The 72,089-nt window shown below is 34.2% G+C and overlaps 2 protein-coding genes, 5 non-coding genes and 1 pseudogene across 9 annotated transcripts; 6 read left to right on the forward strand and 2 right to left on the reverse strand.

Moving 5' to 3' along the window:
* Positions 1 to 3,500: 3,500 nt before the first annotated feature.
* LOC147498742 (glutathione S-transferase T1-like) lies at positions 3,501 to 18,217 on the reverse strand. Its single transcript, XM_086563328.1, has 4 exons — positions 18,157 to 18,217; positions 5,177 to 5,256; positions 4,447 to 4,674; positions 3,501 to 3,901 (listed from the first exon to the last, which is right to left on the reverse strand). The coding sequence occupies exons 1-4, from the start codon at positions 18,215 to 18,217 to the stop codon at positions 3,887 to 3,889; spliced, it is 384 nt and encodes a 127-aa protein (XP_086419454.1). The 3' UTR covers positions 3,501 to 3,886.
* Positions 18,218 to 22,550: 4,333 nt separating this feature from the next.
* LOC147498743 (putative F-box protein PP2-B12) lies at positions 22,551 to 45,825 on the reverse strand (annotated as a pseudogene).
* On the forward strand, positions 30,137 to 30,208 carry TRNAK-UUU (transfer RNA lysine (anticodon UUU)). Its single transcript has one exon. It is a non-coding gene; the product is annotated as a tRNA-Lys (tRNA).
* A 2,834-nt stretch (positions 45,826 to 48,659) lies between the features above and the next one.
* LOC147498745 (large ribosomal subunit protein eL19y-like) lies at positions 48,660 to 53,165 on the forward strand. 3 transcript variants are annotated; one of them, XR_015195587.1, is made up of 6 exons: positions 48,748 to 48,981; positions 49,265 to 49,387; positions 49,494 to 49,807; positions 50,605 to 50,672; positions 50,755 to 50,832; positions 52,677 to 53,165. XR_015195587.1 is itself a non-coding variant. In XM_086560668.1 (5 exons), the coding sequence occupies exons 1-5, from the start codon at positions 48,870 to 48,872 to the stop codon at positions 50,774 to 50,776; spliced, it is 639 nt and encodes a 212-aa protein (XP_086416794.1). In that variant the 5' UTR covers positions 48,660 to 48,869; the 3' UTR covers positions 50,777 to 50,949. The 3 variants fall into 3 exon arrangements, 1 of the variants encoding a protein (XP_086416794.1); XR_015195588.1 differs by lacking the exon at positions 52,677 to 53,165 and adding an exon at positions 51,899 to 52,296 and having other exon boundaries at positions 48,820 to 48,981; XM_086560668.1 differs by lacking the exon at positions 52,677 to 53,165 and having other exon boundaries at positions 48,660 to 48,981; positions 50,755 to 50,949.
* On the forward strand, positions 49,073 to 49,200 carry LOC147498746 (small nucleolar RNA snoR86). The gene has a single exon (XR_015197200.1). It is a non-coding gene; the product is annotated as a small nucleolar RNA snoR86 (small nucleolar RNA).
* LOC147498747 (small nucleolar RNA snoR77) lies at positions 51,283 to 51,420 on the forward strand. Its single transcript, XR_015197205.1, has one exon. It is a non-coding gene; the product is annotated as a small nucleolar RNA snoR77 (small nucleolar RNA).
* Positions 51,707 to 51,845, forward strand: LOC147498748 (small nucleolar RNA snoR77). The gene has a single exon (XR_015197295.1). It is a non-coding gene; the product is annotated as a small nucleolar RNA snoR77 (small nucleolar RNA).
* Positions 51,905 to 52,039, forward strand: LOC147498749 (small nucleolar RNA snoR77). The gene has a single exon (XR_015197306.1). It is a non-coding gene; the product is annotated as a small nucleolar RNA snoR77 (small nucleolar RNA).
* Positions 53,166 to 72,089: the final 18,924 nt, after the last annotated feature.

Below are 72,089 nucleotides of genomic sequence, written 5' to 3' on the forward strand. Positions count from 1 at the left end.
TAAACTAAACTCATTGAAATACATACATAATTAAATAATTATACTTAGCAATCTATTCCTCATTAGGCTTCATAATCATATCACTCCCTCTAATGGGGGGGATTAGTCTAATATCATTCAGTACAAGAAACAGGGTCTTTAGCGACAAAAATAAACGTTGCTGAATATTGATAAAACATCACCCATGATATTTAGCGACGATTTTTGGAGTGTTTTCACATCATAGCCAATGATATAGTCAACAATTATATAGAGCTGCGCTTTTTTCACGTCGCTAAATGTGGCACCTTCAACGACGATGGTAACTGTCGCCATTGTCTGAATTTCGTCGGTAATTTATTTTTGCGTTCTCAATACAATAATGTCGCAAAAGGTGAATGTTTTGCGACGTTTGTCAAATCGTCGATAATGAGGCCTTACTTAGCAATGTTTCTATCATCGATAAATACCCAAAAAATTTGAAAAATTTAGTATTATTGGCGACATTTTGATCATCGCTACAAGTCCAAAAAATTTGAAAATTTGGTGTTATTAGCAACGTTTTTATCGTCGTCAAAGGTCTAAAATATTTGAATTTTTAGTGTTTTTAGTGACATTGTTATTGTCGTCCAAGGTCTAAAATATTTGAATTTTTAGTGTTTGAGCAACATTTTTATCGTCGTCAAAGCTCTAAAATATTTGAATTTTGAGTGTTTTAAACAATGTTCTAATCATCATTAGAGGCAATAGATATGAGACTATTTTCATTACTAATATTGTCGTTAATTTTGCATAATTTTCACCTGTCCCCCTCCCATCTAATTACCATTCAGCAAATAAACCTAAAATAAAACAACTAGAACATCAATTATTTAATAATATATAATACACAACAAAATTTCAATAAATAAAAATGAGTCAATTCACTCAATTAGAAACAAAAGAGAGTTGCATCATCCCCTTTCATAATATTTTTTTCTAAAGTCATCTTAATAAAAGTGTTAACTTAAACAGACACAATTCTAAACATCCCTCAAATAAGTTGCAAATGAAACCATCTTCACAAAAAAATAAAAAATTGACCAATAACATTTAGATTCATCGGAAGCTTCTTGCAATTCCTTATCACCATTTCTTCACAAAAAATAATACCACTTCTCTTTTGACGTAAAATTATCTGCACATTAAGATGTTATCCATTAGATCACCCAAAACAAAATGTGAAACCAAAAATATAATAGTTTCGTCACGTCAAAATTAAAATCCAGTGAACACAACTAAGAAAGCAAGAATTCAACTAAGATAGGCCACCATACATGATGCAACAACACTACCAAGAGACATAAATACACTTACACCCATTGCAATCATCCTAGTCTCTTGTTGAGTCTCAGGATCAACCGACTGTTTCATTTCAAAAGACAAACAAACTCCCAAAGTTAGTACTAGAAGAAGACAAAAAAACTATTTCTAATATCTAAAATGAATAATTTAATTAACTATACCATGTCAGCCCGGATACGTAGAAAAGATTTTGAACCAACACAATGGTTGACAACGAGGCATGAACGGCTGTACTGGTTATGCATACTAACATCCTAGATTAAAACAAATAACCTATTTATCATAAAAAGAACTATTATAATGTGTATAATTACAACAACCAACCCTTTAGCACTGCCACTTCCCACACTGCCATAACCTTTTCTTTATATAATGGTGTGTAAACTCACCTTGAACTTGAAAAGCCAAACTCGTTTCCCAAATATATATTGTAACTCTATAACATCTGTTAGGACACCATAAAAGTTGAGATCATTTGATTGGTCATCCCCTTCAGTACTATTATAACAAGAATGTGTCTACACCCAACACCAAGATTGGCTATGTCATGCTATGTATAGACTAGTTGTGTTTCTCTCAAATTTCAAGTATAAACACTTCACTCGCTATGTCATGCTATTAGATAATAATTGACTCACCAAATAATAATCTCAAAGATCTTGAACTTGTGTCTACAACCTAATTAAATAACCTTAAGTCTAACCATACAGAAAAGAAAGATATAGTACCTTCGATACATAGTCCATTTTCCACCAGTGATTGTTATCAATCCAGGGCATTCGACATTTACAATATGATCCCTAGAGATGCTAGAAGTGTTTTTCGATGAAGGATCAGTGGCCAAAGGAGGTATTCCACTCCACGTGGAGAGAATATCAGATTTCTGAACCTAAAATCCAATTAACTTAAGTACCACAAACCTTATCACATATTACTAGTCTTCTGAAACAAGGTAGCTATAATCTAATTAAATTTTTAAACAACAATATCAAGGTAAACACATAGCAGGTGCAGTTGGTAGGTACCCCATATAATCTAATTAAAATTTTAACTACTAGTGCCACCTGCCATGTGGTGTCATGTCACATGTCAGGTACCCATATAATTTTAATATCCTGGTGTTAGGAGCCATAAATCATATCCCCTCCATCACAAACACATAAAATAGAAGAGAATGGCGTCAAGTAAGCTAATGCATTTATATTAACTAAAATGCACTATCCAGACTAATAGTAGATGCATCTGATTACAAGAAGCTTACTAGAGAAGGAAATGGGTGATCACCTGATCGAGGTAATTTAAAAAAAGTTCAAAGCATCTATGTCATGGTGAGATACTCAAAGTGAGGTGAGTTTGACCATAGTGTATACCTCAATATTTAAGTAGTCGCCAATGGCACTCAAGATGAATTCTATCTCCTCTTCATGTGGTTTTGGTAGATCAGTTATGATAGAGCTGGTATCTGTTATTCCAACCAATGTTTTCCTACCCCATGGTAGCATAAACACCACACAAGCGTCTTTGGTTTTTGAAATAATTAAACCCATATCCTTTGGAATAAAGTAATCTGGAAGGACCACATGAGTGCTACTGCTGGGACTAATGATGTTTGTAGCACCATTATTTGCCATATTTCTTAACTGTCAGAAAAAGGGCTAGCAGCATTTACGACAACCTTTGCATATACATCGAACTCTTCATCTGTAGCATATTTTTGAGTCAGATATATCGGAGTATATGTACATACAGAACGATCAATGAAACATCTACATATACAACAGAAAGACTAGAAGTTTGATGATAACCAACATTTGCTCAAAGTGTCCAAGCAATAACCACATTTCGGAACCCCTGGTAAAGATGAGTACTTGGCAATAACAATTTTTAAGTAAAATCATATTTCAATATAATTACCATATGCACTTACTAATCTACAAAAACCATGCAGCTGGAAATAACACTGGCCTCATAAATGACACAATTGACCAACTCGTTTGTAAGATGATGTGGACGGCATAATAAAATATTCTGGAGAAAGTAGAAAATTTAATGTGTTTCTTTTGTTCAGTAAAACAACTCTTTATTGCCTTATTGATCATCTATGCATAATATTAGTCTCACAATTACGAAATTTTAGTATAAAACACTTCCACTTGGTTGTTTAATTACATTAAAAATATCAAAACCATCACACTGACTCGACTTTACTCAAGGATACAATCATTTATATGAATGGGACTTTTTCGGGGATGAACCAAGTAGCACGTACAATCTACTACACAGGAAAAATTGCCTTACATTTGATGAATGCTCAAAATGAGTACTACTTATGTGTCCAAAAACCAAGTTAAGTTTCATCTAAGGTGACAAAAGGTTTTACTTATTAAATGGTCTCGTATATGAGCTCCGATTACACGTCCGGAGATCTTATCTTTATGAAGAGAAACCACTTCAGCATGGTTAAGCACTGAAGCACCAGCTAAAGCCACAGTGCAAGCTATTGCAACATTGAGACGTGAATCATCCATATGTCCATCAAAATAAACAACTGCACCTCTCAACTTTAGCACCTAATTAGCTGAAAGAATCAAAAAGGTAAATAAGCTACTAGAATTCTTGAATTGGGCAAATAAACCCAAATTCAAAGATAAAGGTAGAGTATATCAAACATAAACTTAACTGCCATTAGTATTTGGATCACATAGTAAAAATATGACAAAGAGATCCTGAAACCAGTGGCAGCAACGACATTTTAAAAACCTTAGCTTTCAAAATTCATAGAGAAATCTCAGCATTGGAGCGAAATCTCAACAAACAATCCAAACTGAATTCAATTAAGTATAACCCTAACCAATTAATCAAAAATAAAACTATTAATTAAAACCAAAACTATTAGAAATTCTAAATCTAAAATATTCTAGATTTAAGGGTGGGGAACTCTATTTCAATTCCAACATTGAAACAAAAATAACAAGTCAGATAGATGTCCACGATGATCTCCTATGTTTAGTTTGGTTTCTAAAATACGTAATGCTTATTAGAGCTCTATAGTCCAAGAAAACTAAGCAGAAGGTTAAAAAAGTAAATATCTCAAATAAAAATAATTCAATAGATGAATTTTACCTCAAATTGCATGATTTCACAAACAAGGCTGATATCTGCAATAGATGGTCGAAAGCCACCTAGTAAGAAATTCCCCTCCCCTTTGAGCCAAATGGATTCAAGTTTTAACAAGGATGAGGTAAAGAGCTTTTCAGCTTCAGCAACTTCTATTGGATTTTGAGAGAGACCAAGAACAGGTGCTAGCAAAGTATGGAATACGTAAGTAGCTATTGAGAAATAAATAGCATTAAATATTCATGAGACTGGAAGAGAAAATTATTACTAAGCGCTCTTAATAATAAATAGATAAAACCTTCACTGTTAGTGACTACTGCCTACTAGGGCTTCCATGGTTACATTTACAAAGAATGTTTGGAGCACATTTGTAAAAAAAAATCTTCAAAATTAAAAGGATTCAGCTTCTAGACCACCAATACTTGCACAAGTATGAACACTTTACAAGTGCATATAAATGTTATAAATAATTGGTGACCTCACTTTTTGAGTAGGCACAAATACCAAACTTACTGCATGCCAAAGCTGACTTGCATGACAACCAAAAATCATGCCAAGAGACACATTGTTAAGGACAGCATGATGTTTGTTAGACTATATAAAAGAGCGCAGAAGAGTGTGCCATTCAAGACTTCAAGAGATTATAAGCAAAAGTCGATTCATCACAATGGTATGTTTATATGACGTACACTAGTAAAAACTGAAATATAAATACAAAAGTTGGAATTTACACCACCTGCACCACGACGTAGATTGGAATGATGCCAATCCAAGACTGAGTTAATTTTGGCTCTTTTGCAAAGATCAACAGGATACCTTACAAAAGAATACAGAAAAGAACTTTCATAAAGACGGGATAGCAGATGGATGTGATAAGAGCAAAGAGATAAAGTTACATGAATAGATAAGTAATAACATAGACCAAGTATGCATGAAGAGAGAGATATTAATTGCAGTATCGACCTATCGACTATTGTCTACGTGACAAGAACATTATCAAATAGATAGATAGGTTGCTATATTTTACTAAAAAGAGGAGAAACAAGGTACAATATTTAATTTCTTTATTAAATTTATTATCAATCCTGAAAATTAGTAAGATACACCAATGGAGATACTTTATGGATGAGTTCCGGGACTATGTGGAGGACCTAGGATTAGGAAATGTTTCTCTATTTCATCTGCCTCAAACGTTTTTGGGGTCATTAAACAATCGACCCTCTCTGTTCATTTTGATGGCTGAGCTCGTACAGAGATGATCTCATGATCGAGTTAATTATAGAGGATCCATTGAAGGTTTCAGACTTGAGAGGGATGACGTTCTTGTATATCATCTTCAAATCACACATGATAATGCAGTATTTGTATGGAATCGTGAGGAGCAGGTTAGACTACTTAAAGAGCATTTTGGGTTGCTTTATTTGATTGTTAATCACCTAAATCAAATTCCACCACTAAAATACAAAAATTAAACCTAATCCACTCACGATGCCAATGAGATTTATACCATATCACAAACACACCCTAAACCACTCAAAGCTAATTCTAACAAAAAAAAAAAAAAATTGCATTACACTGTTTTGATTTAAACCAAGTTAACTTTAGCTAATGAGAAATATCTCATCAAAAAGCAATTAAACTTACCAATCGTCGGCGACACCTGGGAACGCACACGCAAGGTAGCTTAGAATTGCATGACTGTAAAATAGCCACAATCGATATTGTCAACACAGAATGGACGTAACAAGTAGCAAAAACAAATGCGACAACAGCTGGCAACAAGCATATTTTAATAGTACTGAAGGGTGAGCGAGACTAGCTAGAAGGAGAGAATAATGAGGTGAGAGAAGAGAGAAAGAGACGTAATTTCTAGTTGCTTTGAGAGACTTTGTTGGAGTAACGATGTTGTTTCCTTTCTTAGAGAGACGACGGTGAGAGAGGAGAGACGGTGGTGGTTTGTTTCCTTACCTTTTAGGTCTTTTATTTTATTTTATTTTTCCTATTTTTATGCGGCCGGGTATACTATTTTTCCCTTTTCTTTTTTGATTCAAATTATTTCGTTATACTGCCAAAACAGAAGGAGGGTGAGAGATACAAAAACCCAGGCGGCAAGATCAAATTTTTTTTAGCAATGGGGTGGGAAAGTTTTAACGATGAAATTTTGGTCCCAAAAGCCATAAGATTCGCAAAGTTGTGCAAAAACCACACCAATGACGACGTTTTTAAATGTCGCCTTATGTCGAAAGATTTTTCCAACGCTCATTACGTCGCCGAAAACTAACTCTCAATTTTATTATTTTACAAAATTTGGATTATGACTTTTGGCGACATTAAAAATGTTGCTAAAACTTTTGTCTCTAAAGAACCAGTTTGTTGTAGTGATTGGATTGAAAATAACTAAACAATAGAATAAAAACATAATGTAAATAAGAATTGGATAAATACTAAAGCTTTTATTGATGAGGAATTAATGGAGGCTACACTACAAAACTAATTAACTAAACCTAAACTAAACTAAAGAAGGAGATAAAGAGAGAACCCCGAATTACAACTAAACTAAAGAGGGAGTAGTTTAGTTTTGTTTAGCCTTAATCCTCTTTATATAGGAGAGGGTTAGGGTTACATTTTCGTGCATGGGCCAAAAGGGGGACTTTGGGCCTTTAATGTGAGCCCAAAGTCCACTAGATTAAGTCTAAATATGCCACAACTGCTGAAAATTACTTCAGTGCTCTTTTTGTCCACTTTTATAGCTCTAATTGGAGCAAGACTAGATCCATTGGAAAGATTATTTCGATTCGGTCATTTTGACATAAAGTAGACCCAATTCTGAGGCCCAAGTCCAAAAATACGCTATTTTGAAGTTCTGATGCCTTTTTGTCCTTTGACTTTGACTTTGACCTGAATTGACTTTGACTTCCCAGCTTTGACTGGGCATGAAAAGGTTTTTTCTTCTTGACTCTTGGGCTTTAAACATAGAACTCTCTCAGCAATCATCTTGACTCATTTTCCATGCAAAATGACGTCTTTAAGCACATAAACAACTTCAAGACCTGAAATACACAAAAACACATAAACAATACTAACTCTTATTTATTATAAATATAATTGGCCTAAATGTAATACTATTAAGGGGTTTAAACTACACTTTTGGGTGTTTATCAAGGCCCAGAGAAATAAACACGCATTTGTTAGGAACAGGGAATCCAAGTGATATTGATACATAAAGTAAAAAATATATATTAAATACTGAAAGCTTAAAGAATATAACATACTAAAAGGACAATATTTACATGGTAGGACTCTCTTGTAGCTTTCTTCACATCCCTTCAATGAAAATTGATATGAAAGGGGATTGATTAAGTGCTCTATTAGAAAAGGCCAATATCTATTAGTGCTCGTAATCTAGGGAGTACCTAGGGACCTCATATGGCCTCTACATGGAGGAAAAACCTGCTCTATGTGAAAATGGAGAAGTGCACTTTTTCATCAGGTACTCTTCTTAGCTTTGTTAGCTCTTGCTTAAGGTGTACTCTTGTCTAGCTCTGGTGCTACTCTTTAGTCTGTCTTGTGATCCCTACTCCTAAGATGGAGTAACTAATGTGGTCGAAGGAGGAGTTATACATTATTTTTAGTAGTTGGTTTCCATTATATTTATACCATGTTAGATATCTCTTACTATTTTTCTTATTGTTTTCACAAATTTTGAAACTAACCTAACTCATTTTTTGGACTCCACCTTATAACTATTTCTGAGCAAATAAAAGCACAATAATAATATGACAATTGACAACCTTCCAACCTTAACTGAATAATGGAACATAGCATGCAGATTGCAGCTAGCATAACAAAATATTGGAAGCAACTTAGTGGCGAAGACCATTGGAGGGGTCTATTGAACCATCTCACAGACGATATGTGGGCATATTGGATGGTCTATGGTTGGTTTACAAACCAACAATCGTCTGAAGTACAAATTAAGTAACTAAATATTTGTACGTACGCAACTCCATAGCAATTGAAAAGTTGACCCCCACGAAAGTTTTACTATTCGTTTGAATAAGTCATTCTCATATTAAAAGTTGTATTGTGTGAATCCGTTTTTTTATGGTTTACCATATTATTGAGTGTTTTGGGGTTTACTATGAAATTTGATGTTAGACATTAATAATTTGGGGAAGGCTTGAAGTTTGAATAGTGTTTTGACCCGTATGGTGTGTGTTCAGATTTTTCTACATAGTTATGCCATTAGTTATTTATGTTATTGTTTCAGCAATTTGGCGTTTAATGATAGAATGGCTAAAAGTAATGGATTGATAATCCATATGAAGAAGTTTAAAAAGGATTATCAATAGTAAAATAAGAACATGTATGAACCAACAATAAAATAAAAACTGCACTATGGAAAACTAACAGTGGTTTAATTTAGATTTAGATTAATGAAATTGAAACCAAGATATTTGTTGCAGACCACCCTGAAACAAAGACCAAATGTGTAAGCAATACTAAAATCAACAACCAATGTAAGAAATAAAATCTTGGATTTGAAGGCATTAGTCCACATTACTTAATAGCATCAACTGCAAATAGATAGACACATGAATAACACTATCTAGGTGAAAGCATAGAAGCTTAATCAATCTCCATGACAAAGCAAGTGTTTCTTATTAGACTCAAGCATTCAACTATCGAATTATATGTGGAGAAACACTAAACCACTTGAAAGGAGATCTCTTGGAAATGAATAAATTAAAACTTGAATGAAAATAATTTTGGAGTATAAAAATGAAGTAAATATAACAATAATGAGTAATTCACGGTCATCAGGCGCTATGCAAAGATGCTATGCAAATGGTGGAAAGTGGAGAAAGCTAGGAACTCAGTAATAGAGCAATAATACTTGAGAAATTCAACAATAATTAAAAAACCCCGCAAAAATATGCAAAAGAGCGATAGATCTCACTTGAAAAACACCTCGCCATAAATGGCCATTTTCGAATCCGATGGAGGTGGATAATTTGAGAAGATTGATGAATTGAGGGAGACGATGATTTTAGATCGGTGGTTGTCTATTTGTTTTCTTGGAAAGTTTTACCATATGGAAGGAAAAAGAGAGATGGGCCCTACAGAAAGGATTATTATTCTTATTTCCCAATTTTGTGGGTATTAATAATTGTTATAATTACCGTAAGATCATCCCAAAACTGCTTTGTCCAATACTAATTAGCACATACAATGCATTATAACCAACAGTAAAAATTTTACTTTGTATATAGTTGCCATTATATTCTACAGAGTGCTGCTGATTATTAGCACCCATATCGATCATCAAGTATGGTAGGAGCTTAAGTAAAAAAAAGTATAGGAATAACACAACATATATTAATAACCATCAGGGTGCAATTGTTGTACGTAGACTTACATGAGGTCGCAGACTTGCATGAGGTCACACATTGGCATGCTAAAATATAGATTAAAATTGAAAGTGAAAAAGAGTTTGAACCTTTCAGGAGCCTATTTCGTTCAGTACTTAAGCATTAACAATGGAGTATATAAGGGACTTCTAATCCAACCAATTCAGCACTTAACAAATCATGTCAATAGTACTTAAGCATTAAATATTATCTATGATTCAAGAACCACTATAATTAAAAAAGAACAAAGAGGGTACCTATTATCTCCATTATTTGAAAAAGTTACTGAAGAAGAATTGAACCTAGAGCTTGCTAGAGAGCGCCTCCTTTTTTTTTTGGGCATGAAGAGGAAGGGGTTTTTTCTTATTGTGAAGAGGGGAAAAGCATGGGTTTTTATTTCGGATGGTGATTTTGGCAAGTTTTTTTTAAGTAAGTAGGACTCTTTAGAGTAAGTAGGAGTTGAGTTTTAAAAGAAATTGATTTATCACCATAGGATCATCCCAAAACTATTTTCTCCCTGACCGCTCGATATAAACACATAAAAGACCAAGCTGCTTTATATATATACTAGAATTTAACCCGTGGCTACGCCACTCTAGTCATTATGGGTGAATTTAGCAAAATAAAATCGTGTTAATTTATTATTTTTAACCTCAATTTTATTGGGAAAAAAATCAAGAGTGTTTCCACTATTTTTTTACATTTAAATTGAACTTTTGTGCATCATACTTAATTTCACATGACAATATGCCCATAAAAGTGATGCACCCACAAGTGCTTCAAATCCCATGAGTAAATATGTCTTACGCCAACAAAACCTTAATGGTTGTGAAGTCCCTTTATAAGAATTAAAAAAATAATTAAAAAGTCGTCAATAGCAAACTCCTATAATCCAAGGTATATATTGCTATCAATAAGTACCTAAAGCTCAAGGGTTATACAAACATTGTTGGAGCACTATTAGGCTCTTAGTGAGAACTTGTCGCACATGTGTATACTTAGAGTGAACATTGAAGCACACCCCTTCCGCGTTGTTAAGCATGCAAATGCAATTTTCGCCAATAACAATCTTCTTGAGAGAAATTTTGTGGGTCTTTTGGCTTAATTGTTTTTAATCTTGCTAAATACATAGTGAGGTTAGCTTATTCATGAGCACATAATTATTATCATCAATAGTTATGCAGATAGTCCTGCGGTAGAACATGCTTTGATAAAACAACTAAAATCCCAAATTGATATCAAATGTTTCCAGCTAAAGGACATGTCTGCAAGTCTACAATCCAATGGACTGCCAAACGAAGTGTCAACAACCAACAACAAAAGCAGTAACTAATATGAATTGCTGAAGTAACAAAAAGTTCTCAAGTTTTCTTGATTTTGTCAACATCAAAAGTTCGAAGACAGTAGCTAAATGAATTCAATGCATCTAATTAATCACGTCCATTACACAATTACTTCAAAAATGCATAAGAGATTATATGTAAGATGCACTACAAATTATGACATTACATTGAACAAATAAAGATATTTCAAATGACCAATATAGAGCACATGGAGCTTCAAATAGGCCCAATTAAAGCATGGCTATTGTAAACAAATTTATAAGTTTGCTACTCAAAGATACTACTGTTATAACACTCCGTTTATTTTCTTTATATTTTTCCCTATTTATTAGGGTTTAAAAAGTAATAATAATATTAAAAAGAAAAGCAAAAGCAAAAGAAAATGATGAAGATAAAATAAGATAAAAACGTGGGACAGTTAGAGTGGTTTGATTACAACCGAACCCTCCCTCTTTGTTAATATTTTTTTTTCTACTTTTTGAAATACAAGAGAAAAACATAGAGATGCACAAGAGAAAAAGAGAGAGAGAAATAGATATTGCTTGAGAGTGCTTAAAAAAGAGAGGGGCGAAGGAAGACAACACCTGGACGTCAGTTTTCGAGTTCCCCAATTCTTTCGTTTTTGCTAGTAAACTAACGTTTTCGTTTTAGTTGATTAATTCCGGGTGACTATATTAAACTTTTCTCTTTATTATAATTGATTGATTATCATGGTTTATATTAGTTTTTGTATTTATTCTAGATATTGGAATTATGAGATTGACATTTATGGAAATGATCACTTTTGGTGTATTGAGTCACTGACTTGAAAGTTTTATGAAGCGATTCAATTTCTTTTTGGTTGAGTCACTGATTTTGGATATAGACTAAATGCTCTCTGACATAAATGGACTGCCATAACATGGATTCAACACAAAACAGTCATAAAAGGCAAGTATAAGTGTGTCTGTATAGATCTAAGGTAGAGATTACATGGCGAATATAGATTAATTTGTGGTTTGACATGAATGCTCTCTACACTTTGAGTATATGCGTATATTTGTATGGTCATTTGGTGGTCTGTAAGACATGGATTGTTAGGAAGCACTTTATATATATACATTGGAAACTTTGATTTTGTCATGAATAAAAGTTTGGTGACTCTGTCGAGAAGTTGACCCGTCAGAAATCAAGTTCTGTCCCAGTATCGGAACCACATTTTTACATAGTTAGGTTGTGCTTTAAACTCTTGTCAAAACATGAAAAAGAAAGTTTTATGTGTCTACTTTCCAACCCAATTGGCATCTTCGCATTACGAGGTCTGTGGAAGTAGATATGATGCCTGGAAGTTTGGTTGACAGAAACAATGCGTCAGAAATCAGTTTCTGTGCACTGTGTTCGAGCCTAGTTTTCACACATTTAGAATGAGATTGAGTATTTTTGTAAAACATAAGAAAGTAAGTTATGTGTGTTAGTGTTTCAACGCAAAAAGACTCAATGTATTTGGATACCTGTGGAAAGAGTTGTGCCATTCGGAAGATAGTCTATTAGAAATCTAGTTTGCTGAAAATTAGGATTTTTACCGTTTTCGACCTAAGTTTTCTTCTAGATGGGCTGAGGTTGGGACTTCGAGTTCTACATGAAAAATTAGTTCTACATACCCTAGTTTCTAAATAATTAAGTTACATATCATCTGGATGAATGTAGGAAAAACTATAGCATTGACAAGTTGGCTAGAAAACTTACCGTGTTATTCTTTATGTGCATGAACCTATTTTGGGAAATATGTTTAGTAATGAACTAAGAAACTCTTAAACTCATCTTGGGTATTTTATGTAGTGTTTGTAGCCTACTTTTAGACTATGGTTTTATTTGGAACCGACATGGATCATAAGATCATTTTTTTTAGAATCAAAAGTAGAGAAATATCCATTTGTGAATTTTTAGATTTAAAGATTCATAGTGTATCTCTGGGTATGAAACTTTATATATATGATTGTGGGAGTATTTGAAACTTATTGTATGTGATTCTATATAGTATAAATTGTTACTTTTCTTAAAGGTACATACAAGGATGTTGATATTTATTGGTTAAGAGCTACGTAAGGCTTGATTCTAATCTTGAAAGATTGGATACGTAGGCAGCTACAGCCTTATGTACAGGTGCAGCCACTATATTATATATTACATATTAGTTTTTGTGATAACTATATGTGTATAATGTTAGTATTTAATTGTGTACGTGATTGTGGATGTTTGAATTTTATTTGATTGATGACTATTCGTGTTGTGTTCAATAATATTTAAATGCGTGATTGATTTGCATTGATGCGTGAAAATAACTTTCTGCACATAGTGTGATCAATTGTTGTGCATGATTAATGCTAGTACAATGATAAGAGAGCTTAGAATAATATTTTCAACAAGTCGACCACACCTTTAGAAATCTCCACGCCTCAAGATTTGGTAATGATATATTATAACTTGAGATGTCATGTGATAGAAAGGTATTCATTGAATGTGCCATGAATGATATGCTAGTGTTATGATGGGTATTCCTTGAATGTAGCGGTAATAACCTAAGGTATTCATTGAATGTGCCATAAATGACATGTTAGTGTATGATGGGTATTCTTTGAATGTGGCGGGAATGACCTAAAGTATTCATTGAATGTGCCATGAATGACTTGAGATATTGAATGCCCATAAGAAACTGTGATTATGTGCATGGAAAGCCCAGAGATGGTTGTGACTCACAAGTTACGAGTTTGCAATATGTAAATATGTTCCTGGAGACGATATCCCTGCTTGGGACATATGTCTTTTAGTGGTACTCGGTATGAGAGAGGCACACGGGTATGTGTGATTTGGAAAATGTGTGAAGTGCAAATCGTGGAGTAGGAACTATAAAGGTGAAGTCAATAAATAAGTGATTAATAAACAAGATACATTGTGGAATTGAATGAACTAAAAATATGTGAATTTGTGTGATGTTATGGGTGTGAAGTGTGACTGTGAATAATATTAGTAAATGCTTGTGATCTTTTATGTGATTGCGAAATTACTATAACTTGATATGCTATTACGAAAATATTAATGACTTATGATAGTCTGAGATCTATGGTTATGCAAGCAGAAACTTTATAACGTAATGATGTCATATGAATGACTACCCTTGATATAGGTATTAAGATAAGTGGTATTCCCCGAATATGCGGGACGAACCAGGTTATACCAATTAAACTTAAATGTCATAAATGAGGTTTGATTATGAATAGAAATTTAACTGGCTGAGATAAGTCATTTTATTGTGATGTCTAACTCTGTTTTGCAGGAGGGTAGGATCTATTAATCTTTTATGCAAGGACGTAAATATCCTACCCTAAGACGACGTGTTGGCTTAAAGGTAAGGTGTATCAAACTCATATTTAATTAGGTTATCATATGTGCATTTAATAAGTGGAATGTAAGTGGTATTTATGTTGTGAGTTATTTTGGAAAGTGGGAATGATGAGTACTGTTATAAGAGATCCTTGGAATTATATATTGGGATTGAAATCTTACTTGGGAAGAAACTACATGCCGTTTTGAGAAAACGAAACTAACTTGTCTTCCAAGTTGAAATGATTGAAATAGTATATTTTATTTATTTGAAAGATATGAACGTATTGCTATTTTATATTTAGTATTACTCATACTAGAAAATTCAGGTCAATTTGCTGACCCATGTTTGCTTTTTTGCAACGTGGGTGTGATCTTGGAAACATAGATGGTTGAATGCAGTGGATGACGACGTTTGATTTGGATTCGCTTTTGGAGCATTACTGGTTTAAGTTTTCTGAAGTGGAAAGTTTTGATTTGAAACAGATATAATAGAGTTGGTTAGTAAATTTTTATTTGTGAATGAAAAGTTGTTCTTTCGGTTTTAATTTGATCTCATTTTTCAATATCGTGTTTGGTAATGGGTTATTAGGGTTTCGTTTTATCCTGGGTTTTCAAAAGATGGAATAGAGTGACAATTGAGATAATTATATCTTGGATAATTCCTTATTTTAATTTTCTGGAAATTTGGGGTTTGACAACTGTACTCGAAATAGTTCGATTTGCCACTCAAAGATACCACTAGGAATAGGTTTGCTACTCAAATGAACTTCCAAAATTTGATCTTAATGCCTCTAATACCCAATTTGCAAACTTCAATGGGTGGGAAATCTGTCAGTTCCCAAAATATTGTCGTATTTATTTCCTTCGTTGGATAGTTCCTACAGAAATATAATAATAGTGAAAGTCATAGATCCATTAATAAGTAAAAACAAAATGGATCCTTGCTAAATCCAGCATATATGTAACCAACACTACTGCGTAATAAGCTAAAGATAGCCCACAACCAATGCTCAAGACAACATGGGGCAGTTTAGTAGCTAGCTATTAAGAAGTGAACCCAATTGACAATTAAATCTGAACTTCTGTAGCCACTTCTTGCAAATAAATCTTAATCACAAAGCCATAGCCAATCTTTCATAATGCAATAATGAAAATATAATACTTTGTCAATCCGGCTACGTTCATTAGACAATCCAAGGATATAAACCATTAGCTTCCAAACTTCTGACCCAAATATGCAACTAAATTGTATCTAATGAAGATGGTGCTTTCTTGCCTACCTTTATCTACTTGTTCCGATCTTAGTGTGAGGTAGTCTTCATGTGTCACATTCTCCAAATGTTGGTTTCAATTCAACCCACAATCTTTTGTACGTACCTGGAGTTAACATAATTAATAACTATCAAATGATAATTAAATTCATATACTATGAGGTACGGTTATGAAGTCCTAATAAGTGCACACAAAGTCACAATACAAAGAGGCCGAAAACATCCAAAAAGCTACAGCCTTAATATAAAAATTTATCAAAACTAAAATATCATATTAGAAATTATGAGGATTCAAAAATCTGATAAGAAGAAAGGATACTGATCCTCAATACTCGAGTGATAATATCATAAGAAGTAGAAGTTCTACTTGTGCCTTGACTTATACTATTTTGGTTGTTGTTGCATCCTTGACCATGCACTTATGCAACATAATAAACATGGGAAATGAGTCCAGCACAAACATTTGGGATTGGGAAACGATACATTCTAATGCATTTGGTCTCCCACTCAACACGTCTTTACAACAACAAATGCACAAAATGAAGCGTACATCTACAGACAAATAAGACATAGCTTTTCAAATATAAATAGTGAAAATAACTTTTCCACTAACTTATTTGCTTTCATTATAGTTAATTCTTCACTCTTACATTTTCTTGTAACTCAGACACGTTCTCAGTCATGTTGACTGAAAAAGTTATCATTAAACAATATGTAAACCTTCCATTGATTAGTTCAATCTTGCAAAAGAAGTGTTGAAGTCTCTACACTCTGTAGATACCAAAATGAATGTAGATTCTTTGTTGTTCTGTGCATAGGAATAAACTTGAACAATTAGAAGGAAATGACGTTAAAATGTACTTAACTTCACAACTATCGTTTAATCCCGAGGAATCTTATTCAATAGAAAAGATTTATTCATGTATCAATAGATTTTGCCGAAATCCCATCCCGCCGAAATCCAAATTGAGTGTTAAAGGTATAGCTTTCATTACGCCCATAAAACTATGCACTAAACCACTATGTAAACTAAATACAAATTAATATTACTTGTTGAAAAAGAGACTTAGAGTGGTGGAGAGAGCATGATGCAGTGGACAGAACCAAGATAGATAAATCATGTTAAGAATTCTTACTAAAGAGAAGAAGATAGTATTGAAGAAGGTTACTGAAAAAATAGTGTGAAAAAAGCAACAAAACTCACTGACAACGAAATAATGAAATTTTTTTTTACTTTAAACTGAGGATTGCGTCGGGAGATCCTTTGCACTCAAACGTGACAGGGTGAGAAGAAAAGTGTTACCTTACTAGTTAGGAAGAAGAAAGGGTTGTAAGGTATCTTCGTGAGGAAGAGGAAAGAGTGAAAGACATTTTTTTTTTTTTTTTTTTTTTTTTTTGGTAACTAAAAGTGATTTGTTTATTGGTAACTAAAAGTGATTTGAAGAAAAAAAAAAAGAGATTGGCCCAAGATTCTTATTGGTAACTAAGTGTTATAATTACCGTCAAATCATCCCAAAACTAAAAGTGATTTGAAGGAAAAAGAGAGATTGGCCTAATGAATTGAAAGATAGCAGGTGCCGACTAGCAAAGTCGGTAAAACCTTTGGGTGATGATACCAGAGGTCTGGGGCTCGAATCCCGCCAGCATCAAAGAGTTACTGATCTCATTTAAAACAGGCTTACCAAACAAAAAAAAATTAAAAGATTCTTATTTTTATTTCCTAATTTTGTGGGTATTAGTAAGTGTTATAATTACCGTTAGATCATCCCAAAACTGCTTTCTTCTTGACCACTTGATATAAATACATAAAAAACAAAACTGCTTTATTATATAAAAGATTCACAACACTAGGGAAATACTCTCCGAAGAGTTTGTCGATAAGAAAGCTATGAGGATTAATATAATCAGTACGTTAAAATTTAGATAACTTTAGATAAGTTAGAATTTAAATAAGTTAGATAAGTTATTTAGATAAGTTTCATAAATTTTAGATAAGTTAGTAGTAATTTCTTTGAGTATGTTTTCATAAGATTGCTTCCTAATTAGAATCAACTTACTATTTAATCATGCTGGTCTACTATCAGATGTACTGATTGTATTAACTATTAGCCATCCGATGTAAGCTTCACACAAAGCGCTTAAAAACCAAGCTGTTTTATTATATACTATAATTTAATCCATGGCTACGCCACTCCAGTCATTGTGAGTGAATTTAGCAAAATAAAATCTTGTCAATTTATTATTTTAACCCCAATTTTATTGGGAAAAAATTAAGAGTGTTTCCATTATTTTTTACATTTAAATTGAACTTTTGTGCATCATACATACTCAATTTCACACGGCAATATGCCCATAAAAGTGATGCACCCACAAGTGCTTCAAATCCCATGAGTAGTTGTTAAGTCCCTTTATAAGAATTAAAAAAATAAATAAAAAGTCAATAGCAAACTCCTATAATCCAAGGTATATATTGCTATCAATAAAAACCTAAAGCTCAAGGGTTATACAAACACTGTTGGAGCACTATTAGGCTCTTAGTAAGAACTTGTCGCACATGTGTATACTTAGAGTGAGCATTGAAGCACAACCCATCCGCGTCGTTAAGCAAGCAAATGCAATTTTTGCCAATAACAATCTTCTTGAGAGAAATTTTGTGGGTCTTTTGCCTTACTTGTTTTTAATCTTGTTAAATACATAACGAGATTAGCTTATTAATGAGCACATAATTATTATCATCAATAGTTCTGCAGATAGTCATGCGGTAGAACATGCTTGGATCAAACAACTAAGATCCTAAATTGATATCAAATGTCTCCTGCTAAAAGACATGTCTGCAAGTCTGCAATCCAATGGACTGCCAAATGAAGTGTCAACAACCAACAACAAAAGCAGTAACTAATATGAACTACTAAAGTAACAAAAAGTTCTCAAGTTTTCTTGATTTTGTCAACATCAAAAGTTTGAAGACAGTAGCTAATTAAATGAATTCAATGCATCTAATTAATCAGGTCCATTATACAATTATTACAAAAATGCATAAGAGATCATATGTAAGATGCACTACAAATTATGCCATTACATTGAACAAACAAAGATATTTCAAGTGACCAATGTAGAGCCCATGGAGCTTCAAATAGGCCCAATTAAAACATGGCTATTGTAAACAAATTTATAAGTCTTCTACTCAAAGATACTACTATACTGGGAATAGTTTGATCTGCCACTCAAAGATACCACTGGGAATAGGTTTGCTACTCAAATGAACTTCCAAAATTTGCTCTTAATGCCTCTAATACCCAATTTGCAAACTTCAATGGGTGGGGAATCTGTCAGTTGCCAAAATATTATCGTCTTTATTTCCTTCGTTGGATAGTTCCTGTATAAATATAAGGGTTAGATAGACTTACCCCATTTGTAAGATCCAACGGTCAGATTTCTTCATCTGAAAAAAAAATCATCTCGTAGCCGTTGGATCTTGCAATTGGGGGGGGTATCACTAATATTTTTGAAAATGGGGGGGTAACACTAATTGCAACTATTAGGGGGGGGGGGTATAAGTCTAACTAACCCTAAATATAATAATAGTGAAAGTCATAGATCTATTAATAAGTAAAAGCAAAATGGATCCTTGCTAAATCCAGCATATATGCAACCAACACTACTACGTAAGAAGCTAAAGACAGCCCACAACCAATGTTCAAGACAACATGGGGCAGTTTAGTAGCTAGATATTAAAAAGTGAGCCCAATTGACAATGAAATCTGAACTTATGTATCCACTTCTTGCAACTAAATCTTAATCACAAAGCCATAGCAAACCTTTCACAATGCAATGATGAAAATATAATATTTTGTCAATCCGGCTACGTTCGTTAGACAATCCAAGGATATAAACCATTAGCTTCCAAACTTCTGACCCAAATATGTAACTCAATTGTATCTGATGAAGTATGCTTTCTTGCCTACCTTTATCTACTTGTTCCGATCTTAGTATGAGGTAGTCTTCATGTGTCACATTCTCGAAATGTTGGTTTTAATTCAACCCACAGTCCTTTGTACCTGGATTTAACATAATTAATAATTGTCAAATGATAACTAAATTCATATACTATGAGGTACGGTTATGAAGTCCTAATAAGTGCACACAAAGTCACAATACAAAAAGGTTGAAAACATCCAAGAAACTACAACCTTAATATAAAAATTTATCGAAACTAAAATATCATATTAGAAATTATGAGGATTCAAAAATCTGATAAGAAGAGAGGATGTTGATCCTCGATACTCGAGTGATGATATCATAAGAAGTAGAAGTTCTACTTGTGCCTTGACTTATACTCTTTTGGTTGTTGTTGCATCCTTGACCATGCACTTATGCAATACAATAAACATGGGAAATGAGTCCAACACAAACATTTGGGATTGGGAAACGATATATTATTCTTCATTTAGTCTCCCACTCAACGCGTCTTTACAACTACAAAATGCATAAAATGAAGCATACATCTGCAGACAAATAAGACATAGCTTTTCAAATATAAATATTGAAAAATCACTTTTCCACTAACTTATTTGCTTCCATTATAGTTAATTTTTCACTCTTACATTTTCTTGTAACTCAGACACATTCTCAGTTATGTTGACGGAAAAGTTCCCATTCAATAATACGTAAATTAAACCTTCCATTAATTAGTTCAATCTTGCAAAAGAAGCGTTAAAGTCTCTGCACTATGTACATACCGAAATGAATGTAGATTCTTTGTTGTTCTGTGCATAGAAATAAATTTGAACAATTAGAAGGAAATGACGTTAAAATGTACTTGCCTTCCCAACTGTCGTTTAATCCCGAGGAATCTTATTCAATAGAAAAGATTTATTTACGTATCAATGGATTTTGCCAAAATCCCATCCTGCCAAAATTTAAATTGAGTGTTAAAGGCATAGCCCATAAAACTATGCACTGAACCAGCATATAAACTAAATACAAATTAATATTACCTGCTGAAAAAGAGACTTAGAGTGGTGGAGGGAGCATGATGCAGTGGATAGAACCGAGATAGATAAATCATATTAAGAATTCTTACTGAAGAGAAGAAGATAGTATTGAAGAAGGTTACTGAAAAAACAGTGTGGAAAAAGCAACAAAACTCATTGACAATGAAGTAATGAAATTTCTTTCCCTTAAACTGAGGATTGCGTCGGGAGATCCTTATACTCAAACATGACAGGGTGAGAAGAAGGGTGTTATCATATTGGTTAGGAAGAAGAAAGGGTTGTAAGGTATCTTCGTGAGGAAGAGGAAAGAGTGAAAGACGTAGGGTTTTTTTTTTTTTTTTTTTTTTTTTTTTTTTCAGTAACTAAAAATGATTTGTTTATTGGTAACTAAAAGCGATTTGAAGAAAAAAAAAAGAGATTGGCACAGTATTCTTATTTCCTAATTTCATGGGTATTAGTAAGTGTTATAATTACCGTCAGATTATCCCAAAACTAAAAGTGATTTGTTTATTGGTAACTAAAAGTGATTTGAAGGAAAAATAGAGATTGGCCCGATGAAGGATTCTTATTCTTATTTCTTAATTTTGGGGGTATTAGTAAGTGTTATAATTACCATTAGGTCATCCCAAAACTGCTTTCTCCCTGACCGCTTGATATAAATACATAAAAAACCAAGCTTCTTTATTATATAGAGGATTCACAAAACCAAGAAATACTCTCCGAAAAGTTTGTCGATAAGAAGCCTATGAGGATTAGTATCATCAGTATGTTAAAATTTAGATAAATTTAAATAAGTTAGATAAGTTTCATAAATTCTAGATAAGTTAGTAGTAATTTCTTTGAGTACGTTTTCATAAAAATTGTTTCCTAATTGGAATCAACATACTCTTTAATTGTGTCGGTCTACCATCAGATGTACTGATTGTATTAACTATTAGCCATCCGATGTATACTTCACACAAACCACTTAAAAACCAAGTTATTTTATTTTATATATATTTATATAATCCAGCTCCTAAAATGGCCTTAAAATAAGTACCAAATTAAGTACCAAATCTAAAACAACTCACAACTTCACCTACAAAATTATTTAAAACCTAATTTTTTGTGTATATGATCTACTAACCATAAAGATCATCTCTACAAAAATTCAACTTGTTTGACAATTTTTAACATTGGCAAAAGATGATTGCAAAAACTCGACATTTCTAGATTAGATATTTTTTCAAAAGTGGCCAACAATTTTTATCTAAGTTAGAGAATATCAAACGATTATTGCGGCTCACTATTTGGATATCGTTGATTTGCATTGCAATACACACGGACACATATCTCTATGTAAATCAATGATTAGGTATTTTGACACATCAGTAAGTTCAAATAGTAGGTCAAATAAGTAGATCGGTATAGCATTACTGGTTTGTTACAAAATTGAATCAGTTCCAAACATATATGCCATGGTTCCTTACTTCGACAGGGTGCAAATATCTAAAATTCACCCTTTTAGATCGAATCAAATTAGCCAAAGGCGTGCGTTCTATGTTTTATTTGTGAGATGGATAGTATATTTAGCAAGTGTATTACAATCTTTTCCTCTATATATCCTATAATCATTCTTATAATCACTGGAGATTTTCTGCTTCTTGTATATATATCCCCTTGTTATATGAATAAAGATTATCAGAAATATTCCTTCAAACACTTTTAACATTCACAAGTACAGTTCTCTTATTCTTTTGGTCTTACCTCAATTCCTTCAATCACCAGTCCACCTTTTAAATGATTACTCTTAATTTCCATTAGACCCATCTTCACCTCCCCAACACCTCCATGATTGAAGAAGAATTCCCCTAATTCTAACTCCATCCATCCATCCATCATTTCTACAACACAGCTCTCATGCAGCTTGGATTGATGCAGACCTCGACATTACACTATTTGAATAGGGAAGATGATCGATCTAGTGAACTTGTTTCATTGTCATTGCAACGTCGTAAATAAGTAGTGCCCATGTACCGATGAAAACCAATTTCAAGATAGACCTTAGCACGGGCCTCAAATTTCAAAACAAGGTAAACTACATAAGTCGTTCTCGACGACAATAATAGAGTGTTGATCTATCCATGAATTTCTAACCAACATATCGACCTGAGCTCAACCACTTCACGAAACCTGATTAATATATAACTATACTGCCATCAGCACAAAAGATGAAAGCATAAAATTGTGTAGCTTCTCTACCGTAATATATTGAACTTGGAATTGGGCTTATACAATTTTTTTCCTCTAAAAGGGCTTATACAGTTATCTTTATATCTATATCTTAATATTAAAACTCCCACAAGGGGTATTTTTTGAGCTCTATTAAAATTTCACGCTATCTCCTATTAAAATGGGAATTTCTCTCTTATTTGAAAAATGGAAATCCTTTTTTATAATGGGAATTCCTCTCCTATTATAATGGGAATTCTTCTCCTATTAAAACAAATTCTAGTATTTCTAATTAAAGCATGAATCCTTCTCCTATTAAAATGGAAATTCCTCCCCTATTGAAAATTAAGGAAAAATCTAGTGTATCTAATTAAAACAGGAATCATTCTTCAATTAAAACTGAATCTCTCTCCCAATTGAAAAAACGGGTTTTCAAAATTTAATTAAAACTTACTTTAAAACAATTTTTTATAAAATTAAAACGATAATCCCAATTTTCTAAAAAAAATATAAATGTTTTCAAAATAGTCGGTGCGTATGCACGGGCCTACAAGCTAATATAAATTATAGCTCTCCCCTCCTCAATTTGAGGAAGCGTTGCTAGAGTGTCCACGTGTCCAGACTAATTACAATAACTCAGGAGGAAAAAATTGAAATTTGCGAAAGCTTCATAAAATCGGAAGTTTAGGTAAGAAATAAAAAAACAATCGGATTCCTCCGTAAACTCAACCATTCATCTTTTTTTTTTGTGCCGACTTTCTCCACTCACGAGAAAAGATAAACCCCAACAAAAACCCCAAACTCTCTCACAAACTCAAAAAAAAAACATCATCGAACTCAAAAGACCTTTGCCAATCGATTCCCCACCCCAACTGTAACACTTCTTATTTTCTTCTAATATGCTCTAGCAAATCCCCAATTTTCTTCTACTTTAGTCTTAAGGTATGAGTTTTCTTTTCCAATTTTATTAATTCTTTTTTGTTTTTGTGAGTCCTCTATCCAATTTCTATTCTTTTTCTTTCTTCCTTTTTTTTTTTTCATAATCAACAAACGTGTTGATTATACATACAATTATCCTTTTTATATGTGTTCATGGATCGTTGTTACAGGATTGTTATTAGAAACTTAGAATGGTTAAGAGGTTGTTAGGAAAGAAACTTATGTGATTCGGATGTGAAAATTTTGGTAAATCACTACCACTAATTAATGGGTTCTACTTTACCAAAATTATTCAAAAGTGATTCTATTGAACTGAACAAGGATTTTATTGTTAGTTTTTAATTTTAGTGGGTTTACGGAGAAGGCTGCATGGGAGTTCACCAAAGATACAGGTTTGGATGTGGTAGTCATCCATCCCGGCTTTGTATTGGGACCTATTATTCCTCCACTCCTTAATGCCAGCATGATAATGCTACTTCTCCTTCATGAAGGTATCGTATTGTAGTATTAGCTTCTAATATATTACGTGTGATTGCAATGGCCAAACCAATAAGAGTAACCAATTGTAAGTTATCTGAATTAATGCCGCCTATCGTATCTGGTATTATTGTTTAGCTTTTTATCACTACTTTCTGGTACAGGTTCCACCGAAGAGTATGGGCATTTTTACATGGGACCTGTTCATGTCAAAGATATGGCCCCTTGCTCAAATTCTGCTATATGAAAATTTATCGGCGTCAGGAAGGCACCTGTGTGTCGAAGTCATAAACCACTGGAGTGACTTTGCAGCTAAACTCACAGAACTTTACCATGAATATAAGGTTCCCAGGTAATGAACTTCACTATATACATGACTTGAAGTAGGGATTGTAACACATTTTAACTAGACATAGGTTTTCTTTGGTAACAATCTGTCGACCAAAACTTTTGCATATAATAGGCTATCCTAACTCACTCTGCAAGTATACAAAGAAGTTTAGCTAGATTTGACACTACAAGATCTTTAGCAAACATGAGCTATAACCAAATGCATGTCTCTGTGCTTATTATAAGATGCACTTGGATTGAGTCAACAGACTGAATGATGTTCCCCAGATGATAATTTCAATATTTGAAGTTTGTCTTTAAGTTCTTATTGAGATTATTTTTAGAAAAGTTATGCTTTGAATATCTGTGTAAGTAGAACCACTTATGGGACTTAATCCATGTAAATATAAACATTTACATGAGTTATTTTTTTGGCCATGTACAAAGGTGTTCAACCTATTATGTTGCTTTGAATAATCAGGTACCCCGATGCCTAATGGATAATCACCCAGCAAGATATTGCAATGAATTTAGTTGATGACTTCAAAGGTGTTGGGTGCATAATGCTTAGATAAAATATATCAAGTTCAAATTTTGGACCAGGAAGCGTCATGGAGAAGAACATCAATTGAGAAGGCAGAAAGCACTATTAGCCAATGGCAATAAGAAACACATATGATGTAAGTTCAACTTATGTGATGGAATTGGTAGACCTTTACGTTTATGTGGTTGTTTGTTTTAATACTATTGCAATTTATAAGTTTAACTTGGAAAAAAAATCCTTTATTACTGCTGAATGACTCTTCACCATTCACTAAAGCCAAGGCTTATGATTTTGGCCATGATTTGTGAATTAAACGTCTCCAAATTGGTAAGCTTTTTTTTTGTAATCCAATCATTTCTCTTATTTCTGTGGACTTACAAGAGTAATGAATAAATCTCGAAGTGGAGATTAATAGTATTTGTAACTTTTTGGATGCAGGGCCACCTTTTTTGCTTAAGTGATCACATTGTAGGAAACATGTGAGTACCCTATGTCTCTATAAAGTATATACGGGTATATCCTTCTTTAATGATACTTTTGTGATTTAGTCCAAAATTTTTTTTCTTTATTTTTATTTTGAAGTGCTTTGAATATTGAAGTGTTGCGTTAAAACCTTAAATAAGTGCTTGCATTATATTATGGTTTGAGGTTCTTGCGATAATGACAGGAGGGGATTGTATAAATCTGTTGCAGATTACGTTATGCAAGATACATATGTTGCATACGGCATACCACATCTCTTGCTCATGGTCACAATTAATTGTGCTAGAAGAAAAGTGGATCCAGAGTAAGAATATTCCTTAAACCCTAGCCGAACCACTTTTTCTCTTACTTCATTCTTCTTTAATCTATTATTTCATAGCACATGGTCAACTTTGCATTTTTGAAAAAAATTGCTCATACCTATGGTTGGTGATATAAACTGGAGAAATTAGGCCCGTAGAAACAATGTAGAGAAAAAGGGTGATTTTTGTTTTTTTTCATATAGGGTACACCCTGCGCTCCCTTTTGCCTTGACAAGGGCACGGGTCGCGCTCATGCCTTGGTTGAGCTCCAGGCTCTTCAGCGCACCCTGCGCTCCCTTTTGCCTTCACATGGGTGCGGGTTGCGGTCCACCGTATTTCAGCACGGATTTGACTTATTTCGGAAGTTTTCTGAAATAGTAAAAATATAGGTTTTTTCTGTAGAAACCTAACTTTTCCAAAATCAAGAAAGAGAGAGATTATAAGTGAGAAATTCTTTGTGAGTTGAGTGTTCATTCTTTGTGAGTGAATTGAAAGACTTGTAATCTGTTACTCTGGAAATTTAGTAAAGCTTGGAACTCACAGTGTGGACGTAGGCAAATTGCCGAACCACGATATATCTCGTATTGTGGTTTGTTTTTCTTTTACATTAATTGTTTTACTTTAGATACTTGTTTATTTGATATTGAGAAGTGTTGGGAATACTTTGGAGGGTGTTGAAGTCTTGTCTAGTGAGAAAGATTGATCCTTGTGTAGGATTGATCTATTTGTTGTGGATAACGTTGTTTCCACATTGTTCTATTCACAACAAACGAAGTATAGCAGAATAGGATAAATAAGTTTTTATTATCATCTACCTTCCTACCCCACCCACCACCCTGATCCTGAATCTACTTTAGACTAGCTTTACACAAGTGAGTTATTCCTGTAGGTTTAAAATAAAAATCACCAATGAGACAAAGAGTTCTCATGTTATAGACACGAATAAGGAGCATATGGATCAACTGCAGGGTATTGATCTAACATGGGATTTGATGCTAGGTCTACTGCTTGCTTTGCTTATGGCGTATATATATATGGATCACGAAGGTCTGGGTCACCCTCACGTCAGAATTAGGCTCTCGATCACTACTCTCAGAATCATGACCTAGACCGAAGCAACCAGTTCCAGCAGCAGCGGTGATGGTTATAGCAGTTCGGCTACTTCACTGCTTGAGTGAGGAGTCATAATCACTGTTTACCGGGAAGAAAAGGAATAAATTGTGATGACAGTTCAATATTTCAAATTAGATAGAGTTAATAATAGTACTATAACATATGATCTTCAGGTTATGTCAATTTAACTACATTATAATGCATCCTTTTTGTGAGTGCATTTAGATGTAGTAGGATAAGTCTGCTATTTGATGTAATTGCACTCTAAATGTGGTGATTATTATTATTATGACAACATTTTGGTTAATTGTGGCTCTTTTTTATTTTTTGTAGCATGATTATTTATCGATCAAGAAGATTGATTAATCTACTTAATAGTTGTTCTTATGTCTTTGTTTTGGAAATGGAAGTGTGGACAAGTTAAGGGAAAGCAAGCAGCTCAGGCTGGTGGCACCAATTTTTTATGTTTTTTTTTGTCATCTTCACTGAAAAGTGAAGATTTGTTTCTTCATAATGAATAAATAAAGAGAAGAAAACACACGTCTCTCTTGTGCTCATGCCTTCTTCACATTCAGGTATATCTCTATTTTGCGTTAGGAAATCAAAATAAGATTTTGTGGGATTAAGGTTTGTTATGATATTGGCGTCTTTCAACCCCTAAGCCAGCCTTACATGTTGTTATGTACTCATTTTCTATCTTTAATGGATCCATCTATTTTACATTTGGGATTCAATGGTAAGTAATCAGCAAATTTTTAATGCTTTACGACTATTGGAAACACGTCATTTTCTTATAAATTCATCTGATGAGTCTTTAGCACTATCATCTAGGTATTAGTTTAATTTGATGGTGTCTGGTATTGCTTGCAGCATATTTAAGTTAATGGGTCTTTGGCAGTAACATTTGGGTTCAAGCAATCTTTCCAATTAGCAAGGAGATGGTGAGTATATATTTTTGTTAAAGTTCCTTTAAGATGTGAGTTCTGGTTTGGTGGTTGTACTGTGATGCTTTTGCTCGCTATGCTTTTACTTGCTTTTTAAGACCATGCAAAGGGGCATGTAATCCAGTATTGTCCTTAATGATGGTACCCTTTGTGATGATGGATAACTTCTAAGCTTTAGGTATTGGCCTTAGCTTAAGCAAGTTTTGTCATTATTGCTGAAGTATGATTTTCGTTTTTGGTCACTGTCTGGTATAGGAAAGTTTGGCATGGTATTTTATGTCAATTGAAGGCAAGCTATTCTTTTGGATCTTTGATTGTAGGATTATGTGCGACGACGAACTATGAAGATTAATGTAAAGCTACATGGAGCTTGATGCTGTTATGAACAATGGGTGTGCACTTACATGGTCAAGGAAGATCAGTTGATTAGCTCCTCTTACTTCCATTACCACTGTGCGTGAAGGCTTCAAGTGGTAAAGCGAGAAAATGTTAGTCCTTATTCTTCATGTTTTAGTACAATAAATAGTATAACCACGTTAAGGTGGCAACACGACTCAACTTTCTTCTTTAAAACTGAACTCAGGCCTAACAAAGAATCAATTGTTCCAAATCAGAAAATTGAAAGACGTGAGGTGAGTTTTATTTAATTATGGTGATCCCTTTCTTTATTCAACAACAAAGACATGTTTTGGCTATTGCAGCTTAATGGTAGATGCAAAATGTCAAGCCTTGGAACACAAGATTGATTCGGCACTACGTAAGACCATTTGTTACAGATTCTTCCCCTTTCGCACGAGTCATTACAATATATGATTGATTTAATTAAGCTCTTCGCTTCGTCATAGAAGTTGTGCTAATACAGTTAACAAGGGTAATTAAGCAACACAAGTAGAATGAAGGTTCCCTCCCTTAATAGGCTTGCTTTTGGTCTATGTTTCCTAAATTGATTGGCACACTCACCAAAAAAACTAAAATACTATTACTAATTACTAATTACGGGAAAACATGAGGAAAGTAAGGAAAGACACGAACTTAACTTGAAAAGTGAGGACAAAAACCAAAACTCTCTTCCAAAATAGAGTTCTAGCGTGCAAAACAAAAAACTCCACTTTTGCTACTGGCTGGCGGCGACTGCTGGATTAATTCGTTTCTTTGGAGCACCCTTCAATCTTCGCATAACATGGTACCACTTTTTTTTTATCAATATATTTTCTTTTTCCTTTTTCTTTTGTTAGATTTCTAATAAGAGTTCAATATTGCTCAAGTGAATAGTGAAGTTAAGAGGTTCGTCTCTCAGTGAAAAGTTGGAATACTATATATGCTTGGCGAGTTCGCCAATTTGAGGATTTGGTTTGTGCATAGACACCGCCAAGAAGCCTTTGGTAGCTTTCAATTGTTCCCCATGGAATTGAGGGTGTAACAGTAGCTGTAAGTATTATTGGTAAATGGTAATTGTCAATAAATGCTTTGGTGTCATGGCCTCCCCATATCTCAGGTGTAGCGGCATTGCTAAAAGCCACACACCGAGATTGGTCACCAGCGAGAATCAAATCAGCAATGATGACTACGTCTTATGTAGTAGACCACAATGGGAAACAGTTAGTTGATGACAGTACTGGCGACTTAGCTACAGTGTTGCATTATGGATTAGGGCACATCAATCCTGATGGAAATGGAAATGTGCCCAGAGAATTTGGAGGTTGCAGCATGAGATTTCAGGGAAGTGGAAACACTAGAACATAATGGAAATGCATGATTCATTTGAAACTCCTCAAGAATTTTGTGTTGTCACTAAAATTTACACAGGTAATTGGCTTGTTTTATGGATTGTTTTTATGTTTTTTTTTAGAAATTTGTTGATGGAAATGTTAGCTAATGTGACTAATTTGTTAAAGGGAGAAATTTTTGAGGTTCTTGGGGATGATTATTGTTTTCCTTGCGACCTCGAAATCTTGTCATTTTTAACACCAAGCCTTCTTAGCTCAGTAGTAGAGCGCGTGGCTTTTAACTATGTGGTCGTGGGTTCGATCCCCACAGAAGGCGCTACTTTCATGAGTTTATATCCAAAAATAAAACAATGGCCTTACAGTTCTTTAAAATGGATTTGAGTATGATATAAGTTAAGGTTTACCTTAACACATCCAAATCTTCCGAACTCAATGCGGTAGTAGCCACTGTACGTCCTAACCTTTTCTTTCACTAAACCCACCTTATATGCCCCCGTGGTTTCCCAACAAAGTCTTCCTCCTGCTACTTGGTAGCCAGCTGTGTCATCACCTGGGCCGGGGACCTATAAGGCCTCCTAGGAATTTGACACCATTGGGACAACCTTACTGGCAGGTTTTCTTTTGGTCGAAAGGGGCTCTAAGGCTCCCATCACCCTCTTCCTGCAACCTCCACCATTGATTTACTACTTGATATGGGCATAGGTTCAAGTTAAACTGAACCACAAGGAGCCAACACTACTACTCATAACAATGTCGAGTACTCTTGATTTGTAGTTGAAATTGTTTTAAAATTTAGCTTAATAATATGGGCTTATGTAGTATACAAAGTTTATATGGAGACTTGTGTAGTAAGAAATTAAGAATTTTATGTAGTTGCATCGATTGTAGTTTTCTTCCGATGAAATTTTTGGACTATCGTTTGTATATTTTACTCGACTTCTATGTTAGATAAACTTTCTATGTGAGTTTTCAGTTAGATATATATGCCTTAGATGAACTTCTTAAGTGAGAATTCTGGGTAAATGGTGCATAACCAAGGACGGATCCAAGAATCTGAGTTGAGGGGGTTAGGCAAATCCTTGTCGATTCGATCAAGCATTCCTTACAGTAGTTCAATTGTGGAGATTAGTTCAATTGTGGAGATTTCCTAAGGGAGAAATGCTTTCTAGAATTTTAGTTTTGGAATGTCAATATTGTGTAAACCAATCTAAGTTTATTTCAAAATAATTAATCGATAGCCTGGTAGACCATTTTTTAATATAGGATATTAGTGGAAATGGGTTCTTAACTTACGAGTCAAGGAATGCGACTACTAATAGATGAAAGTTCAGCACAAGGGTTCAGTTCAATCTTCAAGCAGTGTTTTTGGTTTCCCATGTATTTCCTACATTTATGCAAATTTTTGGTAGTTAATATTGGCGAAGATGAAATTAGAGGAAATAGACAGAAACCTTCACTGTTTCTAATAGCTAAAGATCATTCATTTGGTGTTTGATTCTTTAAGGCACCAACATGCATGTTTAAATTGTACTTTTTTATTTTGATATATGTATATGATCTTGATCTTGAGAGCTTTATTTAAAGCTTATTATGTATTATTTGATATTTTTCAGTTTTGGTATCTATTTTAAGTATTTAACCATTATATTGATCCACAACAAGAAAAGAGACAATAGAAAAGAAATTGCTAATCTTATGGATGTAAGTAACTCATACAATTACTGCTGTTTATCTATGTGCATTGTGTTACTATTGCACATACACATTCAAAACCAAAATGAAATTGGAACTTCCCTTGCTTTAGAGTTGACTAAACTATTTTACCATGCCAATATTAGTTGCATTTCTAACGTATACTCATGATCCACGTCCTCTGTTTCAATTGGTTTAGATTTTACTTAAAACATACAAAATTCACCATTGCTATTTGGTGGATTTATTATATCTACTCTGAGGAAAAGATACAACTATGTATATTCTAAAAATTATACATTTTAACTATTAAATAAAAAGTATTTAATGACGTTGATTAGTAGTTATATTCTTAGCGTTCAATTATATATATATATATATATATATATATATATATATATATATATATATATATATATATTTTTTTTTAAAACGCTAGATTAGAATTTTTATGATCACACATAGTGAATCATGTATAATCTTTTTATATGTCGCATTTGCAAGGATACTACATAAGGATCAATAGAAGTAGGTATTACACACCACCTTGGAAAAGTAATGAGAAATCGAAAACTGGGTACAACTGCATTGAACTTGGGCTATGTTTGATAGGAGCTGTGGCAAATGCAAATATTGTCGCCATTTGCCACTGACAAATTTGATATGTGACAATTGCAAATAATTTGTGGCAAATTTAAATTTGTCACTGTTTGATGATACTGTGGTAAATATCATTTGTCCTTATTTGCAACCATTTGTTGCTGTTTGATTGTCCAAATTTGTTGCGGAAAATATTTCATTTTTGTTGGTAACAATTGCTGCAACAAGAACAAATTGTGAATAAGAAGGCTGGTTGAGGCACGGATCAAACGCTTTCTTTAAGGTTGTTTCGCATATGTTCCTTTTTATGCAGACAAAGCGCGTCAACCTCCAGGATACAACAGCTAGATAAACTCTCCTTTGTTTACTGCAGATAAACCAAAAAAGAAAAGAAGAACCACGATACTGGTCTTATGATAGCCCTCAGCTTAGTATAAAAAATAGTTTTTCGCATATCATATTAGCTGCTGCTCTAGGAGTATTTATAGAGGAAAAACGTGGAGCACTTAGTAGATCCGGATAGGGTACTGATCCAGTTTCCCGATAAGAATTGGATTCTACAAGTCTATCACATCTGTTTCCCAATCCATATCCAATTCTGTTTCCAAACTTATTCGGAAACAGTTTAAGGAAAATGGTTTACCAAAAAGAAGATAAGGGATCAAAGAGAGCCCAAGCCCAAGCCCAAGTTCACCTCTTGTTTTATTCAAAATAACACAACAATCCCCCACTTATTTTTTATAAAAACAAAATAGAAAATATACTTAAGGGCAATCAATATCAGTATCAACATGTTATGCATAGATGAAGGTGTCCACGACTTAAACCTTTACGTAGTGAAAATTACTCAAAGTATAAGAGCCATAAGTGACTAAGTCTTAAACTTAGGTCTTGAGTATACAATAAGTTATAATCACGCACAACATATCTAGTGTTCTCCTTTCGTGTTATGGACATTAAAGGCCCTGTGCTCTCCTGGATTCGTGAATGATTTAGAGAATCAGCCCTCATTCTCATAGAAAGCGACCTCTACTTTCACATTCACTAGGTGAGTCTATCAAGAGTGCTCATGTAGCTATACACTCCGCCCATAAGGACCATAGAACTTCATTAAGAGTTTTTCCCAGAAAATCTCAACCTTTATTATCGCTGTAGGATTTCATACATTTTACTATCCAACTACGGGACAGATAAGTAACAATGTATGTCTCACAACCAACATTCTATGACTTGTTCTTCCCATTGAACCTAATTCTTGGGATCTCCAGTCCCTAGGTTGGATTACCATCATAGATGTTCATCTTTCAATTGGCTTCAGTCCCATACTAGTAGAGCAATCCACATTGTATCTCTAGCCAGAGCTTTGGTTTGTGAATCTGCAAGGTTATCTTCAGATCTCACAAAATCAAAATAATATGGACTCTCCCAGTAATAGTTGTAATGCTATCAACAAAGTATCATTGTAACTAATACCATCTATCTTAGACTAGTATATGAGTAAGAAAGCCTAGTACTCAACTAGCTTCTTCACTCGTACTAGCCAAAGCAATAATCTCAGACTCCATAGCATACTATGCTATTATGGTCTGTTTCTTGGACTTCCAAGATACAACACCTCCACCAATGCCAAACACATAGCCATTGGTGACCTCAGAGTTTTCTGAAAGGATGTTCCAATCCGAATCTATTGCCTGCTAGTATACCTGCAAATAACACCTACTACATAGGCAATTTCGGGTCTTAAACAATCTGTAGCATATCTCAAACTACCAATGATATTTGCATATTCCTTCTGATTCACAGGTTCACCATTATTCGCAAATAATTTAACACATGGATCAAATGGAGTACTCACAGTCACGCAATCGAAGTAGTTATACTTCTTCAACATTTTCTCAATGTAGTGTGACCGATCCAACCATTTGCCATCAGACGATCTTGTAATTTTGATTCCCAACATTACATCAGCCTTACCTAAGTCTTTCATATCAAAGTTAGAAGACAACAGATTCTTGGTTTCTTTTACAACATGTAAATTGGAACCAAAGATTAGTAGATCATCAACATATAAACATATAATAATACATATCCCATCAGAGTACTTATAATAAATGCACTTGTCACTTTTATTTATCTTGAACCCACTGGTAATTATAAAGTTATCAAACTTCTCATGCCACTGTTTAGGTGCCTGTTTCAACCTATAAAGTGACTTAAGTAATCTGCATACCTTTTTACCATTACCTGGTTCCACGTAACCTATTGGCTGATCCATGTAAATCTCCTCTTCTAAATCCCCATTTAGAATGGTTGTCTTAACATCCATCTGATGAATAACAAGATTATGAACATCATCAACAGAATATAATACTCTAATGGATGTTATCCTCATAATAGGTGAATATGTGTCAAAGAAACCAAGTTCTCTCTCTGTCTAAAGCCCTTGATAACAAATCTTGCTTTAAACTTATCCACTGAACCATCGGTTTTAAACTTCCTTCTTAAAACCCATTTGATTCCTATAGTTTTACAACCAATAGGCAAATCAACAAGTTTCCAAGTTTTGTTTTCCATGAGAGAATCAATCTTTCTTACATGATTTCTCTCCAAAACTCGAAATCAAAATATGTGAGAGCTTCTTCAATGGAGGAGGGATCTCCTTCCAAAGTATAGTGACAAAGTCAGGTCCCAAAACCTTAGTGACCCTAAGCTCTTTTATATCTTCTAAGTTCATTTTTTGTGTCCATGATCCTATCATGCAATCTAGATATGTCAGTGTCAGAAACATCATTATTAGGGGCCTTGGAGGATACTACCCCTACTATTTCTAGATAAATATGAAAATCTATCTTCAAGAAACTCAATATAAGATAATCAACAAAAACATTACTCTTAATATCTAGAAAAACGTAGGCATTGCTCTCCATAGCATTGCCTAAAACGACACACTCATAAGCTTTGCTCTCAAGCTTTGAGATCTTGGGATCATGCTTCCTTACAAAAGCCAAACATCTCCATATTCTTAAGTAACTCAAATTAGGCTTCATGTTCTTCAATAGCTCATAAAGTGTAACCTTTGTATTAGAAGTAGCAATTCTATCCAACACATATATAGCTAATAATCAAAACAGCTTCCTCCACAAATTTGAGGGTGCTCAAGAACTAAGCAACATAGCAACAATTAATCCCTTTAAGTGTTCTGTTCTTACGTTCATCTACTCCATTCATTTTAGGTGAATAAGGAGCTATCATCTCATGAATAATACCATGTGATTGCAAGAAAAAGATTAAAATCAGCATAACCATATCAAGTACCTCAATCACTTTGAATTACTTTAATATTCCTATCATGTTGATTTTGAACCTCAAGTACATAAGCTTTAAAGGAATAAAAAACACCACTTTTTATCTTCAACAATTAAACATATGTAAATTTCGAGCAACCATCAATGAACGTAATAAAATATCTTTTACCACCTCTAGTCAGAACCCCTTCAAGCTCACAAATATCAGTGTATACCAAGTCTAGCAGATTTGTATTTCTTTCAACTGATTTGTGACGCTTCTTTGTGATTTTGGCCTTAGTGCAAGATCGTGTACAAAATCATCATCATTCAAATAAGGAATTAAATCAAGTATGCTCATGTTCTTAACATATTTCCTATTAATATGACATAATCTACAATACCAACATTAACAGAGCAAGGAATCATGTAAGTAGATGTATAAGATTATTAATATTAACAATATCCAATTCGGTCCATACACCTAACAATCTCCACCTTGGACTGAAACTGGTCTAACCGAACGATCGGCTTTGTCTCACCAGTCAGGCATGACCAGGGTCAAGCCTAGGGACCATCCATGGTACCCTCACAGATGTCTCACCCAAGACTGATATTGTCCCCAACCTTAGCCATCACTTGGCCCAAATCTCAGTTGGACCTCATTTAAAGTGTAGGGTTCTATATCAATAGAAGTGTAGCTCCATGACTACTAGATGTGGGATCAACAAACTTCAATATCTCCTTACATGCATATCCCTTACGAGCAAAGACACCAACCTTGGTGATCATATATGTACAAATGAGAAATTAATCTCAAACAATTATATCTAGTCAATGAAAAAACTTTCAATGTATGTTAACCAACACCCAGTGCCACAACATATTGACTAGATAAATAACTATAACATATAGACTTAGGTTTTAAATTTCCTTAAATTAAAAACCCTAGCATGTAATTCTATGTTTTAATTCATCTCACAATATAAAATAAATAATTGCATAGATTTGGTAAGGAATATGATACCTATCCGATTGAAAAATCGGATTACCACGTTTCGCTATTCGACGAAAATTAGCCCATAAAGATCTGCAAACCTGAATCAGCTCTGGACGAATTAGACTTCAAGCCATACACTGTTAGAAACATCTCTGAGTTAGCTTTCTAATGCAAAAAGCGGTTCGCAAGTCCGACGTTTGAGCAGAAAGTTATGGCGGTTTTTGTTGAGAGTGTCATAATAGTCCGAATTTCAAAGTCGGAAAGAACAAAGTGGTTTGTCTCCCAAGCGGTCCCGACCCTTCAACTCTGGCAACTCAATAAGACAGGCACACTCAACCACCACCACTCCAACTCGTTCAAGTAGCCTAATTGAGGCACACAAGGTACCCCCAGTCACAATGAGATCATCACTAAGAAGAGCACGTTCTCCTGGCTCCACAGCTCCTACATGCATCTCCATTATGTCTGTTCCATACTCGAGAGAATATTCTTCCGAGATAACTTCCCCTTCAAAGTCGGACTCATGAATTACAAAAGGAGAGATCCATTAGAGTAATCATTCAACTAAACATATATTGACCATATGATTTTAAGCTAATAACACGTTCAGTCCATATATCATATCACATAAACATCAGCACCTTGTTTACTTTCATTAAATCCTTCTTTGCTAATAAGAAAGAACCTACACGATTTTTTCTTTGCTAATAAGAAAGAACCTACACGTTTAAAAATCATGTAGTTGCAGCAACTTCACACACAAAAATAAGCAAATTATTATGGTGTTCACAAGGTGGTCAGGAAGCATCTCAGCATGTGCATCAAAACTTTTTCGCTAACGAACAAAGATCATCACCAAATAAAGACATCTATAGTTTATAAACTTCGATCACAATACTTATCACCGTCCGCAACAATTAGTAGTAAAAGGATATTAAAAGATAACATATAGTATGCTCAATAATCCCGTAATCATAACGAAATCTCATACCTCGTAAGCGCTTACCCCATAAACGAAAACCGATAAACAAACCTTAACTTTTCTTCATATTCATCGTCAAACAACCTTAAAATTATTGGTAACAATTACTGCAACAAGAACAAACTGTAAATCAAAAGGCTGGCTGAGGCACGGATCAAACGCTTTCTTTAAGGTTGTTTTGCGTCTGTTCCTCTTTATGCAGACAAAGCGCATCAACCTCCAGGATACAACAGCCAGATAGACTCTCCTTTGTTTACTGCAGATAAACCAAAAAAGAAAAGAAGAACCACGATACTGGTCTTATGATAGCCCTCAGCTTAGTATAAAAAATAGTTTTTCGCATATCATATTAGCTGCTGCTCTAGGAGTATTTATAGAGGAAAAACGTGGAGCACTTAGTAGATCCGGATAGGGTACTGATCTAGTTTCCCGATAAGAATTGGATTCTACAAGTCTATCACATATGTTTCCTAATCCATATCCAATTCTGTTTCCAAACTTATCCGAAAACAGTTTAAGGAAAATGGTTTACCAAAAAGAAGATAAGGGATCAAAGAGAGCCCAAGCCCAAGCCCAAGTTCACCTCTTGTTTTATTCAAAATAACACAACAATTTTTTTTATTTTTTATGCTTTTAAAATATTTAAAATATTTAAAATTATAGTCACTCACCTAACTTGACCAAATTCAAATCTCATGTGTTGTAAATGAGTTGAACTTTCGAGTTGAGGGTGTTATGGTTACAAGGATGCACAGGAAGAGAAGTTTTCCTATTCGAGAAATTATTAATTGAGAGTCTAGAGGAATTTCTACGTCTTGAAGCAAAACATCTTTGCCTTGAGAACCTTAAGCTTGAAATACAACTGGAGGCTGAAGCATCAAGTTCAAAAGTTATTACTCTAATATCTACTGCATTTCAGGTTTTTTCTATAGATATGGGACGTCTCCTTGTGGGTACAAATTATCGTGGAGACTTTGAGGAAAGGTTAATGGGCGTTGTGGATGAAGTCAGAGAAAGCAATGGTGCTATAATCCTATTCATAGAGGAGGTTCACACTTTAATTGGAGCATGGGGTTATAATGCAAGCAGTGCAGCAAATATATTCTGATACATCTCAATAGCATCAACCTTTAAAAAAAGGACTGCTATATGGGCAACACATTCAAGTCTAGGTCTATTCTGATACATAGAATCTATACGCTTATTAATAGTCTTTGGAATAGCAGTAATAGCAGATAAGAATAGATATATACTCAATCGAACATAAGAAGAGATATATACTCAATTCTTGCCATACTATCTGTTCACATTCACCTAGAACTCACCCTAACATACAAATCATAACTTTGCTAGCTTGTTTTGTTTCTTTGGAAAGTTGTTTAATGAATGGCATATAAATCCTAGCGGATGATAAAATGTTGCCATGTTAACTGTCTTTTGTCTCTGCAATTTGAAGATGCTTAACCTCAAATGAGACACAGAACTGAACCGTATTCATGGGGACATACTCAAATGTGCGTTCACTGAAACAAGCTCATTCCTAGAACATAATACTTTTAATTAAGACAAGCTGAACATGAAAGAACTGCTACTGAGTCCGACATTTTTTAGGTATTTATTTTCAAAATCAGATGATGACGGTCTAAAAAAGTAAGAAGATATATAGCCCTCACATCAATGAAAGAAGAAAAGACTCGTTTTTCGACTCAAGAGTTGGAAGAACCATTATAGTTCAAACTATGCAGAAAAAAATTGAAACACGAAAATAAAATAAAACTGTCGGGGAAGGTGTAACATGACTACCACTAGCCTGATAGTCCAAAGTTGAGTGCACTATGAACATCCACACCAATTTGAGCTTCAACTTTCTCTAAATTAGTTGAGGCTGAGCTCAGCTTTTGGTCGAATTTCATTTGATTTTTTTCAAACACGGCTTGCGTCAATTTGGTCAAGTGGCACTGCCTCAACAGCAGGACTCAATCAGTATTTGATTTTACAGAGCTCACCAGCTTAAGCCACCCACGGACATATGAAAGTCGCATTATAACCAAGCAGAAGGGGTTTTTAGATGTGAAATTTGTGGCCTCTAAAACGTCTCTTTCTTTTTCGCGGAATGAGATTGATCTTCTAGTCACGCACTCGTGGGATGCAAACAACTCTTGGGTGTCAATCACGATAACACAATTCCTTTTAAAAAGAAATGTGATTGATGGATCATAAAAGCACAAGATCGGGAAATATAATTACCAAGCTCAGCTCGTTGCTTCAAGCAAACTGTTGAACCCTCTTTAGCATTCTTATCAAACATCAAGTGACTTTTATTCGCTCGTTCATTTTCGCTTTTTTCATTACCATCATACACCTTCCTACTTTTCCCGGTGTGATTATCGTGGCCGTTGTGTTTCTCACGGGATTGCTTGGTCTCTTAGATGGAGATGAATTCTTTTTCTCGTTTTTTGTTATATCCGGCGCGTAATCAGAAATTTTCGCCTCTCTCTTTCTTTGCGAGTGGAGTGAAGTGAACAATGCAGTTTCAATCCCTTAGTAAAGTGCTTGCCCTTCTTCTCGTCCTCACCACACTCGTTAGCCGTTTCCGTCATAAAAGCGTGGATCAACTTCTTGTTCCTTTGTCGATTCTTTGTCCCTATTCCAAGATTCCTCGCCAACCCATTCGGATGTGAACTTCTAGGCAAGATGTGTGCAATGACAAACCGAATTGGGCAAACCAACTTTATCATCAACTTCTCCATTTTCAATCTGCGCTATTCTTTTTTCTTATAGTCAAATAGGCTTCTTTTCTTTCCAAAGATCATCATTTTGCTTCCCTCTGTTTGTAGCAAAGAGAGCTAGACTTGCAGCTTTGACTTTTTGAGTCACCCAAATTCTTTTACTCTGTTTGGGATTCCGAGAAACTCAATCAATAAAAACTTTTAGAATATTATGTGTCTTGTCAACAAGCTCAAAGATGCATTTATCGTCTTCTTCCAAGTGATTATCTAAAACAAATTCCTTCCAGCCCTTGATTAGCCTACTTCTGTATTCTTTGGAGGAGGACACGACAGGCCACGTCCGCCCATCTGAAGTTTAAATTGTGAGATGCTGATATGTCTTGGCAAAGTCATTTGGTAGACGCTGCACACATGAAGATAGAAATACAACATACAAATAACTACAAGAAGTGCAACTAAGAGGAGGTGTACTAAGTGATCCTCTCAACCAAATTTCCGTTGTCTCCCTGACTTCTACAATTATCTGGTAGACTATGACAGAAAAACAAATTAAGCCCAGGTGTTAGATATAGTACATACTCATCAATATCGTCAGAAGCAAAAAATTATCCGGTAGTGAGGGGTAGGGGAACTACTTTATTCCTTAAACCGATAAGGTCGGGGTTTATATATCGTGTTCATATACTAGGTAGGATGCACAAGCCTAGAGATGAGGATAACCCTTCACTCCACCTAGAACTCACCTTAACATACAAAGATTACAAACCATAACCCTTCACTTTTTTTCCTTGAATATGCTGCCCAACAAGGCAACAAGTTTTCTATTCATAACTTATTAAAAGTCTAACGAGTCCTTCACTAGCTAAGTAACTAATCGATCCATATAATATATATATCAATCAGGAAACAAAGGTCCAACACTAGAAACTAACAGTACTTAAAAAAAAAATTAACAATTTATGAAAGCAACTATATACAACATTTACCTTCATTGGGTTAACAAGGTGTTCATTATTGTATTGCCTTCGTTTTTCCCCATCTATAAGTAACTCATAAGCAGCTTAAATTTTAATAAATTGCTTCACCCATTGCTTCAAGATTGAAATTCTCAAATGATGATAGACCACATGGCATGAGAAATTGAGTGATAATACAAAAAACAAAGAAATTTATATCAATTGTTTTACCTCGTTGAAGAAATGAGAAAATCTTTGAAAGGCCAAAGAAATAGTAGGGCTTGTCATCCAAAGAAGAAAGATTTGCCATCCAACAAAAATGAAAACACAAAGCAAAGAAAGACTCACCGACAAATTTGAGTTATCTCCGAATTGTACAAGTAGAAGAAAACCCACTGCTGCTGATATTTTCACTTATGCAGCACTCACGACAAATTAAAACCAAAGGCAGAGAAAGTAAACTAAGAAACCTACAATGGTTTCAGCTTAAAAAGTCAACAAATTTAAAAGCCAATTTCAACAAATTGGATAATCCCTAACCCTAAACATATCAAATTTTGAAATGGGGTGATGTTAAACTTCCAAGTGAGTTGTGACACAATGAAATTTGATGAAACACATAACCCCACTCTTACTTTTAATTATTATTAGAGAATTATATACAAGAAGAGATGAGAAGAAATCGAGGAACGAACCTGTTAAAGGAGACGAGGAGATTTCCTCATCGTGAGAGAATTGCAGCTCAATGGTTTGTGTGTTGTTTTGGCGTGGCAAAATTTACATACCTCCCCCAAAGCAAATTTTGCCATGAAAATGGTGGCAAATCAAGGAATATGGCAAATTTTGATAAAATTCGCCACCAAGTAAAAAAAGTATCAAACAGCGGGAAATGGGTGATTTTTTGCATTTGCCACAATTTGTCGTGACAAATGGTGCTATCAAACACAACTTTACCTCAAAGAATAATTACCTAAAAAAAAAACTGGAAATCGAAAACTTGATGCAAATGCATTATATTGAACTAACCTAAAATAATTAACGGGAAGTCAGAAATTTGATGCAAATGCAGTGAAGTAGCATCAAATATTAACTAATGAAAAATTGAAAATTGGATATAACTGTATTGAACTAACCTCAAAAAATAATTAACGGGAAACTAAAAGCTTGATGTAACTGCATTGAACAAACCTCAAAGAATAGTTAACGGAAAATCGGAAACTAGATGCAAATACATTGAAATAACCTCAAAGAATAATTAATAAAATAATTAATGATTTAAAATAGGGTGATCTTAGACACACCCATAAAAACACTAGCTCCCATACTCTATAACTAACTAAAGTTTTTGTCATGCCCTAATAACCGCCTCAATCCAATAATATCTCCTAAATTAATTTGGGGTATTTTCAATAGGGGCAAAAAAAAAAAAACAAAAACAAAAACAACAATACGGACTTTTTTTTCAGCAATCTCCTTTTCCCCTCCGCTTAGCACTGGACACAAAACACATTCCAAAACTTTTACACAACACAGACAATTGGTTAGTATTGTATGAAATTCATATATCACTTCTTTCCTCATACGCAAAAGATGGTGATCGAGCAGCTCAATTTGGGTTGATGATAGGCCAAGAACCAAGATCATGAAAGACAGCCCCATTGAATGATTGGAAATTACGAAGTACAAGTATGTGCCACTTTCCATAAAAAGCTGTTTATCTAATAGACTTGCTATCCATATAAGTAGCAAATGGAGTCCCAAAAAACACATATTGGCGGAATGTGTAAGTGAATTAAAGCATTTAAATAAAATGGAAAGGTAATGCAATGAATCATATATAGTGTATAGAGAGCATAGACACATGAAAAGATATGTACAGGGTATACATGAGCCATTGTAGTGAAAAGATACGGATAATAGCATAGTGACTAGATACCACTAATGATTGAGTTAGACATGATCACATGAAATCTAGTCATGTACTTTTGGTAGCAGTAACATCCTCTAAACTTGATTCTTCTAACTTCTCCTTTTCATTATCATCTAATGCATGGATTTTAGAGGTTTTGGAAATAAATGATGCAATACATCTGACTAAACTAAGTCGGAATCAATTTTCCCAACAACTGATTCACCAAAACCTTTTACAGTAACATCATCATTATTGCATACGCCCAGATACATTAGCAAGAAGATCTGGGCTACCACGAGGATATCCCTATAGGGATGAGTGTTTCGAGACCGTTGGATCCGAGATCTAACGGTCCGAAAATCAAAAACAAAAAGGAAGAGAGAGAATATGGGTTTGTTTTTTTATTTTCGGACCGTTAGATCTCGGATCCAACGGTCTCGGCTGGCATCCCTATAGGGATATCCTCGTGGTAGACGAACTCTAGCAAGAAATGTCCAAATTGGAATGAACAATTTGTCTTGGGGTAGACCTAATGAAAAAAGGGTAATTTAGGAACCAAAATATGTCTAAAACAATTTTATTTATTTATTTATTTATTTTAAAGTTGAGTTATAGGCGTATGGGAGTGTTTTTATGGGTGTGTCCAAGATCACCCTTAAAATAACCTCAAATAATGATTAACAGGAAATCAATAACTGGATGCAAAACTGGATGCAACTGCATTGAGCTAATCTCCAAGAATAATTAACGGAAAATCTAAAACTGGATGCAAATGCATTGAACTAACCTCAAAGAATAATTAGCGAAAAATAAAAAAGTGGACGCAAATGCAGTGAACTAACCTACTCAAATAATAATTAACAGGAAATCTGAAACTGAATGCAAATGTTTTAAACTAACCTCAAAGAATAATGGAACCTGGATATATGCAAATGCATTGAACTAACCTCAAATAATATTTAACGAAAAATTGGAATTGAACTAACCTCATAATAATTAGTATGAAATCGAAAACTTGATGAAAATGCATTAAACGAACCTAAAAGAATGATTAATGGAAAATTAGAAATTGTATGCAACTACATTGAACTAACCTCAAATAATAGTTAATGGAAAATCATATGCAAATGCATTGAACTAATCTCAAATAATGATTACCGAGAAATTGGAAACTGGATGCAACTACATTGAGCTAACCTCAAAGAATAATTAGCATGATATCAAAAATTGGATGTTAATGCATTGAACTAACCTAACCTCAAAGAATGATTAACGGGAAATCAGAAACTGCATGCAACTGCATTGAAGTAACATCAAAAAATAACTAATAGGAAGTCGGAAACTGGATGCAAATGTTTTGAACTGATTGCAAAGAATAATTAATGGGAAATTGAAAACTTGATGCAAATGCATTGAACTGACCTCAAAGAATAATTAATGGGAAATTGAAAATTGGATGCAAATGCATTGAACTAATATCAAAAAATAATTAGTGAGAAATTGGAAATTGAATGTAAATACATTAAATTGACCTCAAAGAATAATTAATGAGAAATCGGAAATATGATGCAACTATATTGAACTAACCTCAAATAATAATTAACGGGAAATTTAAAACTGGATTGTATTATTGAGAATGCATTGTTATTCCAATAGCTTCAATATGATCTTCACCTCATTAGGCATTCTCACAAAACTTCAATCAAAGTTCTGTTATTAAACAATAGAAAAAAAAATCGAATAGTTTCATCGAGAAAGGGTGGGTTTTTTATTTTTATGGATAGTAAGGGCTTTCACGTTGTAAGAAATTTGGATGAGTGATCAACACAATATTAATATCTCGTAGCTCTACATTGCTACAAATATTTTTTTAGAACAATTTAATATAACGGCACCCGTTCGTAGGACGGGTTCAAAAACTTGTACATAATTCAACGTTAGTGCAAGCCCATGAATCATTTAAACCATCCCTCCAAGCGAATTAGTGAATGCGTAGACAAATAGTGAGGCTCATTATCAAATTTTATTTGTATTAATTTGATTTACATCTATCCATGAAATGATAGGAGCAATTTGCTTAAACAACCATGAACCATCACCGTCCCTCCCTTTCTCCCCAGATGTAAACAAATATATGATATGGATTCAGCAAAGTAACAAACCTTGATTAAGTTACAGATTTCCATATATGACCAATACAAATTAAAGGATTATTTCCCCATGTAATTGAAAGCTCTTTGGCGTTCAACCTATAGCATTTCTTGCTACTTGATTTTGCCAGGTAGAAGGAAAGTTTCAAACTAAAATTAGATATGATGTATCATAGAAAATGGCCTCTCAATTTATCCAAATAGTCTAACAATCTAAAAAATGAAAAAATATATAAGTTGACTTAGCCGGCCTGGATATATTCTTTATATATACAGAGGAGGGATCAATATACCATGGTTTATACCATGCCCCCACAACTTCAACCACAAGACGAACTAGAACCTAATTTTTTGTGGATATATCTAACAAACCATGAAGATCACATCCACAAAATTTCAGCTCATTTGATGATGTTTAACAATATTAAAAAATGATTGCAAAATCGAAAAATCTGAGCCTTTAAACAAAATTTAAAGTTGTCAACAATTTTTAAATAGGTTAGAGGTTTCCAAATGAGCCAAATTTTTGTAGAGTATCTATCCATAGTTAGTAGATCATATCCACAAAATATTAACTTTTAACTCATCTTATAAAGGGGCGTGGTACAAACCATGGTGAAAAAACCATGGTAAATGGATCCCTCCCTTCAAATGAATTGATTTTTTGTAAGGACGATCTCTATTATGTGGAGAACATCTCCACCAAAAATTAGCTTCTAATTCATTATATTTAGTGGTGGAGTTTTTTTAGAGTAACTTTAAGTGGAGTTCATATAACCATACCCATATATATATAGAGGGATCCATCAACACATTTCTAAATTTGATTTCTAATGCAACAGGTAGGAAAATATTTGGCAATAGCTATGTGTCATCAACACAGTGTCAAAATCACTCTCAAATCTTAGCAATTGTAATACTCCAAACAAAATTTGTATGAAATTTAACAATAATTAATTCAAGAAATGGGCATGAGCCCCCTCATTCCAATCCAGTTCTATGATTTGGCCTGTCCCACATAACTTCCTTATTATCCATGCATTATAACATAACCTCCATATTTTTTAAATTGGGAAAGAAATCATGTTTGTTTCTCATTTTATGATATTTTTCTCTTCCTCTTTTACCATTTGAAGAAAAACCCATTTGCATTATTCCTTGCTTTCTCCTTCAACTTGTTTCGATTTTCTTGGATTCTCCTTCAATCAAGTTCGATATCGTTAGATTTTGAGAAGTGTTGTTTGAAATTAGCTTATTTTAAATCCGAATTTAACATTGAAAGATTTGAGCTTTAATTGACAAATTCATCTCTTAAACTTGTTTTTCAAAGGAAAATTTGAATTAGAAGAGGAGGAATCTTCTTTAAACTTCGTATTCTTTTTTTCTTCCTTTTTTTAAAAAAAAAATGGTATTTACATGTTAAAAATATGTATATGTATATGAAAGTTAAAATTTACATAGTATTTATGTAATTGATCAAGTGTGTAACATGTTTGTAAACTAACATACCCTATGTAAATTGTTTTTTGTTTAGAAATTTCAATATGCAAGTTTATTTTTACATAATATTCTATCTCTGCAAAATTATTTTTATATAATGATTTTTCTAGAAAGTAATATGTGTTTTTGTTTTATTGATTTTTTTCTTTTTCTATTTTTGAACAAATCACTGTCACTATGTAAATGACTTTTTGCATATAAATTTTAGTATTAAAAGTGTTTTTATAAAGATTTTTCTATGCAAATTTATTTTCACATAGTGGTTTTTCTATGAAAATTTATTTTTACATAGTGATTTGTTCATGAAAATTTATTTTTACATAGTGGTTTTTCTATGAAAATTTATTTTTACATAGTGATTTTTCTATGAAATTTTATTCTTACGCAATGATTTTTCTAGGAAAATTTATTTTCTGTATAGATTACTATGCAAAATTATTTTTGCATAATAGATTTTATGTGATATGAAACATGGAAATCGTACTACGTAAAGTTTCTCTTGCATATGAGTTTTAGTATGAAAAACAGAGTTTGCATAGTGATTTTTTGTAATAGCTATTTTTTTACCTTAGCTTGGTTCTTAGTATACTAATTATTTATGGATCTTCTGAAGCCTTTTCACGTTGAAATTAAATTATTTTGCGCTATTTGAAAATTTTGTCTTGAAGTATAAAGTAGACAAATCTCATATCTAGTTTTCAGTGGAAGAAACAAAATTTTCAAATCTTGATATTGCTTCTCAAATCTGATTTGTTTGGTTGGAGAACAACAAATTTCGAAAAAATTGATTGAGAGAAAGAAAAAAATAATTTCATATTTGAAAAGAACGAAAGAAAGAGAGAAAATGAGAAATGAATAAGAAAGAGGGTAGTGGTGTCAAGGGCATTTCCGTCTGTTTTCGTTGATAATTTGGGGTTTTGAAAATGAGGGAGGTTACGTGAGTTTGCTCGCTTAGAGGGGGGTTTTAGTAGGGGTGTCTCTTTTTGCCGAATTCCGACCCGAAATTAGTTCGGCTTTGGGTCTACTTTTCACAGTCCGATAACAGATTTCCAAAAATTCCGAAAAAGAATCGGATCGGATTCGGATATAACTCTCAAATCCGATCCGATATGATCCGAAAGTTTCAAAATATAGCCGATCCGAAATTTCTGATTTTTTGTGAAACCATGTACTTATAATATAACAAAACTCTATTGTTCATTCGATAAATCATGACCATTCATTCATATGCTAATTTTCTACACTAGCAAAATAAAATAAACAACTAAACAAATCTTAGTAGCTACTTCACTCCCTCTCTCTCCCACTTCTCTCAAACACTTCTCTCCCTCACATAGTAAGTAGAGTTTTTAAATTAGCTTTTCATAAGAACATTTTCTATAATCTTTATTTTTTAGTTTATGACATGTAAAGTTTTGATTTTTTGAAGTTTCAAATTGGTTTAGTCAAATTTTCTTTTCCAAAAATAGTGGAAAGTAAAGAGATCTATGAAATTTATCAAGAATTCTGAAATTTCCGAGTTATTCTGAAATTTTCGAAGTTTCTGAATTTGGACAAATATTTTGATTCCGAAAAAAAAAATTGGATTGGATTTGGCTCGCATATTGGGTTCCGAAAATATTTGGAAAAATTTCCGAAAGAGGTCAATCCAATCCGAAATCACCCCTAGGTTTTAGTGTCCCGGTTATCTTGCCAAGGAGATTAAACCCAAAACCTAATAATTAATTGGAACGAGACAAGTTTCACCATCTATTTTTTGCAAATAAAACAAAAAACAAAAATTACTATATAATATGTAAAAATTCATTTCAAAAACAGACAAAAACTTTGGACGACACTAGTTTTCCCGTCCGATTCATAGAATGGAAATAAAAGTGAAAAATGCTTTTGGATGGTTTGTCAAGCGGTGTACTGTGTCCAATTTTCCTTAAAAAGACTTAACAGGATGGGCCTAAAAAGCGAATATCAGACCCACAATGATTCGGCCCAGTAGGTTACAAGATACTGGGGCTAAAAAATAATATGACCATTTTACCCATATTTTTGGTTTTAATATCCATTTATACCACTTGAAAACCCTAGTTAACGATATTGAAAACCCTATAAATACATATTATTATTATTACTCAGCTCATTCTCTACTTGTCCAACTCCAAAAGCTAAAAAAAAGAGATGGTGTCTCTCAAGCTGCAAAAGCGGCTAGCCGCTAGCGTTCTCAAGTGTGGTCGAGGCAAAGTATGGCTCGATCCAAATGAAGTTAACGAAATCTCCATGGCTAATTCCAGTAACTATCTCATCATCAACCCTTTTACTTATATTTAATAGATTTGTTAAAAATGATGACTTCATTTCATATGTTAAAAAGCCAATTTGCAGAGCAAAGGCGTTTAGATGATAGCGTAATTTGCATTGAAGGTCGGCAATAATAATAAACCAAAAGCGGTTCTCCGTGCCTCTCGAATTTTAATAAGTTTTGAATAGGCCTCGAACAAATCGCAACAATAGTTGCTGTATTGTAAATGGTTTTGATATAGACTTCTCATGTGTTGGAAGTTTGTTTGTTTTAGGGCAAAACATTCGAAAGCTTGTGAAGGATGGATTTGTCATTCGGAAACCAACAAAGATTCACTCGCGCTCTCGTGCTCGTCGAATGAAGGAGGCTAAGAGGAAGGGTCGTCATTCTGGATATGGTATGTTTTATAATATGCTCTTGTTTTGTACTATCAGTTAATTGAGGGTGAGTTGACTGGGAAATGATGTTGGGGCAATAATACTCTTTTTTAAAATCCTTGCTAGGTAAGCGCAAGGGTACTAGGGAGGCTAGGCTACCAACCAAGGTCCTCTGGATGAGAAGGATGCGAGTGCTCAGGCGTCTGCTCCGCAAGTATAGGGAGTCAAAGAAGATTGACAAACACATGTACCATGACATGTACATGAAGGTTAAGGGAAATGTTTTCAAGAACAAGCGTGTGCTGATGGAGAGCATTCACAAGTCAAAGGCTGAGAAGGCTAGAGAGAAGACTTTGTCTGACCAGTTTGAGGCGAAGCGTGCTAAAAACAAAGCAAGCAGGGAAAGAAAGCATGCTAGAAGGGAGGAGCGTTTGGTCCAGGTATGAAACTATATAAATAATTTTGTATTTAATCTTTTCTTGAACCTAGGCTTCACTGTCAAACTGACATGTATTGTCTATGTTCCATTGTTTTCCTCAAGTGTCTTAATGTTGAATCTTTATTTTTTTTTCTAAGTTTCCCATGAGTGAGTGTACCTTAGAGCTGAAACTTGATTGTTTGGAAATTATTACTATGGTGTTTAAATAAATGCTTGTAGGTTAATTCGTCAATGCGGGATGCGGGCCTTACAATATTTGAATGTTTTGTTTCAATTGCATTAATCATTAATAACTTTATGGTTGGTTTTACTTTGGGAAATTGATTAAGGAAAAAATAATAATAAGAAATTAAATAGGACATACTCGCACTAAAAAGATCTCCATTTGGAAGCGAGGGGGACTCTTTGGTTTTGTTGTTTGAGTCTGCACTTAGAAGTTTATGCTACATATACATGGGTGTTAAAACGGCCTCAGTTCAGTAGGGGATCATCTTTTAGCGGTGCCAGTGTATGATTTGCAAGTCTCTTAGTATGTCATGTGAGGTGCTCAGTCATTGTTTTGTACTTTTTGTGCGTTTGCACCATTTAGTAGCAAAATTTACTTGTCAAAAAAAAAAAAAAATAGATCTCACTTTTTTGAAACTTTTGATTATATATCTCCTTTATAAACTTAGACATTGGCATGATTTAAATTGTATAAGAATTCAATATAGTTGCATTAATAAAATCATTTTAGAAACTTTTGAAGAATTTTTTTCCTTTTTAACCCAGAAGTTGACTTGATTCAAATTGTAACAGGGACCTGTGGACCGAGCTCCTACAAATGCACCTGTAGCCACACCAACACCTGCAGCTCAATCAGCTCCGTAAGTTCATACACTTACTGTTTGTTAGTGGTTTCATTCGGAAATATTACATTGGTCTGATGAATCATTCTGTGTCTTGTAGAGCTAAGAAAGCGAAGAAATGAAGTGTCAGGATGAGGATCATACTGGGGTTGATGGTGATAAGCTAGATGTCTTTCTGGTATGTAGAGTACATTGAAATAGTAAGAGTTTGTTTTGGGGTCCTTTTTGAACATAATGGAGATCTGTAATTGAATGTTTTGAACATAATGGAATCCTAGTCTCTTAAGTTTGTGCCTGTAGCTGTTTAAGAATACTGGAAAAAAGCTTTTCTGCTTATGTTTCTTCTTGAAATCACGTATGACTGGGTGTGGATTTTAGTATGATGTACTAAGGATTAGTGTTTGTTTTTGAAGATTTGACTGATGATGTTATGTGAATGACTATTCCTGTATGTATGCACATACAAAGTAGAGTGAGAAATTAGTGATTTCTCCCCTCATCCCCCTTTTTTACTTTCTTTGGTAATCTGGAATCAGAATTTGATATGCAATACATGATTTTCCTTCTGTCTATTTACTTTTAGATTTCCTAGGCTTTTGTTTGGTAAGACAAAACCGAGTAGACATTCAGGCAGCCCCCCTGTGGATGATAATAATGGCAGGGGAGGTGTTATTCTTCTCGTAAATTGAATTTTTGCTCTTCAGACATGCTGATATGAGTTTTATAATTCATTATCTGAAGCTGGTCCAGTAATCCTAAGTACAGTTTTTTCACTTCCTTTTTTGTTGTGACTCAATAAAGCAAGGTTATATTCCCTGTTACAAAATCAGTGTACTTGTGATTGTTGGGCACGGTATTTGATGTGCATTAGTATAATGAGGTAGGGGATTTATTAAGCATGGGTGGATTAGCTGTACACACAAGTGCCATATTCTACCATAACTCCCTGACTGAGCTTCGGCCTTGAAGCTAGTTAATAAGCTCAAGTACATTTAGTCCAAAATCTTCACCAACTTTTACTTAGAGTAGACTTTTACTTAGAGTAGAAAATCAGGCAGCCCCCTTGTGAATTGTACAATGGCATGGGAGGTGTTATTCTGCTCTTAAATTAGTTCTTTTGCTCTTCAGACTTGCTGAGATTGCTTTCTTTATTCAGTCATTGAAGCTGGTCTAGTAAAGCTCAAGTACATTTATTTTGCCTTCCAAATCTCTACTGAATTTTACTGTTGTCAAAATTTGAGTAGACAATCAGGCAGCCCCCTTGTGATTATACAGTGGCAGGGGGGCGTTATTCTGCTCATAAATTAGTTCTTTTGCTCTTCAGATTTGCTGAGATTGTTCTTTTATTCGGTCTCTGAAGCTGGTCTAGTAAGCATAAGCACATTTGTCCTTACATTTCATTCCATTTTTTATTGTTTATTTGTAATTAACCTCAATCAGTAGCACTCTTTTATACCTTGTAGCACTCTTTTATACCTTGTTGAGCGGTTGATCTTGTCTGAAATGCTGGACTTAAATGTTTCCATACAATATACCAGTTAACTAGGGTTGTAATTTTGGAAGAATTTTATACATTGTAAGGTCATACATAGGATTCTTATTATCCTATCCTATCTAAAGAGGTCCCGATGTTCATTGTTCAGTGCTTCTATCTGTGGACTGATTAGTAATGAGTACCTTTCGATGTTCACTAATTTTAAAGCTTGAGAATTTGGTTTGTCATTCATGTTGCGTTGGCCAGCTGATAGTTAAAGAGTAATTACATGAACCTTAATGCTACAAAATAATAGATTGGTGCTCTTATTATGTGTAAAAAAGTGTCAACCTAAATTTAGTTTTTCAGATTTTTTTTCTCCCATTCCAGTCATTAGCTTAAGGTATTAAATTTGTTTATGTTTATTTGATGCAAAACGTTGTAGCTTGGTCTGTTAAAAACAGTAGTAGAGATGTGTGGATTGGATTGGCTTGTCTTTCAAAATGAGTTGAATTATGTATCTAATTCCTTTCTTTTGAATTGAGCAGGTGGTATCGGCCTATCCGTCAATACCCTGAATATTTTGGGATGAGCAAAATTTTGTTACCGTGATAAAATATTCGGTTGGATAGGGACCAATCCCACCACCTTATTAGGATTTTTAGGGTAACCCAGCCTTATTAGTTGCTATTAGGATATCCCTCTTTTTCAAAAATATTAGGGATACCTCCTGTTGCAAGATCCAACAACAACGAGAATTTTTGTTTTACTCACTATTTTTTCTCGTGAATTTCAACTGAAAGGATATCCTAATATTTTTCAGATTGGGGGTAATATAACAAACCCTAAAATATTATAGGCAGCTTAGAAACCCATTGACGACTGTGATGATAGGCCATTTCGACTATTTTCACGCATTAAGAGGACTGTTTCTAATTGAGGGTCACAGTGTAGAGTTGATTAGAAATCTCTATAATTTGTCTTGTCGATTTTACTGGTTGGTAATTTGATGTTTTAGATTTTCTCGCACTCACCAACATTATTTTGTTGTCTAGCTCGAGTGAAAAGATATTATTGTTAGTTCAATTTCTGAGAAAGGCAATAATAAGATGAGTATAAAAAGTAAGGGTCGATGCAAAAGGCATGTTCTTGACTCACGGGTGCCTTATGGTCCAAAATAACAATATCGATCGGGATTCAAATAATTGAAATGCATACTGTTTCGTTTTAGGACAATTTTTTCAAGGATAAATATTGTTTTCTAATGGCGAGAATTAAGTTTTACATCTTTGCATGTTTATAATTTTCCAGTTTTGTTAACTAGTTGCGTTGGGTTTTATGAAGAATTGCTGTTTAGTTAACTATTTTTATTGGCCAAAACGTTGTTGTGAAGTTTCTTTATAACAGCTCTAGCTTTAACTAGAATATGTTATATATGGCTGATATATTAGGCTGAGTCCGATGGTCCCTAAAAGTTTAAAAAGTAGTGCTAAAAAACAAAAAGTCGATAAAGTCAATAAAGTAAAAATAGTGCTAAAAGTCAATAAAATTATTCTGCAAAATAGTTTTAAAAACTCGATAAAGATAACTCTTTAGAGAGTAAAATAGAGATAGAGAGTAGAATCTTTTTATATATAAAGAGAAAATTAATGATAGAGAGTAAAATGTGTTTACTTTAGCTCTACTTTTAAAGGGACTGGGAGCCATTGGACTCAGCCTTAGAGGAAATTGAAGTAATTTTATGTCTTTTCAAGTTTGTGTTGTTTTCGGTGTTGAAGCCTGACATGTATCTTGAAGATCTCAGCCAACCAAACCTACACTGTTATCTTTGGTATCGTTTCTAATTGATTAAAGAAATTTCATTCTCGGTTTGTTCTTTTTTTGGCTGCAATTGGAGATACTACTAATATTGGCGTTTCTAACCCGTCTAAATCTCTCGCAGATTACTTTTATTAAGTCAGATCTCCATATCTGACAAATGGTAAAACTTTTAGAGTACCCAAATATTTAACCAATAATAACTTAAAATTTGCGTTCATTATTTTTTTTTTGCTACAAACATTTCTTATAAATACTAGCATTCTGGGCACGATGAGCGCCTATTTTGGTTCTGGTACGCGATGGCGATGCGCCTGTTATTTTTCACACTTGGTTTATGCTATTTATCTGAAATCGAAATCAATCGGAATCAATCGGGTTAATAAAAAACTCTGATTCCAAAATTCAAATTTGAATTGATCATTAAAAATTTTAATTCCCGACCCGATTTGTTGCTTTAGATGTATGGACTATAGAGGTCCCACTAGCATGGTTAGCAATTTGGCGAATTATTCGTTTAATTTGGAATATGTTTAAAAAATTCGTATTTTTCAATGATACGGAATAATTCATTAATTCGACAAGAAATCATTAATTTGTGAATTATTTGCGAATTATTCGTATTGTCACTATAAGTTTGCTGAGTATGTTGTCAAATTTTATCATTTTTATTTTTATTTTTTTATTTATTTTATTATTTTATTTATTTTATTATTTTTTTTATTTTTTTTAGCTTAGTATTATACTCGAATTACTTACGAACCCAAACTTTTGTTGTTTCTTTTTTTTTTTAATCCGAATTGAAAAAATGAATTCGTATCAAAGCTCGAATTTTATTCGAATATTTTTTGTAGCGAATTTTTGTCATATTACGACTTGCTAATTATGTCACTAATTCACTAATTTAGACTAAAAAAAAAATGTAATTTCTAAAAATTTGTCTAGAATTTCTAGTGAAATTGTCGAAATTTTAGATGGAATTGTCGAAAGTTCGGATGGCATGGGTTGTAATAATAGTGCAAAAATTTGTCTGGAATTTCTGATGAAATTGTCGAAATTTCGGATGCCATGGGTTGTGACATGGGTTGTAATAATAGTGTTTGGTGAAGGCGAAACCGGAAAAACGAAAAAAGACATGAATTCTATTGTAGGACATAGCTTAGAACTCCATCCTCTATATTTTTCCCGACGCTTAGACATCATATCCATAATCTTAATACAAATTTTATCAACCATTGATGTAACCGACATGTATCGTTCAGTAGCTATCCAAGAATTGAAACATTCGGCAATATTCGAACACATTTCTCTGTACCTTGTTCAAAAAGAAAATTTTACCAATAAATAATTAAATTAGATAATTAAAAAAAAATAAGAAACAAAATCAAATAGTAGAATATTAAAATATATCCAAATAGCAATACTTAACATGATTAAGTAGTATAAAAAACATAATTACAATAATAGAAATAAGTACCTATTTCCAGGAAAATATGCATTAGCCCAATTCTCAAAAGGCACATCCTCATTCAAATAATTATAAACTCCACTGCTAACAAGTCTTAAAACCTCCATGGCTTTCACGAATTCATCATGAGTTGCAACATAAATATAATCTGTAAACAACTTCTCAATGTAGGAACGCCTTGTATCCATGCTTGAGACTTTTGATACTACATTCTTCTTTAGATGCCATAAGGCAGAAACTATGGTATGAGTAAGGAAAAACCTTTGGGATATATATAACCAACCCATGATGCCTATCAGAAAAAAATGTAATTCTCTTTTGAGGTGAAACAACCTTCTTCAAATTCTCTAAAAACCACTCCCAATTTGCATCATCCTCAGAAACTACTATTGCAAAGGCCAATGGAAATATCCCTAAGTTCATAATTAAAATACTTAGTAGCAATCATTTAAGTAACAACACAAAAAAACAAGTAAATAATTTGATGCTCAAATATTAAAGCAAAATTACATACTATTTAACTAAAACATCTATAAAATGAATTTTGAACATACCTTGATCAGCATTTTTCGATGTTGCCGATAACAAACAACCCTTGTATTTCGCCTTCAAAAAAGTGCCATCCAAGCAGACCATAGGACGATAATAATTAAACCCATGAATACATGCCTCAAATGATATAAAAAGTCTCACAAACCCGTGTATTCTTGTCCAACTCCAACCTGAATATGACTACGGGGTTGGTTCTCTGTAAAAGCATCGATTATACCATTCCAACAGTGTATAAGAAAAAGCATCATCCCCATATACCTCCTTCATAGCCAATTCTTTACCTGTATACGCATAATAATAATTTAAATCCAATCCATAATCTCTTTTGAATTCTCTTATTATGTCTTTGGGTTTCAACAGCAGATTGTCCTTCACTTGATCAATAAAAACACTCTTCACAAATTGACTCGTCATCCTAGGATTCAATGAATCCTTAAAACCCACCACATGTATGATTAGGTTCCATTTTAGTAATTTCAAATAATTGGATAATCTTAAACCTCGTAGTTGCACGAATTCTACAAGGACATCCCATCTCCATATAGTTACCACAAACCGCAGTCACTAAATAGGGGTTATTCTTTTTCAGCTTGTAAACAAATCCATTCTCATTGCAATATTATATTTCAATAAAATATTCCTAAATTCAACCGCACCACCAGAAAACTTTTGTCCAACCCCAATAATCAATGTTGTCCACAAACTAGATTTCAAAGGCTTGCATACGTCCGGAGTTGGTGCAAACAACATGCCACAATTCTCAACCTTATCACAAATCAAATTTTGAATTGAGTCATCCAAACCAACAAAAATCTTGAAGGAGGAAATTCCTTTTGCACAAAGAAATAAAACTAATGATTGTAACTTTGAATCAGTATCAATTGAAGACTTTTTCTCATCACGAATAAAATAAAGCTTAAAAGCTAATGGGGTAACATCTCTCCATTTATCATATATGTTGCGCTTTAGTGCACTAACTGTAGAATCCAACCCAATACGAATAGCAAGTGTATCATACAGATATGATATCACAACAAAAACATGATTTTCCTTTTGAATTGTATGTGTATCAGTATTTTCCATTGCAACTGCATGAAAAAAAAAACGTTCTTATTATGTCTGTATGAAATATGAGTGAATTAACAATTCAAAACAATTCCATTTCAACACAATATGCACTTATGAAATATGAGTGAAATAACAATATAATGCATTTTAAAATGAGAAAAGAGTCTGACCTTATTAATACCGGAGCACTAACAAATTTTTTGAACACTGAGATTGTGGAAGAAATAAATTAGAAATAAAAAGAAGGAAGTTAAGTGAAGAATATGAATCACAGAAACTGTGAAATAGTTTTTTTTTTTTGGTTTCTATCAAAAACGGTTAAAAGGTAAAAAGAGAAGACGGAAAAGTTTGAAAAAGAGGGTTTCGTGGGCGGTCTCGAGTTGTATCCCCAATTTCGAAAACATTTTAAAAATAACGACTTTTAGTAATGAAAAAGTCCAAAATGGTATTAAAACCCAAAAATAATATTTTCGGGTCTTTAAAAGTAATTTTATTTTTGAAGCAACTCTGTAGCCCAATTTCTTGAATATTTAAGATAACAAAATGTAAAGATGATTAAGTTTTTAATACAATTTATTTTTGAGTTAGCATCCAGTTTTTAGTTTTATTTATTTTCATAGTATCATAGCTAAATGCTTAAAAGCCAAGATCGATATTTAAAACCCTAAAAGTTAATTTTTCCTCAATTTTTTGATTAATTCAATCAATCTTTGATAAGTTTCTTTGATTTCTTAATCGTTTTTCATCAATTTGAGTCAAATCTTATCAAACAAATCAATCAATTTCTTTAATTTTGAGTAAATCTCATTCAAGATCAATAACAATATGGCACAAACAAATCAAACAACAATCAACGTAACAATCAACAATCATTAGAAATTTAGAATCATCAAGGAGCAACTTCAAATCCATTAGCAACACTAGAAGTTATATCTAGTTCAGGTTGTATATCAACAATCCTTACTCAATGCTTCAAAATATATCTAATTTCGTTACAATTAAACTTACTAGAGAAAATTATATGCAATGGAGATCTGTTTTCATGTCTATTCTGCGTACTTTCAATCTACTTGACATCATTAATGGAAATGAGCCATGTCCTACGGAGTTCTTACATGATAGAAATGGCAATCTTACTACACATATGAATCCTAGTTATCTGGATTGGGTAAAAAGAGATCAGATTTTACTTATATGGATAAATGCTACTCTGTCACCTAAGTTGTTGTCTTATGTTGTTGGAATGGCCACGTCAAGGGATTTGTGGTTAAATTTAGAGAAATGATTTGCTGCTTTATCGAAAGCACATGTAAATTAGTTGAAATAAAAACTTCAAGATATGAAGAAAGGCAGTTTGTCTATTACAATGTATTTGCAAAACATAAAGCAAATATCTGATGCTTTAGCAGCAACTAGATCTCCTATGCAAGATGGTGATCTTGTTTTTCATATACTCAAGGGATTGCCAAGTGAATATAATTAAACCATTCACTACATCGGTAAGAATTAGGCAACAATAAGTTAGTTTAGATGAATTGCATGGCCTACTTCTAAGTTAAGAGTCATCTATAGAGGAGTTGAATACTCAAAATGTAGTCTCTCATGCATTCTCCACAACAACTCATAATCAGTTTCACAATTACAATAATAGAGGTGGATTCAATAATAGAGGAGTTTTTCAGCCCAACAGAGGAAATTTCAATGGATACTCAAACAATTTCAAAGGGTTTTATTCCAATTACAATAGAGGAAATGACAAACAAAATTTTGGAAGCTTTTATAACAATCAAGGAAATAGGCCTATATGTCAAGTGTGAGGCAAAACTGGGCATTTAGCAATTGATTGTCATCACAAAATAAGCCAAGCATATGTTGGAAAGATTCCACCTGCTAAGCTTGCAATGCTTGCAAGTTTTGAAGGCTTATGAGCTTCATCATCCAATTCTTATGCTGAGAATACCAACAGTGGACCTTCTTATGATTTAGGATCTTATAACTACAATTGTTCTTCACCTTTTGATATAGCTAACTATGGAGATGTAACAACTTTTCTGCACCTACTGATAGTTTTAGCTTTGGCTATGAAGGCATTCAACCTTCAGTCAACTATGCTTCTTTCAGAGGAAACAACTCTAATAACAACAACTTTGCTGCAAATTATGTTGCTCATTACGCAAGTTCTTCATCCCCAAATTGGTATGCTGATAGTGGGGCTTCTCATCACATCATATATGATATCTTTAATATTCAGGCTTCTCCAAACTACAAAAAAAAATAAAGTGTTAGTTGGTAGTGGTCAAGGTTTGCAAATTCTTAATACTGGTTCATCTTTACTAGTTCCTAAAAACTCCAATACATGTTTTAAAATGCATAATATTCTTCATGTCCCTCAAATGACTCATAATTTACTTTCAATTCATAAGTTTGTTACAAAAAACCATTGTTCTCTTACATTTGACTCTCATGGTTTTACTGTACAGTGAAGGACAATGCAACTTAGAAGACAATTTTCAAAGGCAAAACTGAAAATGGCCTTTATCCCTTCACCTTCTCTTCCACCCAATCATTGTCAGCTTCATCTCCTTCAGCATTATTGAGCAATAAAGCTACTTTTTCAATTTGGCACTAGAGACTTGGCCACCCTTCTTCTTAAGTTCTTCCCAATGTACTTAGATTGAATAATCTCATTGTCAAATATTCAGAAAAGACAAGTTCCTTTTGTAATGATTCTTAATTAGGGAAAAATCATAAAATTCCTTTTCATTCATCTGTTTGTAAGACATGTTCTCCTTTACAAATGCTTCATATTGATTTGTGGGGACCTTTAACTGTTATTTAAATATATGATTTTAGATATTTTACTACAATTGTTGATGATTATACTATATTATGTTGGATTATTTATCCTCTTTCTTCTAAATCTGAGTTCTATGACATACTTGTTTCATTCAAACTATTTATGGGAAAACAACTTTTCATCTTTGGGGTTGAGTTTAGAAGTCAAAAATTCAAAATCTTTCTTACTCAGTGTGGCATCCAACATCAATTTTCATGTGCTTATACTCCTGAACAAAACGGTATTGTGGAAAGGAATTGAAACACAAGCATTTATTGGAAATGACAAGAACTCTTCTAGCTCAATCAAATCTAGCTTCCTCATTCCTTTTGGCTTGATGTTGTTCAAACTTCAGTTTATCTCATTAATAGATTACCTTCATCATCTCTTCAAAACATTAGTCCATGGCATAAACTTTTCAATCATTCTCCTGATTACGCTTTTCTTAAGTCTTTTGGTTGTAGTTGTTTCCCATAGTTAAGACCTCATGCTGAGAATAAATTAACCATGAGAAGTAAACACTGTGTATTCATAGGATATAGTTTTCAGCACAAATGTTACAAGTGTACATTTAGATCATGTTAGTCATAAAATCTTTGTATCAAGGCATGTTGTATTCAATGAGTCTGAATTTACTTTCAAGTCACATATTTTTTATTCTCTCAGCTCTAATTCTAATGTTCCTACATTTTCATTCAATTTTCTTCAAAAACCTTCACACATTCATTCATCTACTTCAACTCCAGTAATTTCTAATACTTCAACTTTCAACACTTCTAAGTTCTAACTCTAATATTTCAACTTCAAATACTCCTATCTCTGACATTTCAACTTCCAATACTTCACATCACATATCACATATCACATATCACATCCTATTGCCACCACTCAGATGCCTTAGCTCTAATACTCATGTTATGAAAACAAGATCAAAATCTGGAATTCACAAATTAAACCAAAGAATTTTCTGAGAACCAAACATCCCCTTCAAATTGTTTTATCCACTACTGTAAAGAACCTTCCTGTCACTCAAACAACTTATAATAAAGTTATCAAAGATCCCAATTGGAGAGCAACAATGGCGGAAGAGTCCAATGCTCTAATAAGATCTAAGACTTGGATTTTAGTTCCACCTCATCCTTCACAAAATGTCATAGATCACAAATGATTTTTTATACTCAAGCAGAAGCCAAATGGGACTACAGACAAGTACAAAGCTAGAATGGTTACCAAAGGTTTTCATCAGCATCATGGAGTTGATTACATTGAAACTTACATCCCTGTAGCTAAGCCAGCTGCTATAAAAATGTTACTATCTATTGTTGTGCAAAATGATTGGGATGTGAGACAATTAGATGTCACCAATGCTTTTCTACATGGTCATCTATCAGAGGAAGTTTATATGACTCAACCTAAAAAATTTGTTGATGAAGAGAAGTCACATTATGTATGCAAACTTCAGAAGTCTCTTTATGGTCTCAAACAAGCTCATAGAGCTTGGTACCAAGAACTGTTTCAAGCTCTAATTTCCCATGGTTTCACTACAACCAAAGTTGATCCTTCACTATTTTTAAGGTTTCTCAACTCCTCTACTGCCTACATTTTAGTTTATGTAGATGATATCCTCATAACATGTAGTTCTAAGTCCTATTGTGATTCACTCATTCAAAAGATCAGTGTCACATTTGCCATGAAAGATCTAGGCTCAGTGTATTTCTTTTTAGGCATGAAAGCTAAAAGAGATTCTAAAGGTCTATTTTTTTTTTTATCTCAAACCAAATATACATAAATGACATATTAGAAAAATCTAAGATGACAGACGCAAAACCATGTTCTACACCTTGTTCAACATTAGTTAAACTAGATCCTTACAGTGGTGATTATCTTGAGGATCCAACTAAATACAAATCATTAGTGGGGGATTTACAGTACTTAACATGGACAAGGCCAAACATTTCCTTTTCAATGAATCAAGTTTGCCAGTTCATGCACAAACCTACTTCTAATCATCTTAATGCAGTCAAAAGAATCTTGAGATATCTGAAAGGAACAGTTGGTAAAGGTACGTTTGTAATACATTAAAGGATTAACATCTCTGACATCATTTTCTAATGCTGATTGGGTTGGTTCCCCTTCAGATAGAAGGTTTACAACAGGTTTTTGCATCTACTTTGGTTCTAATATGATCTCGTGGTGTGCAAAGAAACATACTATTGTATCAAGATCAAGTACATAGTCAAATACAAAAGCCTAGCCTATACTACAGCTGAAATCTATTGGACATGCATATTATTGAATGATCTTAAGATTCCACTGAAAACTCCTTCCTTACTTTGGTGTGATAATATTTATGCTATCTCATTATCCAATAATCCAATTTTTCATGCACGAAGTAAGCATGTAGAAGTTGATTATCATTATGTGAGGGAGTTTGTTACAAGCAAACTGCTAGATATTAAATATGTGTGCACATAGAATCAAATTGCTAATGTATTCACCAAAGGATTGGCTACTGCAAGGTTTCAGGACTTGATTTTCAAGCTATTAGTGAGAGATTCTCCCTTCAGCTTGAAGGAGGGTAATAGAGGATAGCCATGTCAACAAGGAATAATTAATAATGGCCACGTCAGCAAGAATTAGTTATAACATAATTTAGTTAGTTTTCTTACGGTGCAAGTAATTGTAATAGTATAAATAGATAATAGAATGTAAAGATGATTAAGTTTTTAATACAATTTATTTTTGAGTCAACATCTAGTTTTTCATTTTCAGGATAATACCCCTTGATAAGGGAGATCAGCTAGATTATGAAATTCAAAATGTTGCAAAATTTGTTGTTGAAGATCATAATGTGAAAACAACCAACAACTTGGATTTGTGGAAGTTGGCAAGGGAGATTAGGGGTGACTTCGGATCGGATAAAGGGCTTTCGGAAAAAAAATTCAATTTTTTTCGGATGGCAATATCCTTTCCAAATCTGATCAAATTATTTTTCGGATGACAATTTTTTTTTCGAATTTGGAAAGTTTGGAAAATCGGATTTTTTTTGGAAATTTCGGAATTCGCAAAATATGGAAGTAAACCGGAAATTTGAATTATATAATTAGATTCTCTTTTAGAATAACTATTTTTTATCCAGTTAATACATTCATTTAGCAATCATTTTGAAATGTATTAATTCAATAAACAACTTAGACCTTTTAACATGTTCATTCAGCAAAAAATTTATTCATGTTAATGCCTTAATTCAGTAAATAGGAATATGAGATAAATTGAGGCATATACTAGAATGACAATATTGATTCCTTGAAGTTGTGAGAGAGACAATGTTCTACTTCTCTAGGATTTTTATTTGGTTTGTAAATTATATGTAGTTTTAATTTAGTAACTAAATGAAATAGACCGCTATATGTTAAAAATTCGGAAATTAATCGGAAATCGGATCGGATCGGATTTTGAAAGCATATTCAATTCCGATCCAATTATTTTTCGAAAAAATTGGATATCGGAATTTCATATATCGGAACACAAATATCATTGCCAAATTCGGAAAAATATCGGATCGGAATTCGGAAAAAGTGGGTTTTCGGAAAAAAGAAACACCCCTAAGGGAGATCATCAAGTATTGTCTTACTATTAAGGCCAAGAGCATGAATGGGGACGATGGCAAGATAACCTCGTCTTCAATACTAGGTGATTGATTGACCATAGTTAAAGTATGTACAGAGAGTCGAATGGATGTACTTATGCCATATATACTCTCATAAGATACCAATTAATCCTAGACAGGTTTACAAGGTGAGACAGATTCATTATTTTCACTCTTCTTAACTAGTATACTAGGTGAGGGAACTAGCTAATCGTCACTAGTGACTCACCAGATTGTGCTGCCAATTATACCAGTATGTATAAAAGCATAAAGAGGTAGTTTTTATCGAGGCCTAAAATATCATCGATATTTATGAAATATCACACACACACACACACATATATATAGGGAGGGGTTCTAGGGACATTTTATCTTGACACGTAAACAAACTCAAAATCGTTAGGGCATTTATAAGTTTCCGATTAGTTTAATATTTTGTAGATATGATCTCCTAACTATTCTAAACATTGTCACAAATAATCAAAAAAATCAAAAAAATTCCAAACTTGCCAAATGTAGTTAACAATTTACAAAATTTGGCAAATTGTAGACCGTTCATTTTCACCATTTTTTTATACTATATTTGGCAAGTTTAGAAATTTTTGATTTTTTTAATTATTTGTGACAATGTTTAGAATAGTTTGTAGATTATATCTATAAAATATTAGCCTAATCCAAAACTTATAAATGCCCTAACGGTTTTGAGTTTATTTATGTGTCAAGATAAAATATGTCCCTAGAACCCCTCCCATATATATATACTAGTGAATGCCCGTGCCATTCGGCACTCTAAACACAATGGCAGTAATGCACATTAGGTGAAGCAATAAGTTGTTTCATACATTCTAAAAAATAATGAGAAAAACGTAATGAAATTTTGTAAGCAACTTTGTAGGTGGGAGTCGCAACACAGGTTCACATTAAAAAGGGCAATAACCAAAGTTTCTCATTTTTCAGAATTCCAACTTTCAAAATGCTATTTTATCAATACAAAGTGGAATGCCATTGTTTGTGCAAGTTGCGTCAAATATCGTAGCAAAAGACCACAACATATAGAAGTCGCAAACTTTCTTATTGTAAATTTTATACTTCTAACTGTCCTAAGTCGACATCAGACAAAGGAGGTGTGAACATCAAATGTGTGTCTTTTAAGCATGGATTGTCAGAAGAAAGCATAATCAGAGTCCAATACTCCGGGGAATTGAGAACTTGTGTTAATACTTCATATCATATAGAGCATGTCTTTGAAGTGGTCTAAACTCACGACCATATTTATATTATTCATCATGTTGCATAACAAACTACGACAATTATTTATCTTATTTATATTAGTACTATTGATAATGATTATTCATCCTAACTCTACTATAGGCTGACATACATTGCAGAAAAATTCACTCCACTTTCAACAGTACGTATATGAATTGTGAAAATTACTTTGCACGTAAAAGGTTTTTGAAGGGGAGAGATGTTCAAATTTTTGCAATAAGCGCTTTGGAGCAAGGATTTTACAAACAGTACACATATGCAAGTGTGGAGGCTCTTAGGAGACTCCTACGTACGTAGACACGTAGTCGTAAACTTCTCCCCGAGAAAGCTCATTTTGTTCCTCTGCTTTACTAGCAAAAAATATAGTTCGCTTCAAAGTAAAAGGACCTTTAAGGGCATCCAAGGACAAAGAACCATCTCCAACCAAAAGAGATATATCTAAGAGTACCTTCAAGATCGGATTTGGCTTTAGTAAAATCCATCTTCACTCACACTTTCTTTTTCTTTCCTTTTTTTTGTTTAACTTCACGTCCACCCAAATAGCCAAAAATTTATAATTAAAATTAAAGTTGTCTAAAAATGGAACCGGGGTGGTCAATTTCCTACTATTTCATGCAAATATAAGTGTCATAAAATTGAAGTCAAGAATCTTCGCCAGAGCTGTATTAAGAGCACGTTATTGAAAGTAAAGTGGGACAATAAAATCGCATCAAGAAACACTTAGAAGCCAGACTATAGCCAGAGAGGACAACTGAAAATAAGAGCTGATGACTTCTCCACCTATAAGGTAATAGCATAATTGTGTGGGACAACCGTCGCCCTGAAAATCAATAAAACTAATTTCTTAAAGGTGAAAATGGATCTTAAAGGTTGTTTCTGAAGAAAATTGGTATGTCAGAGAATGGGTTTCATTCTGTTTAGTAGCAAAACATTACTTTTTCCCATTTAGTTCGGTTGTTGGTTTCTCACCGCTGCAACATTTTGTTACTGTTTCGGCAGTAAACTGCTTCAACACAACGAGAGCAATGGTGATGAACGCACTAATAAACAGAAGATTTTGATGTTGGGGGAGATGAAACTGAACCAAATAATGGCTGCCTACGTACCCAAGATCTATTCTCTAGGGATCAAGTTTCCACGTAGTTCCTTATGAAAAATAGTTTGATATTTATAGAGGTAGAGTAGAGAGTCCTTGTAGCTCAAGTAATCTTGTATCTTGAGTAATTGTGATAGAGTATAACTGTCAACTGATAACTATCTCTTTGATAAGAAATGAATCACGGACATAAATCAACGCATTACATTAGTGGCAAGCCATGTGGCTAAGGTTGACCTTAGACACATGAGTTAATGGGCCTGTACATTGATCCATGATATTGCGAAGGTGGGCTTTAGCCCTGTTGATTAAATGAATAAAATAGAGACCCCTACTAATGGGCGTTTGCCCCACGTAGGTGGGGTCGAAACACCGCCTTTCTTTGTCAGTTTAACAAAGTTCACATGGCAAAGAAGAGAAGAAAAATCCGGAAAAGCGTGCATTAAGAAAAAGAGTAAGCGGAGTGTATAACAAAGTGTCGTGTGTGAGCGTAAGCGATAAGATAAATGGACAATCGGGGAAAAATTTGTGAATTAGCGGAAATAAAAAATGTCAAATTAGCATTATCACGGGGACGAATGGCGTAGTTAAATAAAAAACGGCCGAAAACGCATAGATAGAATAAAAGATGCACATAAATAAAATTGCAAAAGAAATTGATTGGCGAAAACTGTACCGAACGCGTCACGTGATAACGCGAAATCTGAATTCGACGAAGCGTGCCAACGAAATAGCGATATTTGGACTATACCGTTGAAAATTAAACGTAGGGGCAGTATAGTAATAATAATAATAAAAGGAAGTTAAACAGTAATAGGACTCAAAGTGTTCGGATAAGATAAGAATTGAGAGTAGGGCCAGAAGAGAGGCCAAAAGAACATTTGGCGGGATTGAGTCTCATGTTATAATTGTTAAGCCTATCAAAAACAAGTTGAAGATCGGAAAGATGATCACCAGTAAGCTTTGATTTTATGATTATATCATCGATATAAGCCTCCATTATTATCCCCAGCAGATCGGAAAAAATTGTATTGACAAGCTTTTGGTAGGTTGCACCGGCATTTTTCAGACCAAAAGGCATAACAGTGTAGCAGAAAATGCCTTGGTCAGTAATGAAAGCGGTGAACTCTTGGTCATCAACATTCAAAGAGATCTGGTAGTACCCTGAAGAAGCATCCATGAAAGATAGGCGTTGGAATCCCGAAGTGGCATCCACTAGTTCGGAAATTCGTGGCAATGGATACGGATGAATCGGACAAGCTGCGTTAAGGTTTGTAAAGTCAATACAAATTCTGATTTGTCCGTTCTTTTTGGCAATCGCGATGACATTAGCAAGCCATTTTGGGTAAGTAACTTGTCGGATAAAGTTAACCGCAAGTAGCTTATCAATCTCCTCTTTAACTTTGAGCTTCCGATCAGGTGCCATTCTTCTTGGTTTTGGCGAACCGGCCACGAAACTTGGATCAATGTCAAGTTTATGACAAAACGAAGGGTCTATTCGGCATTTCCTCAATTTTCAAAGCTTTAAGAAGATACGCTTATTTCATTTGTAACAGGGAAACCAACTCTTGTTGTTCTATTCTCGAAAGTTCAGCGGAAATAAAAGTGGTTTCTTCTGCTGAATCTCCTACTTGCACTTCCAAAAGTCGATCCATTTGTCGGGCGACCCCTTGCACATGAGCCTAAATATTATAGATTGAGGGCGCCGCGCTTTGGTAATCGTGAATAACTTGGGCAGGGCACTTGCAAGGATCGTATTACCTCGAACTTCAGATTTTTATAGTCATCCATTGCTTTGTCATGACATGAATGGGCGATACGATCACTACTGAACCTTGCAAATATGCCCGAGAATGGGAACTTGACACATCGATGAAATGTGGAGACTACAGACCCCATGGAATGTATCCAATCTCTGCCCAAAATTGCGTTATAGTGGGATCGACAGTCCATCAATAAGAAATCGAGCTCAACTTCTTTGTTCATTAATTTGATTGGTAAGTAATTCTTCCAACCGCTGAAGACGTTGTCCCGTCAAAACCGATGATAGGATTGTCTTCGGCGATGATCATACCCTCGCGGAGTTGCATCTGAGAATAACATCCACTAAAAATGATGCTAGAAGTGGCCCCTGTGTCGATCATTACCCGTTGAACACGAGAAGCACCTATAGACACAGAAATTATAACTGCATCATAGTGAGGGTGATATACACCACGGAGATCATCATCAGTGAATCGGAGGGGCTCTTTTTCAGAAGTTTCGTGGTCTGGATTCCTTTGACAAAATCGACTTTGTTGATACGGTTAAACTCACCAACATAACTAACTTTCAAACGCTTTTGATTCTTACTCTGACTTTTGGAAAGAGACTCAACATGAGAATGGGAAACATTAATGACATGCTCATAAGTTGCAGCAAAAGCTGTTGAGAGTTTTAATAAGATATTCATTTAAAAGTCCTTTCTCCACTAATTTCTGAATTGACCGGAGAGCAACAAAGTTCTCGTCTCATGGCCATAGTCATTATGGAATTTACACCACAAAGCTTTGTCCCTTTGTCGCTTTGGTATCTTCGAAAGTGGATAAGGCGGGAAAGAAGATTCCCACTTTTCAACTTTTCATATATAATGAGTACTTGGCATTGGCCGGGTCGGGTTTTAGCTCGGGTAGAGTTTTTCCATCACGATTGAAATTGACTTGCTTTCATTTGTCATTCTTTCCATCGTTATGTTGTTTGATCGTTCTGTTCCTTGCGCTTTAAAATTTTTGCTTTCGGAAAAATCTTTACTCGAATATCTTTGTCCCTTTTTGCTTTTCGCCCGATAGGTTCTCCTCGACACGGATGTGTTGTTCAGCCCTAACATACGGATCGATCGAGTTTTTAGGGACATCTTTAATTAGAGAGTGGTAAATATCCCTTTACAATGAAGTTCGAACTTCGTCTCTTTCATAATATAATGCTTCTTTAGCAAAAAAGAAGCATCCCATCGAAAAGTTCGGAACATCTGCTGGCGCCTTCGGAACCTAGTAACAAAAGTCACGTAACTTCTCGCCACGTTGTTGCTTGATGTTCGAAGTGAGTCGACATCCTTTGGCGTCTTGCAATTGTGGCGGAAACGATTAACAAACTGATTTTCTAGTTCATTGAATTGGTGAATTGATCTTGAAGGCAACTCACTAAACCCGGTAATGCTTCTCCCTTTAGAGTTGATGGAAAGAGCTTACATATGGCGGGTCATCTCCACCCCATAACACCAACTTATTTTTGAGCGATAGAACATGCAAGCCGGGATCTCCTTCCGACTCATCATAAAGTTCAAAATCGGGTTGTTTGAAGTCGGGATGGTGGTAAGCTTCTTGAATGTCGACTGAAAACTTATCAAGTACGCCCTCATTGACTGTCAAGTTTTTCATTCTTACATCTCTTGACTCTCTATCGTTAAGTTCTTTTGAAATCAACTCTTTTTCATTTGTTGTTACGTTAGAGTTAAAGTATTGGCTCGAACAACTGGGCGCCCGGTCGTGCCCATGTGGAGAAGGATACCTTCCATTATCTCTTATTGGAGTTAGAGATCTTTGGCGGATGCGACGATCATTTCCGACCGGTGATTGTCTTTGTCTATCCCTGTAACCAGCCTGTTTAGGCCGGTAGTCACCCTTGGCCGGGTGGTCGGAATAATTATACCACTTCTCCATGTTTTGTAGCTCTTGTCTGGGATGCCCGCCTTCCCAGTCATGTTGGACATATCTCGGAGGATGGCGGTCTTCCCTGAAATTGCTTCTCAGAGGTAAATCTTCCCTTTGAGATTGGACATGTCTAGGATAGTAGTTATCCCTGCCAATCCGATTCTCCCCATAAGTACGGGTAATAGGGTCATTACTCCTAGAGCGTAATGGTTGATTATGCTTGAGAAATAGCGTTCTTTGAGGACGACGAAGTGGATCGTCCAAAACGGTCCCATATTACTGGAATGGCTGCGTCCCCGTGGTAGCCTTGATGTTGTTGAATTTGCAACATCGTCCCACCGCCTTTGCCTCTTTGCGGCTTCCTTCTCAAATTCCTATTTAAATTTTTGACTCGTCGTAACTTCGCTCCAACCAGTATTAGGGTGAATTGGTACATTACTATCACCTTTTCCGCTAGTTGGCGTGAGAGTAATATCCACGTCCATATCCATGTCAATTGAAGGATCGACATGGAATGATCGGCGGACCGCATGGAGGATTACTTGACTTGTTGATTTTCTTGTTGCAAAAGGCTGTTAAGGGTGGCGGCACTTGTACGCGCCTTTTTGGCCGCGGGCGAGGCGAGGCGGTTCTTATTTGCTTCTGGTCGGATGTTGAGAATTGATCCTACTACTAGGAGCAACTTGATTGTTCAACGGTTCATGCATCGGCCGATTTGAATTTCGAGGGTTCCGATTCTTGTTAGTAGGAGGAATATGTTGACTATTTGGTCTACTTCGTGCTTACCATCTTGATTGTTTCCGTGATAATGAATTCTCGGTCCCCACGAGGACGAGCCAATTATGTTTGTTTGAAGTAAACTGCTTCAACACAACGAGGCGATGATGGTGATGAACGCACTAATAAACAGAGGATTTTGATGTTGGGGAGATGAAACCGAACCAAATAATGGCTGCCCTCATTACCCAAGATCTATTCTCTAGGGATCAAGTTTCCACGTAGTTCCTTATGAAAAATAGTTTGATATTTATAGAGGTAGAGTAGAGAGTCCTTGTAGCTCAAGTAATCTTGTATCTTGAGTAATTGTGATAGAGTATAATAAGCTAACCGATGATAACTATCTCTTTGATAAGAAATGAATCACGGACATAAATCAGCGTTACATTAGTGGCAAAGCCATGTGGCTAAGGTTCAGCCTTAGACACATGAGTTAATGGGCCTGTACATTGATCCATGATATTGCGAATTGGGCTTTAGCCCTATTGATTAAATGAATAAAATAGAGACCCCTACTAATGGACGTTTGCCATGTAGGTGGGGGTCGAAACAGTTACATTAGAAGAAAAAAATTATCATGATAGCAATAAATGTTTTCCTTTACGTAAAAATAATAATAATAATTACAATAGCTGGAAATATATACTTAACCCATAAACTGAAGTGGATATTTGTGTAAACACACATGCAAACAAAACACTTTATATAACAAAGGGTAAACCCTAAGAAAGAATATGTGAGAATGATGAAAATGATACTAAGCCTAGAAGCAAAACACAAAACAGTGTCGTAATACAACATACACATAATATAAACACATTGACCCATAATGATAAATACTCTAACAAACTTGTAATATGTCACAAATGATAGGTAAACACAAAGCATCAGTACATTGACAATATCTCTAACCACCATCCCCTCAAAAAGCTCCCAAGCAGCCTCCATATTGCCGACTCCAACATATCTCGCAATCATCGAATTCTAAGTCCAAATATCCCTTTTAGGCATTACATCAAAAGACACCCTCGCAATACCAACTTCCCCATTCTTCACATACCCAACAATCATATATCGAATTCCACGACACCAAATCCAACTCACACCTCTCATCAAACACCTTCCTCGCATCCCAAATTCTCCTAATCGAATAATACATGTAAATTAGAGAATTCTGCCCAAACAAATCCACTGCAAACCCTCTCTTCACAATCCTAGCATGGGCTTTCTCCCTTTGTAAACCGACCCAAGTTCCACACAAACCTTAACTAAAAAAGGAAAAAATATAACAGTTATGCCCAACCCCTTTCCTAACCATACGTTCATAATAAAACTTAATAGCATTATCATACTCATTTAACTTAAAAGCATCAAGTTCATCTATACTTAAAAAATAACAACATCATAATTAATCATATAAGGGTAAGTGGAAAGCTTTAGAATTTTGATCATGTACACTTGAAATAAGAGAAAATGGTTGTGGCTTGTAAAAAACAATATGTGCAAGTAAGGTCACCTTCGCTTGAGTTCAGGACTTGGAAGTCATAACTCCATTACTCTTTTTTAGTATTGTTCAAGTAAGAATAGAAATGAGAACAGCCTTGATCTGCTTCTTCAGTTGTAGCTGTTGTTCCTTCTTCAATGGTTACTCAATCAATCAAGAAGACATGATGATTCACTTTTACAGCAGCAAGATGGAATCCAAAAACTTGATTTGCCAAAAGTAGCGACACAAAGAT

The sequence above is a fragment of the Coptis chinensis genome, chromosome 5 (genome assembly GCF_015680905.1).
Source record: "Coptis chinensis isolate HL-2020 chromosome 5, ASM1568090v1, whole genome shotgun sequence".
In the NCBI taxonomy this organism is placed as follows: domain Eukaryota; kingdom Viridiplantae; phylum Streptophyta; class Magnoliopsida; order Ranunculales; family Ranunculaceae; genus Coptis; species Coptis chinensis.

Coding starts and splice junctions, on each gene's coding strand:
- LOC147498742 (XM_086563328.1), bottom strand. CDS start 18,217: ATGGGATTTGAAGCACTTGTGGGTGCATCACTTTTATGGGCATATTGC. Junction 5,257..18,156: donor ATATTGCCGTGTGAAATTGA/GTATGTATGATG, acceptor TTCTTTTGTAAG/GTATCCTGTTGATCTTTGCA. Junction 4,675..5,176: donor CAATCTACGTCGTGGTGCAG/GTGGTGTAAATT, acceptor TCATGAATATTT/AATGCTATTTATTTCTCAAT.
- LOC147498745 (XM_086560668.1), top strand. CDS start 48,870: ATGGTGTCTCTCAAGCTGCAAAAGCGGCTAGCCGCTAGCGTTCTCAAG. Junction 49,388..49,493: donor GGGTCGTCATTCTGGATATG/GTATGTTTTATA, acceptor AATCCTTGCTAG/GTAAGCGCAAGGGTACTAGG. Junction 49,808..50,604: donor GGGAGGAGCGTTTGGTCCAG/GTATGAAACTAT, acceptor AAATTGTAACAG/GGACCTGTGGACCGAGCTCC.